The following is a 71478-nucleotide window of genomic DNA, read 5'->3' as shown; positions in this document are numbered from 1 at the left end:
GGTTTGAAAGGAGGAAGAAGAGAGGTTTCGGTCACCTTGAGCTTAAGGGGAGGTTAGTATGTTGTGTTAAATTCTTAAATTTTAAACTTGTTTCTAGTTAATTAGCTAATTTCTTACACAAACCATGGCAAAATTTCGAAATCTCGGTGATGGCTTGAGCATTCGGTTTTGGTTATTGAAAGGAATGAGTTGGAGGTTGGATCATGTTAAGATTCGGCCTTGTACATAAACATTAAGAGTTTGATGTTTTTGTGATTTTTGGAAGGTAAATAAGGTTATACACAAGATAAATACTAAGATTTTGGTTGACTTGTTTTTAGTGAGGTTCGGCCAAGGACCTTATGTGCAAGTTTATTCGGTTTAAGTAGAGAAAACGTGACGGGTAGATATGAAGTAATGTGTATATTGGTTCGGCTGCTAAGCAAGGAAATAATTGTTAGTAACATAGTATCTATGCACTTATGTATATATATGTATGTACAAATCACCTATTTAGCTATGGATATCTAAGGTGTTAAATAATGAAATTCTTGATGACTTGGGTTAAATAGCATTCGGCCAAGGACTATATGGGCTTGCTAATTCGGTTTAAGTGAAGAAACTATGATAGAGAAATATGACTAAATTGTGGACTTTGACAATTTAAATAATGCATTTGACTTGTGTACCGACCTAGGATGATATGTGTTTCTATATGAAGTTAGATGGTGTTGATGAAATTCGGTAATGCATGATGTTTGAATAGTATTGAGCAAGGTCATTGTACTTAAATTGTATGACATACATGTATTGAATGGAATTGCCCAAGTGAAAAATAATTAAATGAATTTATTTGTTTAAATTAAGCTCAAGAGCAAAGGGGATCTAAATCCGATAAAGGGAAGGAAAAAGTGGTCGAATAGCCATCGAAATCGTTCGACAACATCCGGGGTAAGTTTTCGAGTAACGAGACTTAGTTTACGATTTGATTAAGTCATGACGTATGAGTGTAACAAATATACGGTGATACGATGATTCTACTTGAATTTTATGTTGAGTTAATTTGTCTATACGTGTGACGGGTAGCCGCATGTGCATAGAGATCGTGTCATAAAGCAAACTAAACCATGCTGTTTGTATGTGGCTAGTGAGCCGAAAATGGGATTGCTTAATACGTGACGTGTGTTTGAACTCCAATTATGAAAATGAAATATAGATGTGTCATGATTTATTGATATGTGTATGAATATTTGGATGATAACCGGGCTAAGTCCCGAAGGCATCTGCGCTAGTGACTAATCCGGGCTAAGTCCCGAAGGCATTTGTGCGAGTTACTAAATCCGGGCTAAGTCCCAAAGGCAATTGTGCGAGTTACTCTAACCGGGCTATGTCCCGAAGGCATTTGAGCGAGTAGTTATATCCGGTTAAATTCCGAAGGTACGTGATTTGGGAATGAGCGATCTGCTGTAATAATTTCAATTAATACGCTCGTAAAATCCCAGCGATGAGGTATGTTTCGTATGTGCTTTGAATTAGTTGATCCCTTACAAATAAGTATTCGCTCAGTTGATAAATGAGCTACCGGCCTTTGGCTATGTTGATCTTTTGTGTATGAATATAAGGGTTGGTAATGTGAAGTAAGTATGATATTGAGAATTTGTGCATGTCAAATTATCCATTTAGCCATATGAATGCTACATTTTAGTTGTGTCAAATTTTATGGCTCAAAACTTACTAAGCATTAAATGCTTACTCCGCTCCTGTAAATCTCTGTTTTATAGATTTTGGTTCTTCAGCTATCGGACTCGGGATTTTTGAAGTCGAAGTCGCCCACACTATCAAAGCCCCTTTTGGTACACTTTTGGTTGAACTTTGAAATGGCATGTATAGGACACCCCTTTTTGTTATTAGTCAAGTACTTTGGTGTTGTATATATTTGGATAGCCATGCGAAAATGGCTTATATATATTTTGAGCATAATGTTATAATCATCTTGAATGTATATGTTCATTAAGAGGCATGGAAATGTTTGGCAACGATTAGCCATTAGAATGGTTCATCATGATTATATTTTGGGCTATATATGCTAAAGGGCTAGTTGAATCATGGAAACTATGAAATAGGTAAAGTCTACCTTAAAGGCAGATGCTGACAGCAGCAGTGATGTAGATTTTAAAAATCACTAAAAATAGTAGAATGGAATTAAATAGTGAATAAATTATTTAATCAAACCTTGATGAATCTACTTTCATATGGAAGAAACGAAACGATCATATGTGTAGTATGTTAAGAGATATTTAGGTTTTTGCGAAACAGGGCCAGAACGGTTTCTGGATTCTCTATTCCGACTTTGGAAATTCATTATAAATTAACCAGAGACATTTAGAAGTCATTCCATATATTTATAGATTCCTTTTTGAGTCTAGTTTCTATAGAAACAAACAGCATTAGTATTGAAGCTCTGTACAAGGAGATATCCAAGTCGTAATGCATGAAGGTCAGTGTAGTCAAACCCTGAAACCGGGGAGACTTTAACTAATAAAATGTACTAATTGGATCAACCAAAAATTCTAGGAAAAAATTTGTAGATGGATATATGAGTCTAGTTTCAGGAAAAATTTACGGAACTGGTTTTCGAGTTTTGGAACTCAAGATATGATTTTTAAGGTGACAGTGATGCAGTTAGCCAGCTCGTCTGGAAATTTAAAATGGACTGTACAAATAAGTGAGTTAAGTCTGCGAACCCCTCGTGTCTGACTCCGGCAACGGTCTCGGGTACGGGGTGTTACAGTAACACATGCAGGATCTCAATTTACATGTAAATCATGGCTTACCCATCGGACTTCCTTTTTAACCTCAACTGGGACATTTATCATAATGCCATTGTTAATAACACATTCCATGGACTTTCATGCCATCATCAAAGACAATATTCATACATTCATAAAACATGTAATTAGATATATTATGAGTTTACTTTAAGTTATTCGAACTTATCTGGTATCCATTTCGGCTTTGCGTCTCGGTTATCCTGAAACCTTTCGTTTTCCTCGATTGACCTCTAGAATTTGTTCCTCGGGGTCTATAACAATAAAAATGAGTCATCAATACCTCACATTATTCTTTTCGAGTCTAAAATTTCACCCAGACAAAATGACCATTTTGCTCCTAACCTTTCACATTATTTACGATTTAGTCCCTAGGCTCGTATAACGAGATGCATGCAATTTCCACCTTACACAAGCCTAGCAGAATTTTTTCCCTTTTATGGCAACCCACATCTTTCCTTTATTTCACATTTCTACCACATATTTTAGACCTTTTGCAAAAAGGTCCTTTAAGGGTTTTTCATGAAAATCACCTAAGAAAATATGTTTAACACACATCCAACTTTCATATTCCTCCATAAAACATCAAAGAATAAATATGTCACACATGGGTTATTTTTCAAACATGAAACCTAACTCAAAATATAGGTAGAAATGGAGAGAGTAAGCTACCGGGATTTCAAAAATACAAAGAACATGAAAAACGAGGCTTGGGAGTACTTACTATTGAGCTTGAAAATGTTGAAAACCCTAGCTATGGAGGGCTTGAGGAATTCAGCTGGATGAGGGAGAAGAATGGCTGATTTTTTCCTTCATTTTCCTATTTTATTTCATTAATTAGCCAAATGGCCAAAATGCCCTTAAACCCTTTCTTTAAAATTTTATCCATACATGCCAATTTTTGTCCAGAAACTTAGAAATTGGGCAAATTTCTCTTTAAGACCTTCTAATTACTAATCTAAAGCAATTTCATACAAATTGCTTCTAGAATCCAAGTTTTGCATTTTATTCAATTTGGTATTTATTTTCCAATTGGACACCTTACTCATAGAATTTCTTCATGACACTTTAACACATGCATATACTCATATTCTAGACTTCATAATAATCATAAAATAAATATTTCAACGTCGAATTTGTGGTCCCGAAACCACTGTTCCTACTAGGCCATATTTTGGGATGTTACATGTTTACTTTTATCAACTATGTAATACCAATGAAAATATATCATTTACCCATATCTTGGGCTATGAATTCCACTATTGTGAATAACGTTACATACTGAAAAATTCGTACACCCAATGCACTAACTTTTGGTTCCTTATCTATTTGAAATCAAGCTTTTACTTACATCAAAGTATACGAGTCATACATACATAATCCATCATCCACTCAGGATTAAGGTATGCCACACTTTGAACGTCACAAGTGAATAAATCCATAAATTGATTTAGGTTTTATTTTTCTTGGGTCCAGTCTAATGTGCTATCAGTCTAGTCAGTCACATTTATATCTCTATCTTCTTGGAGTCATCCACTCTGATACCCAAAACAAGGCATCTCCCCAATTGGACTTGATAGAAGACATAAAAGTCTTTCAATCGATTTGCTCATTTCCAATTAGACTAAGGACATGTTTACGTTTGCCTACTAATATAAGTTGTCTTTTCGTATCACGATCTAACTATGTAATGCCGCTTAATATTAGTTTAAACATCAAATAACCAGTGAGCCAATATTTGCTTCTATTTTGCTTTGCATACAAAAACCACATGAGGACAATTATACAAATTATATTAATATAATCCATGAATTATTTTATTAACTAGTCTGTTCGAAAAAATTACAAGTTTACAAACGAATATACTATACTTAGGGCAACAGATCCAACATGGTGCTAGTTATGTAAATTGAAAAAGTTTTCTTGCATTATATTGTAGGGGTATGATACCTTTTGAGAGAATGGTGCTAGACACAAACACCACAGATAGCTCACGAGCTCTTTAATATGAGACATTCAAGGTTTCAAAATGTGGTTGAGAAGATATTTATTATTTTAAAATAAATATTTCTCATATGAACAACATCACCGTAGTGTAGCATAAAAAAATAAAGTTTGATTGTACTAGCATGTTGCGTATTTCGCGGCTTCAATTGTAGGTGGAATTAAGACGACTTCGAAGAGTACATGGAAAAAGGAAATATTGATAGTCTTAAATATGCATATTCTAATTCAGATGATGATAATGAGCATATGTTAAATACTAAAGAAGGAATAATCCAAAAAATATTCACTAGAACAATTAGATAAACTTGTACATGATGTTTATTTTTTTTGCTATTCTTATTAGTAATAATATTATCAACTATTTTTTTACACTAACATAATGCAAATTACGATTACTTGTTTAGAAATTACTTTTATCATATTAATATTTTTAAAAATATAAATTATATAATTGTGTAATTACAATTTGTAATACCAAACATAACATAAGAAATTACGATGTGGTAAATAGAAAAACTTTAATATCAATAAAACTTATAATATTCAAAATTATTTAAATCCAAAATTATTGACTTGTATGAACATATTAAGAACTTAAAAGTTAATACTCTATCCAGTTTTTTTGAAATAATAGTTGGCATCCATTAGTAAAATAAGGGAGGAGGAAAAGCAAGGAGAACCAAAATGTTGCCCCAAACAAATATTTGCTAACAACAACCAATGAAGAAACCCAAAACAAAATTAAAACCAAAACAGTTCCTAAAGAAAACAAAAGAAAAAATTTAGCAGAAAAAGAAAAACCAAGCGACACAGCAACTTCCCCCCTTGAAACCTCAAAGCCATGGATCCAAATGAAAGTCCTCTCTAAAAATCTTGCAACTACATAGTTGCATGAATCGTCTGTAAGTTCTCTTAGAGAGAGAATTTGGAAGCATTATCAAAGTAAAAATTAACATATTTCGAAACCCAAATAGAGAAATCAAGTCTATATCTTTGATGGGTAAATTACATCAACAGTCACCCAACTTTGGGGTAACTGACAAAACAGTCACCTAGGTTTCATTTTAGTCACTCAACTTTCAAAAAGTGACAAAACAGTCACTAACTAACAGTTTCCGTTAGTATTTAACAGAGCGGCTGATGTGGCAAGTTAACTAGCCAAGTTAACTAGTTGATGTGGCTAGTTAACTTGCCACGTTGGATGAAGAAATTGAAAAAAACGCTAAAAAACCTCCCTTTAACAGAGAAGAAGAAGAAGAATAATAGGAAGAAGAAGAAGAAAAAGCTGAAAGCCTCCTAAACTCTTCCATCTTTGCAAAGGCCATCAATTAAACTACTTAACGTGAAAACATTGGGCATTAATCCTGATTCCAGCATCTCTTTCTGCAGCCGAAATGCCTTCTTGATATTACCATTTTTGCAATACCCATTAATCAAAGCTGTGAAAGCCACCACATCCAGAACAAGACTTTTGATAACCATTTCAGAGTAAAATCCCACAGTAGCTTCCATGTTTCCAGTATTGCAATAACCATCAATCAATGTAGAGAAAGTGATAACATTTGGTTCTACACCATTTTTGTTCATTTGAGAGCATATCTCCAAAGCCTTCTCCATGTTCCCCACTTTACAGTACCCATCAATCAGGGAATTGTAAGTCACAGAATTAGCCAAAACTCCATCTTTGTTCATTTTCTGCAAGAAAAAGCTCTCTTCCTCCACTTTACCAGCAGTACAAAGACCCTTAATCAGTATGCTATATGTGATAACATCAGGCAAAATTTCCAACTTCTCTATTTCTAAGCTCAACTCCACTACTTCAGAAACATTGCCTGCCCTACAGTAGCCATCAATCAAACAATTGTAGACAAAAATATTAGGGAAAACACCATACTTAACCCTACAAACAAAGTATCTCCTAGCTACCATCAGTTCACCCACCTTACAAAGTCCATCAATCAAGATACCAAAAGTAACAATATTTGGTCCCAATCTATCACTGATCATCATCCTGTTTATTTCCAAGGCTCGTTCGACTCTATCCATCTTGAAATATCCATTCATCAAAACATTATAAGTGTACAAATTTGGAAGGAAATAACCCTCTTTAATCAATCTAAACATATGTTTTGCCTCCATCATCTTACCTTCTTTATCAACACCCCATAAGTAACAACATTAGGCCAAAACCCCCGTGAAAGCAATTCCTTGTAAAGATCCCACATGGAGTCAAACCTGCGCAACTTAATTAACCCATCTAAAAGTTCATTGCAAGCCTGCATTTGAGGGAAAGTTTTGATATTTCTATAAACCCACAAGGCATGTTCTGCTGCTGCTGCTTCTTTTTCTTCTTCTCTTCTATTAAAGGGGTTTTTTTTATAGTTCTTTTTCAATTTCTTCATCCAACGTGGCAAGTTAATTGGCCACATCAGCTAGTTAACTTGCCACATCAACAGTTCTGTTTAGATTCTAATGAAAACTGTTAGTCAGTGACTGTTTTGTCACTTTTTTGTAACGTTAGTGACTGTTTTGTAACTTTTCGAAAGTAGAGTGACTGAAATGAAACCTAGGTGACTGTTTTGTCAACTACCCAAAGTTGGGTGACTGTTGGTGTAATTTACCCTATCTTTGACATCCAATTGGACCATTCCACAGCCGTCGTTCGTTCCACCACCTCCGGCGCCTCTTCAACCCAATATCGTTCTTCTGAGAATCTGTGTCCTTCCTTAGCCAATACGTGAGCTGCAACATTTGCTTCCTTTTTTACATGCAGAAAGATAATCTCGTTAAAAAACCCCAAATTTCCTTTTACGTCTTCGAGAATCGAGCTATTTAGGAATTCAATTTTTTGATAATCGTCAATGAATCCCCTTCAATCTGAACATGTTGAAACCCAAGGTCAATCGCAAAGAATACTGCTCATTCAAATGCTCTGGCCTCAGCAACAAAAGCATCTGGAATATCAACACGTGGGTAAGTACAAGCACCATAATCTGACCCATTTCATCTCTTACTAGGATTCTCGATATAGAAGTTTTTAACACTACATTATAAGAGGCGTCGAAATTTAGATTTATAAATCCCAAATCTAGTGGTTTCCAGAATGTTTGCTCAGGAGAAAAATTAATAGATTTCGCAAACTCTAGGGCATCAGTTTCTTGCAAATATCCTGACATGAACCCTAATAACTCATTCACTGTTTTTCGGATACCCTCATGGACCAACCTATTTCGTATGAACCAGATAGCCCAGAAAGCAATTGCCAATAATTTTCTAGTTCTATTGTCTGCATTATGAAATGTATTGACTAAACATGTTTTGTAATTTGAGTATTTCGAGACAGGGAGCACTACAACCTTTAGGACGTTCAAGATTTGGCATGTAACTGAACAGAACCGCAGCAAATGGTCCACTATTTCCCCTTCCTCCTAACACAGAGGGAAAATATTTATAATATGCATGTTGCATTTGTTTAAGTTACCAAACGTAGGAAGAAAATCATTGTACATTTTCCACAGAGCTATCTTTATTTTTCCTAGTATTTGTAATGCCCACATTTCTATATGGAACATTGCAATAGCTTTTGTCAAATGGGTAGAATAAGCTCCCAACATTTGTAACTTTTCACGAAGAAGCAGCTTGTTCCCACTTTTAATGGTGTAAACACATGTGCCTTCATGCCTCCAAACCATAGTGTCTAGTGGTTTCGGCTTAGAAATTGGGATAGCCAGAATTCGTTCAGCTTGATCATCATCAGCAATGTCTTGAATCATGTCTTCCCACAAGGTACATGAATCAAACTTGATTAAATAAGCCACCTTAAGAATACCTTATATCAATGGTTTGATAATTAATTCTTCCATCACTAGGTCTAGGAATCCAACAGTCGCTCCAGATTTTCACTGATTCACTAGTACCAATGCTTCTACCTAACCCCTTTTCAAGTAATCCTCTTGTGCTCAGAATACTTCTCAAAGTAAGAGAAGGGTAAGTACCTAATCTAGCTGATTGAAACTCTGTATGCGGGTAATATCTTGCTTCTAATACCTTAGTTAACAAGTAGTCTAGCTGAGTCAATATGTGCTAGAATTGTTTTGCTAACAAAGACATGTTAAACGTCGCTAAATCACAGAAACCTAAACTCCCATCAGATTTCGGGAAACATAAGCGCTGTCAAGTACTTCAATGAGTTCCTTTAAGCGATTTATTATTCCTCCACCAAAAATTATTAAGGATGTTTTTTAACTTATTGTACAATGTTTTTGGCAAAAGGAAACACTATATCGCATAATCTGGAATTGACTGTAAGACAGCTTTGATAAAAACCTCTTTCCTTCCCAGTGATAGGAACTACATGTTTCAACTCTCAAATTTATTCTGAAATCTATCCACATAATGCATAAAGGCCATTTTTTATTCTTGCCCACCACACGAACCCCAAGAATGTTTCCACCAGATATTTCTCACCATCACCTGCGTTTACGCTTCACCTGCGTTTACACCAAAGCATATAAGCGACTTATCAAAATTCACTTTTGTCCAGAAGCTTTCTTATACTCGGAAACTACTTGGCGGACACTTTCAGCTCCTTCTTTCGATGCAACGCCAAAGAGGATACAATCATCAGCAATCATCAGCAAAAAAATAAAAAATAAATGGTTAATTGCCAGTCTTCCTTTCCCAATCTGAACCCCCTTATTAAATACAACTCCCTAACCTCATCCAAAAATAGTGGAAAATCCTTCTGCACACAATGAGAAGATTTAAGGACTTAGTGGATCACCCTGACATAAGCCTCTTGTCGGAATGAAACTTGCACTACTCCCTCTATTGATTCCGATCGTGTAAGAAACCGATGCAACACACCTCATGATTAATGTCTCCCAATCAATATGGAGGCCCAAACATATCATCATCCCAGCAAAAAAATCGCATTCCACCTTGTCGTACGCTTCCCTTTCTTAATTTATCTTCTAACTTTTAGCTAATGCAAAATCTCGTAAGCAACTAATACATTGTCAAAAATCTGCCTTCCTGGTATGAAAGCCCCTTTAGCCTATCACCTTGACAATAATTTTATATAAAACAATGTATAAACTAATATGTCTAAATTGCATAATAGTCCTCGACTTACTAACCTTTGGAATCAAGATGATGTGCGTCATATTGATATCTTCCATTTCTATCTCACAGATTTTTTATAAAACTAACCTCAAAAAAGTAATTAATTACTTAATAACCAATTTTTTTATAAAATACGAAAATAATTCAAAATTTACAGTAAAAGTTGGTGGAGCCAAAATGTTTGGCGCCACCAACATGCCACATCAGTAATCTGCAAAAAAAATTAATTTTTCGGTAGAGCTATGTAAAATGGTGCCACTTGTATAAAAATTAGGGGAATACTATGATTTTTGAAAAAATGGGGGGCTTTAAGCAATTTTACTTTTTTCTAGTGTAGCCAAATAATTTGGCGCCACGAGATTCCAAGACCCTAGCCTCAAACAGTCTGAATTTTTTTTTCATTTGTTCCTTTTTCTGATTCTTTCTTTCATTTCTTTGTCATTTTTTTGTTTTTTTATTTTGTTTTTCTTTATTTACTTTTTTAGTTTTTTTATTTGTCCTTTATTTGTTTTATTTATTTGTTTATTATTCTATTTGTAATATTTTAAATGTATATTTTAAATGTTTTATAATATTATTTTTTAAAATTTTAAATATATTTTTTAAAAATTATTTTTTAAAATTTAAATATTATTTTTTTAATATTATAAAATATTTAAAATATATTTTTTTAAAGGTATGACCTTCAAATTTATTATTTGGTTTATAGTATTTTTAATGTATATTTTAAAATTTTTAAATATTATTTTTAAAAAATTTTAAAAATTATTTTTTTAAACTGTTATTTTTTAAATTATTTTTAAAGATATTGAAATGTTTTTTTAAAATTATATTTAAAATTTAAAAAATAATATTTTATTTATTTGTCCTTTTTTTGTTTTTTTATTTGTTTATCTTTTTTAATTTTTTTTAATTTTTTTATAATATTTTATGTATATTTGTGTACTTACTGTAGATTTTAGGTTATTTATCTATTTTATCAAAAAATAGGTAATTTATTTAATTAATTAATTTTTTGGTTAGTTTTATAAAAAAAAGCATGTAAATAATTTCTGTAATGTGAAATCAAGAAAATTAAAAAGACATTTTTAATAGAAATAAAAAAACGAAGGACCAAAAGATAAAAAAATGAGAAAAAAATGAAAATTGAATTGTTTGGTAAAAAATAGAAAAATATTTATTTGTTAAAAACTATAACTTTTTTAAAATATATATATTAAGAAATTAAAAATATATATTATGACTGGTCACATCGTGTCAGTGGCATTAGCGATGTGACTAGCCATTAGCTTAGTAATTGTTAGTTTGAAGAAGAAGAAAAAAAAAAGAAAAAGAACTTATTTAAGAAAGTGGAGTTTTGGTCCTCTTTCAAATATTTTGTAGAAGGAAGAAAAGAGGAAAAAAAACTAATAAGTTATTTATAGTTTGTATTTTGTATTTTATAGTTATTATAATATAATAATTAATTATATTTAATTTATATAATTTTTTAAAATTATGTAGATATCAAAATGTCTTCTGGAGCAAATATGAATCACACTTTATCGAGGATCAATGAAACAGTAAAATTAATTATAAATTAAAAAAATTGTTTTAGTTTCTCCTTTTTTGCTAAGCGCTACTTTACTCAACGTGTTTTGATGACATGAAACTGATCTCTATTTGGTTGTTGTTAACCTTTTTTAACTCTTTTTTTAATGAAATTGATCTCTACATGTTAGTTATAATTTTTTTTAAATTGTGACACATTCATAAATTTATATATTATTTTTTTTAATATGACGATCTTTTTGCTTATTGTTACTGTGTTTGGTTCCATTTGTGGGGTAAAAAAAAGTTACATTTGTCTTTAATGAGTGAATATATATATTTTTATAAAAGTTCTCATATGTAAGATAATTTTTTGAGTTTGAATATGTTTATTTTATATTATATGTAAAAACTCTATGTATTATTATAGATATCGATTCAATAAAAATAAGTCTTTTTTATTTTTATACTTACTCGTACGACTTACGTTTTTTTAGGACATTATTGCTCTATTTTTTTAATGTACTTTTTGTAGTTATATGTCTTTTGTTTTAATGCTTAACTATGATTAGGACATAATAATCATATTTGATCTCTATGTGTTATTATTAATATTTTATGACAATACTTAGAATGACTATGTTGGTATAGTATAATTGTGATGTTTTTGTTTTCTCAACCTTTTAGTTTTACTCTTCAATATATAATTTTATATTTAAATTATATGGATAATTGATTTATCATATTTTTATAAAAATTTTACCATACAGGATGGGTATCGAGTTTTAAGGTTGCGGTTTCATTTTTCCAAGTATGATCCAGACGAGCGGATCATATCATACTTAGGGTTGGCGGGATTTGGGGATGTCGTATTGATCCGAAGGTTTGACATGAGGGCGAACTTAATATCCGCCTTGGTTGAGCGGTGGTGTACGGAGACCCACACCTTCATTATGCCGTGCGGGGAGTGCACTATCATATTGGAAGACGTCGCTATGCAACTTGGGTTACTAGTTGACGGTGTTGTGGTCATGGGCCGAAGCAAAGTGTTGGAACCTTCAGTACTATGCCACATATTGCTTGGATGGTCCCCTAGTGATGGGGAACAGAATTTCACATGCTTGACATTGGTATGGTTGAAGCCAAATTTTAAGGAGTTATCGAGCACCGCCACTGAGCATGAGGTGATGTGTGCTGCTCGAGCCTATATTATGCAACTGATCGGGGAGTACTTATGCCAGACAACACGTCTAATAGGGTCCACTTAAAGTACTTGCCTCTATTAGAGGATTTCTCTCGTGCCGATACTTATAGCTGGGGATCAGCAATGTTGGCCATATTGTACCGCGAGCTTTGCCGAGCAACAAAACATGGGGTTAGTAACATGGCTGGTTGTGTGAGTCTGCTGTAGTCCTGGGCTCTATACAAGATGCCATTTATAGCGTCTGTTAGGCACCAACCATATTCGTGGCCATTGTAAATAGGTAAAAAAAAATTATACTTAACATTTAATGACTCATAAGTGTGGATAATATTTTCCCAAGTTTAACTGTTAACGTGTTTGTTTCGGTTTTAGATGGGCCACATATCTGGAAATTGGTGCAAGCCAAACATTAATCATTTACTGTAAAATGATGAAGGAGTTCGTCGAAGAGAAAGTAATATATATTAATATGATTTAAGTAACGTTGATTTAACTTATCCACTTGCAGTATGTGATGTGACTTGACTCATTATATTATATTGTAAAGTTCTTGTCGATGTCGTATTCTACATCGAACATTGCAACTCTTATTCCTCAGTGGGTTCACGCTGAAGCCTATGTGTGGTGCATTAACACGTCGGTGCTTAACTTCTCAACCATTGAGTGGTACAACACCGATCGAGTTATGCAATAGTTTGGGTATAGACAATTTATGCCGGTCGAGCCACAACAATTTGCTGATGTCCACGGTAAGACCGTAAGGGTGAAATATACAATAGATTGGAGCGTGAAACATCAATGTTATGTAGCACTATAGAATGCCTGGAACGAAAGGTAGCTTGAGATACACTCCTACATGTTTGACTTTAGTCCGTCGACTGAATACATGCAGTGGTACATGACTTGATGGCGCGTTTATTTATATGGTGGGCAATTATGATAGTACCGGATCACGGCTACAGACGTGGAAGTTAACCTATGGGGGAGATAGAGGATCAGCATATGGTAGAGCCCGACTCAGTGGACCAACCTTTGAACACATCGAACCAATGGGTTGACGCTTTTTGTGATGGGCCGCACAGTAATTCATATCACTCGGACATAGGTGGTTCGAGTTCATATCACCCAGAGCAACGATCGATATCATTTGATATGTTTGGTAATAACATGTACTCCACCCCAACTTAGGTCACGTTCGATCTAGTTTTTGGTCCTCCTGATGTGTACAGTACACCCCAACGTCTACCCCGTCAACGAAGGCCCGTAAACCGCTATACCCCGATCGACGATACCACTTTCGATTCTTTCCAGTTTTGAGTTATGTAAATTTCAAGTGTTATGCAATATTTGTTGTATTGGTTTATAATTCCACAACTTTTGTATTAGTCTTTTTTGTATAAATTTATAATATCTTTTAAAGTATTAAAAGGTGTAACTAGTAATTTTAAATAAAATCTTAGCACTAAACAATACAAACTTTATTTTCAAAAGACCATAAAATGAAAACATTGGGTACAACATTTAATTTCCTTCAGACTGTGAAGATTGACCAATCTAGATGTTTCTATGGGGAAACCTACTCCGATTTTGGTCAACTGTTTTACATATGGTGCAACGATTTGGATCGATTTGTTCTCTAATATCCATGTCGTTCTGAATCCTCGTTGTTATCAGTCGACCTTTGACTTTCCTACATAGTAACTGATCTGGCAACATCTCAAACGCAGGTGGTTGTACTTACTTGTTACGCCAAATATGCAACGTACGTTTAAGTGTATACACATCATCGATATATTGTCTGACATTCAAACTGTAGATAGCACACACTACAACCACATGCGCACACGGGTACTGTAGTGTTTGGAACATCCCGTACTCACACCACCTGTTTTGGAGATCACCTCCGTAGGATCATGGTAGAATCCCTAACTGATGACTAATATACTCTGTCACTCAAAAAGTTTCCAAGTTTTGAGAATATAGTTCTACACTTATTGACCTAGCCTTTTGAGTATTCTTTTTCATGGCGTCCTTGATATTTTTGACGTGTACGTGTCCTGTCTCCAACTATTTTGCTTGTTTCAACTCTATTTTTGGCATTAAGGTTGCTAGCCTGTAAAATGTGGCTAAAAAAATCGCTGAAATTGACAAGTGACGCGTATACCTCAAGATAGAGCTAACGGCTTCAACGAGGTTGATCATCATATGACCATATTGGTACCCCTCGTCAAAACATTGAGCCCATTCCACAGCCCCATGCTACCAACCATTGTCTGAGAGGATGTTTGGAACTCGCCATATCAGTCTTTAACCTCACTAACTTATGTCTTAATCGGTGTGCTTCCAGCTCGTATCCTACGTATGTATTCCAATAAAACACGTTACCATCCCAATTAGGAAATGGACTCAAAATTTTTAAAAATATGAATTTAAATATGATATTTTTACTCATGTTCACGATTCATTTCCGCAAGTTCTTTTTCTTGTATTCATTGTGGAAGTTGAAAATGATATGATGAATACAATAGACGGACCTTTGTGGAACCTTAGATTGTTGAATTGCAGCAACAAGGCCCTTCAATCTGTCAGACTTAATGCAAATTTTTTCTTGCCTGAAAACATTCCTCCATAAGTTCTGAATGAAATATGCCCACGATTCAGAGTTCTTCGACTCCACGATGGTGAAAGTGATCAGTAGTACATTTCCGTTACCGTCTTGTGCAACCACAATTAGAAGTATCTATGTGTACTTTCCATAAAGCTATGTTCCATCAACTTGCACAGTGGTTTGCAGTGGGAGAAGGCCCTAACACATGGACCGAAAGTCCAGAACAGTCGACAGAAAACTCTTCTCCCCAGTTTCAATTGTCCATTTGGGCTTCTATAAGGCAAGGTTTGCAAGTCCACAATAGTTCCTAGGACGTACTCCACTATCGATGAAATCCAACGCTAAAGTTCATTGTATGACTCATCCCAGTCGTCGTACAATTGTTGCATGACCATTTGTTTCACCCATTACACTTTTTTGTATGAAACTCTATACTAGAATCGAGCTTGCATGTCCGCAATGAATGCCAACACAGGAATGGTTGAGCTATCTTTCACTAGTGGCATGATGTAGTTGCAAATACTTTTGGCATTCAATTTTCGGTGGTCTTGAGACATACGTGTGACAGTGCATGTATGACACCCTTATAATTTTCGTATTTTCCATTTTTGAGTCCGTGTAAATGTAGCCTGAACTTGCCAGCCATACCCATCATGGGCTCTCTAACATTCCCCAACATATAATGTTGGTGTAGACTTGGCAACCTTGTAATGAATTGACAACTTCATGCTGTACTGTTTGATGGCAAACACACAATCTACCTTGTTTTCAAACTATTGCCCAACGAACAACTCCTTCAATTGTGAATTTGATGCCAATCTATGAGCAGGTACTATATTGGCGTACTCAGGGAACTCGGATGCATGCGCTACATCTGGATCTACGTTTAACATGTTGCCCCTAGGTTCATTTTGTAAAAAATGCCATGACTCGCGTTACTAAATGAAGGGCCGTGAACATTTTCAACCTCCTCTAGGCCTTTATCATCGATATCGTCTAAAACCTCATCAACATCGGGGTCACTAAAATCTTCAACGTACTGATCAGAATCTTCACCATTATTGGTCCTTTTTTCGATATCTGCCTCTGTGCTTATTTTCACCTCTGAATATATTTGTAAATGGGGACCGGGGTAGGGTTCTTATACGAACTCCTACAATAATTTAGATATTTAGGTATCTGCGATGTCCCTCCGCATTCTAATTGGTTTGTCCATCTGACATTAAGATCAAAGTCAAATTTGTGATGTTGACTTATTGGACTAACATTCTCAACAGGTTCTAAGTCCGCTAACTCAGTAAAGAACTCAACTGGTTGGGGGTTCTCACTCCCATTCGACCACCATATTTCCATCATAGTGCCCAAGTCATCATCATCTAATAGTTGCATCTCACAAAATTTCAACGGAGTTGTAGAGATTGGAAACTTGTAAAATAATATGGACATCACTCTTCCACAATGGATAGCTATTTTCGCACTGATCTTCCTTTTCATTTCTGTCAGCTTTACATTTTTTTTCAATTGCAACCCTACTCTTTGCCAACCTTGAAATACACAACCAACATCACCTTCTACAATTTCACCATGAAAAAAAACATACACCAACAACACCTCGTGATTCATCTTCAACAGAATTTTTGAACTCTCCTACTAAACACAATAATTTCACCATTCTATATTTGCTAGAGAACAAAGAGGTGGAGAAGAATGGCTCCAACAAAATAAAATATTAAATATTAACTTTTTATATTGAAAAAACATATTTTAAAAAAATATACTTATAATAAAGTGGTGTAGCCATTATAAATGGCTCCACCAAATAAAATATTATTTTTTAAAATTTTAAATATAATTTAAAAAAAAGTTTGAATATATTTAAAAATAATTTTAAAAATAATAATTTTTAAAAATTTAAAAAATAATATTTAAAATTTTTAAAATATACATTTAAAATATTATAAACCAAATAATAATTTTGAAAGGTTATATCTTTAAAATTAATATATTTTAAATTTTTTATAATATTAAAAAATTATATTTAAAATTTAAAAATAATATTTAAATTTAAAAATATATATTTTGTTATAAAATAAAGAGAGATAAGGAGAATAAAAAACAAAGAAAATATGAAAGCAACAGAGAATGTACTTTATTGATCAAAATGGATAATTATAATGCTTCATCAAGTCTTTATTTATAGGCATAAGAAGTATAATAGAAGTAGATATCTAATTCTAATAACTATTAGAATTTAAAGTACATTAAAACTTTATATTGATCATGATAGACATCCACTTAATAAGATATTCATAACACTCCCCATTGGATGTCCATTGATATACAATGTGCCTCGTTAAAACCTTATTAAGAAAAATCCTGTGGGATAAAAATCTAATAAAAGAAAAAGAGAACACAATCTATAATACGCATAATATGATGCATCATTAAAAACATTATCAGGAAAACCCAATGGGACAAAACCTTGATTAAGGGAAAAAGAGTGCAACGCGTATTTATTCCCCCTCATGAAAACATCACATATTTTCTCATATTTTACGTATTCAATCTTGAATACTAGTTTTTCAAATGACTATTTGAATGTATTTGATAAGCATTTATATTACCATATTTTAAAAGTCACGAGTGAGGACAATTTGGGGAAATATAGTTTGATCTCTTTAGGAGATTAAACAATAATCATAACAAACTTTAATCATGATTCTTTTATAAAAACACAAATAGGTATTTTGGATCATTTTATAATCCTCCTTCAACTACTATTCACTAAGTCAAATTTACCACCTATGTTCAAATTATTTCAATTCATATAAATGAACAATTTCTCGAGAATTTCAATATGCTTCTAGCATCCTAAATCCTTCAAGGATTTTAATATAAACTTTACTATATAGTGATTCATAAAAGGTTGTAACAATAACCATTAGACACAAGTTAAATCTTTTATAAATTGTCAATTTAATAATATATCTAAATGTTATTGCAGCCACCACAAAAGAATATTATATCTTTTCATAATCAACGCCAGGACTTAGCGAAAAACTCATATTTTATTCCTCTTTTGCAAAACTACTTCAATTGCACCCTTATTGGCTTTATACCTTTGGATATTTGGACTATTGGTCCAAAAACTCCACGAATTTAATTGTACTTGAGTTACGTCTTTCTATTTTGATCAATTTATTTCATATCTATATTTCTCAAGAGATTTATTCAAAATCTTCCTTTTATTTTATTATTACAATAATATTATTGCATGCAAAATCATTGTCGACGACTTTTATTATTCGATTTCACATTTTCTCAAATTGACATAACTTATCGAGATCTCTTATTTTTATTATTTTAAAATTTAGTTTTAGGTACCTGAATCTCTTCTGGAGTTTTACTTATTAGTTATGTCTTGGGTCTCTTCCGGAGCACCCGCCTCCACTATATGACCATCTAGAAGAATTTTCATCTTTGGAACTAATCAATCTATTATTTATTCTAACTGATTGTCCTACTGGAACTTTGGTTCAAATTAAAATATTAACTTGGTTATTCTCATTAATTTTGTAGACACATCTGATAGTTAACTTGCAATGAGTTATCATTGTTGAACTTCTGGTTCAAATTACTCTTCCCCTAACTCATTACAAGTTATTATTTCTCTCCCCCCTAATGTCATGAAAACTATCGAATCAAAATTGTAATCATAAATCATGCCATAATTGAATCTCGAATACATTCAAAACATCTAATAATATATATTCCCAACTTTCTTTAAGGATTCACTCATCTTTGTACGTTGTGGTGGAGCAATTGAAACTATACGCACATACAAAAATTCAAAAATGAGAAATATTGAGCTCTTGATTAAAAACCAATTGTAATGGGAAGTATTTATAACTTATTGGATTGATGTGTGCAACACGTAAATCAACATAATCTCATGTTGAAATAGGAAGTTTAGTTCTCATAAGTAATGGTTTATACTTTAATCAGAGGTGTTTAATCAATAATTTCTCTAAACCATTAAGCGCAAAATTTTACAAAAGTTTTTCAAACTCATCAATATTAGCAACATGAATTGTCTTAATTGTATGATATGAAATTAATTATTTAAAAAAGTAATCTTGCAAACGACAGGTTGCAAGTTGATAATACATACGTGATTATTTTGTAGATGCATCTATCAAAATCATATAAAACCATCCACATGGTGGATGAATGGGCCAATATTCATTTCAGAAATACAAGACATTAAATCTCAACTTTAGCTAGTGAGTTTCTTATTAGTAATTTCCATTAAGAACAAGTAACCAATGAGAATTCTTTAAATTAAAGAATCTTCTAGTTCTTTAATGAATGTCCATATGAATTCTCAATTAATTTTCATATCATATATGATCCAGAATGGTTTAACTAGTCACGTCAAGTAGTAAATGTATTTGTATCAGTAAACTTCTGGTTTACTTTAACATGTGTTTCAATTGTACTAAATTGTAACAAATTAATAATTTTACTATCATTCCTTTTACTTTGTATCCATATATAAGTGCTATTGTGACATTTACTACTGGAAATCTAAATCAATGTGAATATTATAATGTCACTAAGTCAACAAAATAAATATAATTTCCAAACAATTATATGTAATATTCGCTTGAGGGAATATGTCAAAATCTTCAATTATCTTGAAAAAGTTTTTTGCAACTTTAGGTGCATCCAACTATAACAAGCTTTAGATAGAATTATAATATTTTAGTGCTCATAAATGGATCTTTCACAGTCAAATATTTTACTTCCAACCTCTTAATGGGGATGATGACAAAAGAAGATCACAAAGATTATAATATAAATTAATAACCCAATCCATTCTTTTTCATCTTTTCAAAATAGATATTTATAGCAATAGTGATTCATATGAAATATAATATTTTCCTCGTTCACAATCTCAATATAAGATACATTATAAATATCTTTTATAACCAAAGGATTGACCATTACAAGATATTAACATATTAGCTCTTCTGGAGCTTTCGATTAGTTTTGTACTATCAAATATTGGAATAATATTTATTTGTTTTAGTACCAAATAAGATAAATACTTTCTATCTATAATGATAGAATTCATTACTACATTCTCATATCATTCCTCAAATAATATTAACAAAAATAAAATATTTAGGCATATGCCACATATGTGGCCAATAACTTTTCATATCACATTGATAACATAAGTTATCTTTATCCTTTAAAGAGTTATCTTTAGAACTCTCATTGTTCTCTTATTTATTACTATGTTCCCACTTTTAGTAGTCCATGATTATATCTTTTATTTTCTTTATGTTTGCATTCACTTCAGGGAATGTAATAAATCTAGTAGGATAGGCTTCTAAAAGCCTCCATTGATTTTTTATTTCATCTCAAATTTTACACTGATATGAAATTATCATAGACAGGGTGAATATTCCAAAGTTCATGACAAGTAAGTATTGAAGTGAATGCAATAAATCTAGTAGGATAGGCTTCTAAAAGCCTCCATTGATTTTTTATTTCATCTCAAATTTTACACTGATATGAAATTATCATAGACAGGGTGAATATTCCAAAGTTCATGACAAGTAAGTATTTTTACTCACATTTCGCAATAATCATATATCTTAATCAAAACTAAAATTAAACCAATAAATTCTATTAAAAATGAAAAAAATATTTATCTCTACATAAAAATCCCAATAACTAACTACGTGAAGGGTTTTATAAATTCATAGAGATAAAGATAGTGAATTATATAAATTGATTTTTTTAATATAAATCAAATCAAATTTCAAAATAAGTTGATTAGATTGACTTACGTTGCCATGGATGAAAAGTAGTGATTATAAACATCCTTTGTAATGAAGAGAAAATCTTTCACCACCCTTAAGAACAAAAAGTAAAATAAGTTAATCAAAACATTGACAACGTATAATGAAAGAAGAATGAAAAATAATAATCACATATGAAATATTAAATAAAAGAAACTTCCAGTAAAACTTTTGCATCTTGCCATCAAAGATATTGAAAATTATGAAGGATAAATTTGATCATAGATAAAAGAAATTATCACTTTGAGTAAGATCGTGCTGATAACGTATTATAAAATAAAGAGAGATGGGAGAATAAAAAACAAAGAAAATATGAAAGCAACAGAGAATATACTTTATTGATTAAAAGGGATAATTACAGTGCTTCATCGAGTCTCCATTTATAGGCATAAGAAGTATACTAGAAGTAGAGGTCTAATTCTAATAACTATTAGAATTTAAAGTATATTAAAACTTTATCTTGATCATAATGTACATCTAATTAATAAGATATTCATAACATATTTAAAATTTTAAAAAATAATATTATAAAACATTTAAAATATACATTTAAATATTATAAAACCAATAATAAACAAATAAATAAAACAAATAAAGGACAAATAAATAAAAAAACTAAAAAACAAAATAAAGAAAAACAAAATAAAAAAAACGAAAATGGACAAAGAAATGAAAGAAAGAATCATAAAAAGGAACAAATGAACAAAAAAAAATTAGGCTATTTGCATAGGCAGTAGAATAGGCTAGGTTCTTGGGATCTGGTGGCGCCAAATTATTTAGCTCTGCTAGAAAAAGATAAATTTACTTAAGGCCCCCCATTTTTTTCAAAAATTGCAATATTTCTGTAGTGTTTATATAAGTGGCGTCATTCTATATGACTCTATCGAAAAATTGATTTTTTATGCAGATTGTTGACGTTGCATGTTGGTGGCGCCAAACACCTTGGCTCTACCAACTTTTACTGTAGATTTTGGGCTATTTTCATATTTTATCAAAAAATAGGTTATTTATGTAATTAATTAATTTTTTGGGGTTAGTTTTATAAAAAAAAAAGGCCCTATCTCACCTTTAAGCACAATAGGGAAATATGACATGACATCCATTCCAACAATATGCCAATATTTTTTATAAAACAAAGTCGGGAAACCTTCAATTCTTGGAGCTTTAAGAGGAGCCATATCGTTGACAATAGCTCAGATTTCTCCTCTCTAAATGGGTGCATTATATTGTCACTCATATAATCTGAAATCCTCATTTTAATAGTACCGTATATTCTCGATTCATCCCCTGATTCTTTAGTCGTGAATAAGTTGCGAAAATAGCATATGGCCAATTTCTTAATCTCATCTTCTTCAGAAATCCAAGCCCTACATCATCCTCAAGGCCCTAATAGCATTATGCAGTTTCCACCATGTAGCCATCTTATGAAAAAAGGTAATGTTTTGATCACCATTAGCAAGCCAATTGATACATGATCTTTGTTTGCAAAAGATTTCCTCATTGTCTGCCTCTAGATTCAAACCAAGTTGAATTTTTTTCAATTCAACAAGTATATTTTCATCTAGAATTTTTGCATATAACTATTTCATTCTGCCCTCTAACCTTCTTTTACAGGCCTCTCGTTCTCCTTTAATTATACGACTCCAAATTTGTAGCTTCTTTCCCAACCCTTCTGTAACGCTCCAAATTTCTATAATTTCGGCTTATGTGATTTTAGAGCATAAAAATATTTGTATATGTTTCGGTAATTCCTTGACAAATGTGTATCTACTTTAGTGGTTAAGTGTTCTGGGTGTGTGTGTGAGGTCCCAAGTTCAAGTCTTAGCTTTGGAAAATTTTGGCTTTTTAATGAATAAAACCTCACTTTAGTTCAACAGCCTTATGTTATATTGCTTGTAATTTTACATCAAAATGGGCCTGCTGGTCTAAAGTTTAAGTGGTGTGTTGATGTGTTGGAGGCCTGGAGTTCAAAACCCTGCGCGAGCAAAAGAGTTTATTTTTCTTTGGTGGACTGTCAAAATCTCAATTGGACTGAAATTCTGAGTGGTGGAGATGATGTAGTTAGTGGGGGAGAGTTTCAAGGATCTGTAGCATCTTTCCATACTTTCTTTCTTTCTTTTTTTTCAAATTTGAATTGTTTTTTCTCTCTCAAGTTGAACGTCAAATCTGTTCTTCCATATTCTGTCAATTTTCTCTTTTTATTTCCCTATTCTTTGGTCTTCCTAACAATTTCGCAGCATTCGACTTTTGGATTACGTATTTCTGTGGTAAGATTTCAATTGCTTTAAGAGAGGGCTCTCGTATAGTGTTGTTCTAAGTTGATATGTTGATTCCATTGGGCTCATTTCTAGCTTTGGCAATAACAGATCGCGAGGAATGAGACCCCTTATCTTACAGAATTGTAATTGCAAAGTTTGGAGTGTAGGGGTAAGTGATGGTTTGTGAATTGAACTGTTGTCGGCTTCATGATTTAGATTAATCATGTATTAGGTCTGATTCTGAGTGATGATATATTGATGTTTAGGTTCTGGAGTACTCGGGGATCGTTTTAGCATCAATCGATACCAGGTGTGTACCCGAAACATTGAAAATGAGTCTCGACTTAATGCTGAAAAAGCCTACTGTTGGTACCACACGAGCGTATGGCAGCCCGTGTAACCAAACACGGGCGTGTAAATGATGAACCAGGCCGTGTGCGAATGACATAGCCGTGTGATGGATGTAAAAGCCGTGTGTGAGACACGGGCTTGATCAATTGGGTCGTGTGGGCCACACGGGATTGTGGGCCCACACGGGTGCATAGAATTTTGGGCCAAGCCATGTGATCCACACGGCAAAGGCCATTTTGGACCGTGTGGGCCACACGGGCAGGCCACATAGGCGTGTGAGCTCATTTTTCTAAAACAGTTTTGTAAGGTTGCACGGGTCGCCCAAGTCGACTGTGACCTACTGTAGGGTCGTAAGCATTATTTGGACCCCTAAACTTGTTATCTATTGTATGATATTTGTACTAAGTCTGATAATATTGAACTGATTGTGTGAATGATTATTGCATATTAGCATGCCATTCAATGTACGTTGCATTGCATCGGGGTGGGTTAATGATTTATTGAAGGATGTGTCTGAAAGGCTCTTAAGCCTGTTATCTAGCAGCTCAGCTACAAATATCTGTTTATGTGTCGCGTTTTGGTACAGCATAGTATGTAGGGATGGGTGGGTCCATTTTATCCCCACATTATGTGTAAGGTTGGATAAAGATGGTGTGCAGAGGCTGATGGGTAAGATTCTGATATTCCGTTCTGCATCTGTATCTAATTGGGCTAAAGCCCTAATTTATATCTGATTCTGCATCTGAATGGGCTAAGGCCCGAACTAATTTTGTAATGGGCTCTGGCCCCAGACTGTTTATTTCTGAATTCTAATGATTATTTTGTATGTTTTCTGTGGGGGTTACACACTGAGTTTGTGAAAACTCACCCTTTTCTGTTTAATCTATACAAGTAATCCCTAGTCATAACGGATCGATGTAGTAGAGGACTCGATGGTAGCTACATGTAAAATTTTATACTGACTTTCCCTTTACTTCTATTTTTTAATGCTTATTTGGGGTTTTTGATGTAATTCTGGACTTGGACTGTTTGGTTTTAATTCGGGACTTTATACGATTTTATGATTATTTAAACTGCAACACATCAAAACTCGGTTTTCCTAAAAACTAAAGTTTTCGTAAATGAAAATAGTTTTTCCTAAAATAGAATTTTCTAAAGCTTCCCTGAAAAAGAGTTACGTTTTAATCACAACAAAGGCCATGTATTTCTACTCCATGGTAAAACAAAGATTAAGTAACTAGAACATTTTAACTTGTCAAATTCGACTTCAAACTTCATAACATGTGACATCGCCAGATTCAACCATAACGTTTGGACCAAGTTTAGGGTGTGACAATTAATGGTATCAGAGCAAGGTTGCAAAACTCAGCTGTGAATTTTGCGTTCCAAAATTGGTTTTTAAAGAACTTATTTCTAAATGTTTTCAAATATTCTGGTTAAGCGTGTAGTTCACAGAGTCTCCGCCGTCAATTTTGTAAGTTTTCTAAAATTTGTACTATTTGTTTCGCAGTACTGTAGATAATATATACTGAAACTACTTTAGGTAGTGTATTACACTGAAAATACTCTAGGTTGTGTAAATTAAAAACTATAGTGAGACTACTACTCGCGATAACCGACTCTGAATATTCTGATACTGTACTGCATAAAATATTTGTTAATAAAAATATCAAAACTGTTAACTAATGCATAAAACTGCTAATACAGATAAATTCTAAAATTTACGACGAGCGCACATGGTACTCGTGGACGGACAGAGGTCTTAAAGGGATCAAGCGGGATCCTCGTCATCTGGGAATCTGCCTAACTTTGTCACCGGTATCACCTGTGACAGAGACTGAGTCTTAAAATCGTGCAGCTAGAGATGACGTACTATCCCAAGCCATGCTACGGATTTTGGAGAGGGTCGTTAGGCCCAACACTGGAACTGGGGGTCGAAGGTTAGTTACAGAACGACTCCAGTCTAATAGGGTTGAATTATTCAGGGGTGTCACTGGAGTTGCCCTTAACGTGGCCGAGTATTGGATGGAGGCCATAGAAAGAATTATGGACAACCTGGATTTTACTGCTAAACAAAAGCTCAATGGAGCTGTATCTCTACTTCGTGATGAGGCGTACCAGTGGTGGTTGACGGTTAAGGAGGGCATCCAGCCCGACCTACTGACATGGGATCTCTTTAAGACGACCTTTCAGAGCAAGTACGAGGGGGCCAGTTATATTGACGCTAGGAGACGGGAGTTTCTTAATCTCACTTAGGGAGATTGTTCGGTGGTCGAGTATGAGGCCGAGTTCCTGAGGTTAAGCCGTTATGCGCGAGGCACGGTGACGACCGAGTATAAGCATTGTGTCCAATTTGAGGATGGTCTTAGAGACAGGTTGTGAGTTTTGATAGCTCCGCAGAGGGAGCATGATTTCTCTGTTCTAGTTGAGAAGACGAAGATCGCCGAGGAGGTTAAGCGCTCGGGGTACCAAAACTGAGAGAAAGGAAATAATAAGAGGGAATTAGAGCCCTCGAGTTCTGGGATGAGGCCTAAAAAAAAGGCCAAAGCTGATGAGGCAGTTAGAGTTGGGCCTCCTATTGCACCTTCTGGGGTAGCGCTTTGTGGGCACTGTGGTAGACGCCATCCAGGCGAATGTTGGAGGACTACTAGGGCTTGTTTAAGATGTGGCTCTACTGAGCATCATGTCAAAGATTGTCTGCTGAGAACTGATTAGATGCAAGCTACGAGTACTGGTATTGCGCAGCTACTTAGAGTAGTTCAGCAGCCACCTAGGGGCCGAAGTCAGGCCAGGGGTGGTAACGGCATGGGTCGAGGGCAGAGAGTATTAGGCAGATACGTTGGGTCAACTGAGGCGAGACAATCTACTTTGGTCTGTGTTGCTCGTCGCCGTGAGAATAGAGATGCACCAGACGTCATTACGAGTACGTTTTTAATATTTAATGTACCTTATCTTGCACTAATAAACCTAGGCTCTACACACTCGTATGTAGCTAGTTCTGTATCTGAGACTTTGAGGATTTCGGTCGAGAGTACTGATAGTGAGGTAACTGTGTTAAGTCATTTGGGGAAATTTGTTCGGGTTAGTAGAGTGTATAGAGACGTTCTGCTGGAGGTGCAAGGGACAATATTTTTAGTTGATCTAATAGAGCTTCCGTTTGGGGAGTTTGATCTGATTCTGGGGATAGACTGACTAAATAAACACCGTGTGAATCTGGATTGTGCGACGAAAAGGGTTATTTTGAGGACCGACAAAGACAATGAGATAGTCGTGATTGGGGAATGACGTGACTATCTGAATAATGTGATTTCTACGTTAGCGGCAGAAAAGTTAGTAAAGAAAATGTGTGAGGCATTCTTAGCCTACGTCAGTGTTTCTAATTCTAAAGACTCATCGGTTAAAGACATCAAAAACGTGAGGAACTTTCCAGATGTATTTCCTGATAAACTACTGAGGTTGCCTTCGAGCCGTGAAATAGAGTTTGGGATTGAGTTGATTCCTGGTACAACTCTGGTTTTTAGCGCCCTTTACCGAATGACACCGAAGGAGCTTGCAGAGCTTAAGGATCAGATTCAAGAACTGTTAGACCTTGGGTTCATTCGTCCTAGTGTGTTTTCGTGGGGAGCACCTGTTCTATTTGTGAAGAAGAAAGATGGGACAACGAGGATGTACATCAATCATCGACGGCTGAACAAGTTAACAATCAAGAATAAGTACCCACTTCTAAGAATAGATGATTTATTCGACCAGTTCAGAGGAGCTTCTGTATTTTCTAAGATCGATCTGCGATTGGGCTACCATTAGTTGAGAGTTAAGAAGGCCGACGTGTATAAGACGACATTTAGGACTCGTTATAGACATTACGAGTTCTTAGTTATGCCATTTGGGTTGACTAATGCACCGGCAGCATTTATAGACTTGATGAATCGAGTGTTCTAGTCCTATTTAGAGCAATTCGTGGTGGTATTCATTGACGAAATCTTGGTATATTCTAAGATAGAGGATGAGCACGATGAGTATATCAGAGTAGTTCTACAGACTCTCTGTGAGAAACAGTTGTATACAAAGTTTAGTAAGTGTGAGTTCTGGCTCAAAAAAATGACCTTTTTAGGACATGTGATGTCAGCTGAGGGGATTCGTGTTGATCCTTGTAAGATTAAGGCTATGTTAGATTCGAAACAACCGAAGAATGTGCCTAAAATTCGTAGCTTTCTGGGGCTGGCAGGATATTATCGACGTTTTGTAGAAGGATTCTCTTTGATCGCGGCTCTGATGACTAAGCTACTGCGTAAGAGAGTTCCCTTCGTTTGGATTGATTCACAACAGGAGAGTTTTGATAAGCTTAAAACTGTTCTGACTCAAGCTCCTGTTCTGATACAGCCTGAGCTTGGTAAGGGCTTTGTGGTATGCAGCGATGTGTCACATGTGGGTCTGGGTTGTGTTCTGATGCAAGATAGAAGGTGATTACTTATGCATCTAGTCAGCTTAAGACTCATGAGGCTAATTATCTGACGCATGATCTAGAGTTGGCAGCAGTATTCTTCGCTATAAAAATTTGGAGATAATATTTGTACGGTGAGAAATGTACTATTTACACTGATTAAAAGAGCCTCAAATATCTCCTCACCGAAAAGGAGTTGAATCTTAGGCAGCGTAGATGGGTTGAGTTGCTTAAGGATTATGGCTGCACCATCGAGTACCATCCCGGTAAAGCCAATTTAGTGGCTGATGCGTTAAGCAGTAGGTCTTTAACTGATCTGAGAGTGATGTTTGCTCAACTCAGTTTATTATGATGGGAGTCTGTTGGTAGAATTTCAGGTAAAACCGATATGGATTGATCAGATCAGAAGTTAACAGATGAGAGATAAGTCTCTTAAATTGTGTTTTCGTCAGGTTGAGAATGGTGTTACTACTGATTTTGAGATTAACAGTGATGGGGTATTATGTTTTCGTGGTCGACTTTATGTGCCGAATGATGGGGATTTAAGGCAGTCGATTTTGAGGGAAGCGCATAGTAGTCCTTATGCTATGCATCCCCGTAGGAACAAGATGTACCAAGATCTGCGAGAATTATACTGGTGGTCAAGGTTAAAACATGAGGTTGTTGACTTCGTTGCTCACTGATTGACTTGTCAGCAAGTTAAGGCTGAACAGTAGTGACCTTCGGGTTTACTGTAGCTAGTTAAAATACCAACATGGAAATAAGAGCGAGTAACGATGGATTTCGCTAGTGGGTTGCCTCTAACACCCTTCTGGGGCATCGTTGATCGATTGACCAAGTCTATTCACTTCATTCCGGTCAGGACAGACTTTTCTCTGTAAAGGTTGGCTAAACTCTACATTTCAAAAATAGTGAGGCTACATGGGTTACCCGTCTCGATCATCTCCAATAGGGATCCTCGTTTCACGTCTCGGTTCTAGAAGAAGCTGCATGAGGCTCTAGATTCGAGGTTAGATTTCAGTTCTGCTTTCCATTCTCAGACAATGGTCAGTCAGAGAGGGTGATTCAGATACTGAAGGACATGTTGAGAGGTTGTATTATTGATTTCTGAGGCAGTTGGGAGAAGTACTTGCCATTAGCAGAGTTCGCTTACAATAACAGCTACCAGTCTAGTATACAGATAGCACCTTACAAGGCACTGTATGGTCGTAAGTGTTGCACTCCCTTATGTTGGACTGAGTTGGGTAAGCGACATATTTTGGGTCCAGAATTGGTTTCAGAAACTGATGATAAAGTTAGATTGATTTTGGGACCGACTGAAAGTGGCTTTTGATAGGCAGAAGTCCTATGCAGATCTGAAGCATCGAGAGATTGAGTATTTTGTGAGAGACTTCGTTTTTCTTAATGTCTCGTCATGGAAGAAGGTACTAAGGTTCAGTCGCAAGGGCAAGCTAAGCCTCGGTTTATTGGGCCGTACCAAATTCTAAGACGAGTGGGCCAGTTGCATACCAGTTGGAGCTACTTCAAGAGTTAGATCAAATTCATGATGTTTTTCAAGTCTCAATGTTAAGACGCTGTCGCTCTGATCCCATACACATTGTTCTTATGGAGGAGATTGAGGTTCAGCCAGATCTAACATTTGAGGAGGAGTTGGTTCAGACTTTAGATCGCGACATTAAGGTTTTACGAAGAAAATCTATTTCCTTAGTGAATGTGCTATGGCGGAATCATAGCACTGAGGAGGCCACTTGGGAACCGGAGGATTTGATACGTCAGCAGTATCCTCACATTTTTTGATCAGGTAAAATTTCGATGCCGAAATTTTCTTTTAAGGGGTAGAGTTGTAACACACCAAATTTCTGTAATTCCGACTTATGTGATTTTGGAGAGCAAAAAATCTGTATATGTTTTGTTAATTCCTTGACAAATGTGTATCTGATTCAGTGGTTAAGTGTTCTGGATATGTGTGAGAGGTCCTAAGTTCAAGTCTTAGCTTTGACAAATTTTGGCTTTTTAATGAATAAAGTCTCACTCTAGTTCAGTAAGCTTATGTTACATTGCCTGTAATTCTATATCAGAATGGGCCTGCTGGTCTAGAGGTTAAGTGGAGTGTTGATATGTTGGAGGTTTGGAGTTCGAAACCCTGTACGAGCAAGGGAATTTATTTTTGTTCGGTGGACTGTTAGAATTTCAATTGGACCAAAATTCTGAGTGGTGGAGATTATGTAGTTAGTGGGGAAGAATTTTAAGGGATCTGTAGCATCTTTCCATACTTTCTTTTCTTCCCTTTTTTTTCGAATTTGAATTTTTTTTCTCTCTCAAGTTGAACGTCAAATCTGTTCTTCTATATTCTGTCAATTTTCTCTTTTTGCTTCCCTATTCTTTCTTCTCCCTAACAATTTTGCTGTATTCAACTTTTGGATTACGTTTTCTGTGGTAAGATTTCGATTGCTTTAAGAGATGGCTCTCGTATAGTGTTGTTCTAAGTTGATATGTTGATTCTGTTGGGCTAATTTCTTGTTTTGGTAGCAACAGATCGCAAGGAATGAGACTCTTATCTTACGGAATCATAATCACAAAGTTCGGAGTGTAGGGGTAAGTGATGGTTTGTGAATTGAACTATTGTCGGCTTCATGATTTAGATTAATCATGTATTAGGTTTGATTCTGAGCATTGATATGCTGATGTTTAGGTTCTGGAGTGCTTGGGGATCATTTTAGCATCAATCGATATCAGGTGTGTACCCGAAACACTAAGAACGAGTCTCGATAAAAAGCTGAAAAGCCTACTGTCGATGTCACACGGACGTGTGGCAGCCCCTGTGACAGGTCGCGTGACTGAACACGGGCGTGTGAATGATGAGCCAGGTCGTGTGCAAATTACACGACCGTGTGATGGACGTAAAGGCCATGTGTGAGACACGGGCTAGATCAATTGGGCCATTTGGGCCATACGGGTGATCCACACGGACGTGTGAGATTTTAGGCCAAGCTGTGTAATCCACACAGCAAAGGCCATTTTCGGCCGTGTTGGCCACACAGGCAGGCCACATGGGCGTGTGAACTCATTTTTCTGAAATAGTTCTATAAGATTGCACGGGTCGCCCAAGTCGACTGTGACCTACTGTAGGGTCGGTATGCATTATCTTGACCCCTAAACGTGTGATCTAGTGTATGATATCTGTACTAAGTCTGATAATACTGAACTAATTGTGTGAATGATTATTGCATATTAGCATGCCATTCATTGTACGTTGCATTGCATCGGAGTGGGTCGATGATTTATTGAAGGAAGTGTCTGAAAGGCTCTTAAGCATGTTATCTGGTAGCTCAGCTGTAAATATGAATTTATGTACCGCGTTTCGGTACAACATGGTGTGTAAAGATGGGTGGGTAGATTTTTTTCCCACATGGTGTATAGGCTTGGATGGAGATGGTGTGTAGAGGCTGGTGGGTAGGATTCTGATATTCCGTTCTGCTTCTATATTTTATTGGGCTAAAGCCCTAATTTATATCTGATTCTGCATCTGAATGGGCTAAGACTCGAACTGATTCTGTAATAGGCTTCGGCCCCAAACTGTTTATTTCTGACTTCTGGTGATTATTCTGAATGTTTTCTGTGGAGGTTACACACTGAATTTGCGAAAACTCACCCTTTTTTATTTAATCTGTACAGGTAATCCTCAGTCATGACGAATCGGTATAGCGGAGGACTCGATGGTGGCCACACGTAAAATTTTAGGCTGACTTTCCATTTACTTCTAGTTTTTAATACTTATATGGAGTTTTTGATGTAATTCTGGACTTGGACTATTTGGTTTTAATTCGGGACTTTATAGAATTTTATGATTATTTAAATTACAACTCATCAAAACTCGATTTTCCTAAAAACTAAGCTTTTCGTAAATAAAAACGGTTTTTCCTAAAATAGAATGTTTCTAAAGCTTCCGCGAAAAAGAGTTACGTTTTAATCACAACAAAGACCATATATTTCTACTCCGTGATAAAATAAAGATTAAGTAACTGGAACGGTTTTAACTCATCAAATCTGACTTCAAACTCCATAACATGTGACGTCACCTGATTCAGCCATAACGTCTGGGCCAGGTTTGGGGTGTGACACCTTCAAACTTTACCGGTAAGTTTTCTGTTACTGATGCCTAATAATCCCGAATTTCATTCTTACACGATCCCTTTAGACACCAGCCTGCATCAAATCTAAATTCCATTTTTCCTTTCCCATGCCTTGTGTTACTTCGGCCTCTCGTATCCATCAAAACCAGGCAATAGGTAGAAAAAGAATGGCTCAAATGTGCAATAGAAAATTCTAGAAACTTACTCCACCACGACGAGTTTGCAACCTCCTATCAAGTTTTTCTCGAATATTGTTTGTAGCAAATTACCCTCTCTCCCAAGTGAATCATCTCCTTGTAAAACCCAAATCACTAAGATCGTAATCAAGTAAAGCAGTACGAAAAGCTTCCATATTTTTCTCTGCATAGATACAATCACCCTTCTTCTTTAAAAAGAAAGCAATCTCATTGAAATCCCCAACAACTAACCACATAAGAGTTTAATCTTAACCCAACTGACGAAAAAGCTCCTAAGTGTTACTGAATCTTTCATCTAGATGCCTATAAAAACCGGTAAAGTACCACATCAAACTATCTTGTTCTTCATAAACTACTACATCTATATGGTGCTGCGAATAACTCTGTAAAATGACCATATCATGTTGCCTCCAACCTAATGAGAAACCGCCTTTAGATCCCTCAGCTCCTACATCGATACCATTTGGAAAACCACAATTCATCCTAACACTTTTCATCCTTCTTGCATTGATTTTGTGTTCCATCAAAAACAAAAGTTGGGACAAATTTCTCTCAGTTTATTCCTGAAACAATGAATTGCCCGTGGCTTCCCCAACTCATGGACATTCCAATTAAAAGTTTTCATTGTGGCCAACTACCCTACCTAGCAGAGCCAGCTGATGCCTCTTCATTGTCGTTTGGCACTCGGTTTCTCTTAGAAGAAAAACTTTGGATGTGCTTCACAACGTCTGTTGTTTTTTCTTCCCATCTTCTACTTGGATAGGACTAGTTTTATCTGATCATATCTCCAAAGCCCAGCAACAGATGGCTCAAAACCACTAGGCCCAAATCCCTTTGTAGTAATGCCATAGATTCCCAACAACATCCCTTCATTAGTGGAGCCTGATTGATTATGATTGAGATTAGGATAAAGATTCCTTAGAAAATCTCCAAAATTGCACAAGATAAGTTCTATTTCCTTATCCAGACTTTGACTTCTCGTTCCATCTAATTTGCACAACCAACGGCTAACTCCCATCGAACCCCTTCTTGTTGGAGCTCGCAAAGTAATATCCCATCTGAAAAAAATCTATGATGAATCCACCCTTACCTTCACCAGATAGAAACTTTCATCATGACCAAGTTTTCCACAGATGAAACAAAATAAGCTATGTTTTTCATATTAAAACCTAGCATAAAACACTCAGTCACCCAACATAACCTTCTTTTTTTGTTTAAAGGCCAATTGCATATCTAAGCAAACCTTTAGCCTCATGTACCGTTTCATCCCTAGAGAAGGAACCATTGTATCATAGACAAAAAAAATCCCCCAAGAAAGATCCAACACGTCGTGCCATTATTTCTGACATAAGGCTCAGTGACAAGTCATGGATTTGGACCCAAAACTCAACATGGTTGAGAGGTAACGTTAGCGGATCCTCTCTTGTCTGTAACTTGTGCATCATCAATAAATGGTTATTGAAAAACCATGGCATTCCTTCTATAATCCTATTCAGATAAACTTCATAAAAGAACTTAAATAAGTAACGCTTCTCATCTAGATCAGTAATAGCAATGCCCCCAATAAGGTGCCATAAATCAGCCATGGTGTTTCTTAAAGACGAAAAATAGACTACACTATCTGTTAAGCAACTGCCAACCAAACAAAAGTGAAAGTCTTCTTTAGACTCAATCGTTTTCTCCTAAAAAACCTCTTCCTCCTCGTCATCAAGATTCAGATTCGCCATCTTATCCTTCATTGATGCACTATCTCAATTTGAAAAGCTGAGCAAAAACTAAAAAGAAAAAACTAAAAAACCATGTCAAAAAGACAGATGGAAAAACGTGCCAAAGAATCGCGGATGAATTTAACGGTGGTTTAGAAAATATCACTTTCATAAACTTTATTGTTGTTTAATCACTCTATCCATATTTTTAATCTTTTAAATAACAAAAAATATTTACTCTATAAAAATTTCCATTAATTTTATAATTATTTTGGGTATTATATATTTATATTTTTTTCAAATTTAAGATCAGCAGTGATTGAAAATGACTAGTAATTAAATCATCTTAATTGATTACTAATACTAGGAGAGTCTAAAAACAGATGTAACAGCCCAGCAGTGTAGAAGAAAGCCCAAATGATGAGAGACCGTCGGTTCCCTTCAGATCAACGGACGTCTGAGAACGATAATCCGTATTTCAAGAAACCTTCCCCCAAAGTTTCTGCCTTGATGTTGACCCAGTTCTGGTCCAATTAAACTAAACCAGAAAGTCCAAAACACCACTTGTATCCTTGATCTTGTTGGCTTCGGTCTATCTCAAAACATCCTTATAAAATGTGAAGCATAGCTTTTCTTATCTTTCTTTTTTAAGTTTTGAACTGTAGGTTTATTTTGGCGAATGGAGAGGGAGCTGGTGGATTTGTTCGAAGCTGCCAAGAAAGCGGCTGATTTAGCCGCTGCCTCCGACGCCGTTTCCGAGGTTTCCCGATGCGTCGATGCCTTGAAGCAGCTCAGGGCTTTCCCTGTCTCTTACGATATTCTTGTTTCTACTCAGGTATTTTTTTTCTTCTCTTTTCACCCGCATTCCATTAATATAGATTTCTTTATTTATTTGAGATCTCATGAATCAACATTCTTATAGCTGGGCTTTTCTTTGCTTTCATTTTGTGACAGTAGATTAGGAGAGAAATTTAATTCCTTTAACTGCATGGTTGAGAAATTAGCTTTTTCTTTTCTCTTGAAATGGTAGCAAACAAGCAGTGCAGTTTATAATATTTTGATTTCGGCTTTTAGATTGTGGGACAGATGAATGGCGCTGCTTCATTTGCTAAATGTAGGAGCATTTAAGATGTATATGGTTATTCCCAGAGGAAGGTTCCTCTTTTATGGTAGAGAAGTGTAGGGGATAGGGTTCTCTCAATTAGTCAAATATATTTATTTTAATCAAAGATTGGGGAGGTCATAGTGGGAGGATTGATAGTGGAGTATAAAATAACAAATCAAATCAATCCTGGCTTGGTGGGCAAATCACACGCCATCACATTTCGTTTCTTCTCAGTTTTCTCCCTAAGGGCGGAACCTCATGCCCCCAAATTTCCCAAAATTTTTATTATACACTTTAAAATTTTCAAATATTTTAATTAAACTTTCTCAAATTTTTTATAAATTCTAGTTCAATCTTTCAAAAGTTTTAAAAAACTTAATTAGAGGTTCCAAAATTTTTGAAAATTTTCATTCATCTTAAAAAAAAAAATTTAATTAAACCCCTAAAATTTATAAAAATTCTTATTAAGCCCCTAAATTTTTTTTTTGAAAAATTTAGGTAGGCCCTCAAACTTAATGGCACGTTCTGCCACAAGTAAGTTAGCAGAATGTTTCTTTCCTTTATTCTCCATCCACCTTTTTAGCATCCTATTTTGTTAACTATTGAGCCTGTTACAAGCTATTCTGTCTTGTAATTTTAGAATTTTAATGAATGAAAAACAGGTTGTTTGATAGCTTTACGATCATGGTTTCGATATAACCTTCTTCTCCATGTGGTTACGTATCTTGTTATGTGTATGTCGTTGAATCTGTAAACTTAAGAAAAATTGATCCCCTATATATATTACAGGTTGGGAAAAGGCTTCGATCTCTCTCTAAGCATCCCAGGGAGAAGATTCAAACTGTGGCTTCTGACTTGCTTGAACTATGGAAAAAGGTTGTTATCGAGGAGACTACCAAAGGTAAGAAAAATGGCACCAGTAGTGCCATTAAGTCGGAGAAACTTCCAAAGCCAAGTGCCGTGAAGTCTGAAAAGCTCTCCAATACAGAAAATGTAAAGGCTGAGAAAGTATCTAAAGATAATTCAGTAAAATCTGTCAAAGTTGAGAAGAGGGAAGCAAATGGAGATGTTGCAATGGCCAAGAAGTCAGATCGGGGAGAGATGGGTAAGGTTGAAAAGATTTGTAAGGATGACAGACAATCACCGAATGTAAAGAAATCATCGCAACCACCTGCTGGTCCACCAAAGCTGACATCAATGGTCAAATGTAACGATCTTGTGCGTGACAAATTTAGGGAGATTCTTGTAGAGGCGTTGTCTAAAGTCCCGAGTGAGGTTGATGGGGACATGCTTGATCAAGTGACTGCTTGCGATCCCATCAGAGTTGCTGTGTCTGTAGAATCTGTGATGTTTGAGAAGATGGGTAAATCAAATGGGGCCCAGAAATTTAAGTACAGATCTATAATGTTCAACATTAAGGATCCAAACAACCCAGATTTAAGGAGGAAGGTTCTTCTCGGAGAAGTGAAACCAGAAAGGCTTATTACAATGACCCCAGAGGAAATGGCAAGTGAACAAAGGCAACGTGAAATTAATGAAATTAAAGAAAAAGCTTTATTTGATTGCGAGCGAGGTGTTGCACCAAAGGCAACGACAGATCAATTTAAGTGCGGTCGTTGTGGTCAACGCAAGACCACTTACTATCAAATGCAGACAAGGAGTGCAGATGAACCTATGACAACCTATGTTACGTGTGTCAACTGCAACAACCATTGGAAATTCTGTTAGTGAAATCCAGAGATGTCGTGTTGACCATCTTGGTTGCTTCACTCTGTTTATGAGGAGTTTGTGGTCATTAACTTTAGAATTCATCTTTCATTCATATTTTTCTGCTATTGGGACTTTGATAGGGATAGCTTTGAGGGATGATTGTGCAAAAACCATAACTCAGCTGTTCCACAACTTGTGTGCTTCCATATCTCCCACTCATCTCGAAAAACGAGGCTCAGCTGGTGGAAAGATGAGCTTGGAAGGAATGAGGCATTCATTTCATGTTAAGTTGCTAATGCTTGTTCTTTTTCTTTTATCAAAACAACTCCTGTAGTTTTTATTTGTTTCTAAAGGGTAGGGAGAATGGTAGTTGTAGAATTAGGCCTACTTAATTTCTTATCGTACCAACAACGTTGTAAATGGAGGCTCTTATTTGTGGTTGTTTTTATACCCCAAAGGGATTTGGTATCATTTTCTTCCGCGTTGGCAAGTTGTTTGTTTATGTGGCTTTATTACCAGGAAAGGCTGTGGATTGTGGAGCCCTAACCAAAAGAAAAAAGGCTAAAAAGAACAATCTTTAAGTCAAACTCAAAGAGGAGCGCCTCTGAATTTGAATTCCCATCAATAATATTAGTTTGCATTAGTATTTCCTTTCAAAATGACAAATAAAAAGAAATGATGAAAAGCAAAAAGCAAAACCATACAGCTGAGATAGCTTTGATTTGGTTTGGAAAGACATGATTAATCATTATTATTCTCTCCAACAAACTCAGATGAATCTGATGGAGTTGGGCTCTGCAATGTGTTTTCATCCATGGATTCTTCCTCCCATTCTGCAGCAGCTTTTATATCCTGAAAAAGAAGATTGAAAGAATATCACATTCTGGGTTTCATGTTTATCGTTTACTCTGTTCAATTGCTAGTTTTAATCAAATTCAAAACAACTTACCACTGATTGCACTACATTGTTCTTCCTGCCACCCTGTTGTCTCTCCCTCAGTGACTTTATTGGAGATATCCTCTGTTTCAAAATCAAACCATGAATTTGCAAGGAAAAGAAAAAAAGAGAACTAGTTGTTTTTGTTAATTTCTTTAAGGCTGCCTTGGTTTAACTAGTTACCATGCAATAAGATTTGAGCTCCTTTAATCTGAACAATCTATCAACCTCGATTTCGAGCTGTTTCTGAAATAGACCTCTGTCCTCCATCTCCTTCAGTTGTGAATCCAAGACAGCTTCCCTCTCTTTCAACATCTTCTCCGTCTTCTCCTTATCCAACCTCAACCGCTCCAGCCTCTTCCTCATGGCGCTGAGCTCCTCCGCCAACGACGAATCTAAATCCAACGACGCCTCCACCTTCTTCTTCTTCTTCGTGGGTGTAGCGTAAACGGTCACGGGATGATGGTTCAGGTTCTCCTTGTTTGAATCATTGTCCAGGCGGTGATCTTGCTTGGGCTTTGACTTTACTTGCTTAGTCTTTGAGCCTTCCTTCATCACCACTACGAAATTGACATCGGCGGCAGCTGTGTTCTTTGGCTGGAGAGGCTTACGTACGCTGACATGAATCTCAGGCGTCGCCATTCTTAGAGATTAGGGATTTTGTTTTACCAAAAAATGAAAGCAGCAAATGGGAGTGGTGAGAAAAGGAAAGGGAGAGGAGACAGATATAAAAACAAGGCGGGTTTGAATTTGAATAGAAGCAGGCGCTAACGGCTATTACTTTATTTACATATATAATTAATTGGTATACTTTACAAATGGTATACAAATTATGTCTGGCTAACTTAACTTTAAAAAATTTCAATTTAAGTGATAATATTTGATTTCGTTGTTAAATTGATAATAGAAATTATTTTTTTATTTGGTATAATAACACATTTAACCCTTAATATTTACATATTTTATTTGATCCTAATTCTAAATAATTCAATAAATTTAACCTTTCAAATTTATAAATTCTATTAATTTAATCATCAAACTTCTTAACTAAAGTTTTCAGCTTTTAAAATAGAGATATTCTACGTCTATAAATTTATAAACCCCTTTGCCAAAAAAAAAACAAAATCTCCAATAAAACAAATGATAAGAGACTCTATATTGGTATCAAAGTAACCTAATAAACTGTTTTTTTCTTCTAATTTACAATACTCGAATTTAAAATTTTAAATATTAATTATTTTATCACTTAATTCAATAAGTAAATGGTTGATAAGCAATTTAAGGGACATTTCAAGAAAATAAAGACACCCTTTTATATCTTGTACAATAAAATATACTTTTTTTATTATTTTAGTATTTTTAAAGGGTAAAATAAGTTATTTGAAGGGTGAAATTAGACAGAACTCATGCCTTGATTTGAAATTATTTTCATATTCACCTCTAATTTGAATTTGTTTTTGAAATGATATCTGAATTTTAAATAAATTGCTGCGCAACAATAAAAAACAAAGAGCGCCTAATTAGATGTATTTGTCTGCCTCTGCCCAACAGAGGGAATGGAATAATAATAGGATCTGATAACGACAAGCATTTATTCTATTATATAAATGAATTTGAAAAGTTCAAGCAATTGGCCTATTAGCTCAGCTGGTTAGAGCGTCGTGCTAATAACGCGAAGGTCGCAGGTTCGATTCCTGCATGGGCCAATAATTTTGTTTTTCCCTTTTTTCAGATATCAGAACGTGGATGCACAAATGCATTGAATACCAAATAGCATTAGGCGTTTCCCACGATGCCTGCAACTTAGGAGTAGTTATTTCTAAAGGTCTCAAAAAGAAGAACAAGTAACAACCAACTCATGGATCAAAACACATAGTCATCATATGGATATGGGATTTTTATATTGTACATATATGGACAACCCGATGCAGTTAGTCAAAGACAACAGAAGCTACATTGTCCAGCAGTAGAAAAGTTGTAAGGCTATATTAAGCTTTTTAGCCTGATATTACTGTATCAGCCATAACTTCCAGCACATCCTCAACAAGCAATGCCTAAGTGCTCACCAGGAATCCTCACCAGGAATCGTATCTGATTATGACAGTGAAATTACAGAACTTGAATGAATGATCGAAAGAATCCAACTCAAGAGATTCAACAGCCTCTGATTTAATGTTGAAAGTATAGCCCCGCACCTAGAAACATATGAAATGATATAAAGCACAATGAAATAAGCAGAGAGCTTCTAGTGCATAAAATATGTAGTCCCCCCTTCCCAATGTTTTGATGTCCTGGATATACAACTTTGTATCCTACCTAGCAAACATCAGAAATTAAGCTCTCAGATATATATAATCTAAGATATAAAATAAAGAAAAGAAAAAGCAATTCCCAATAACCATAACAAAGGGGAAATTTTGATATCTGATGAGAATTTAGCATATCAACCTCATTCATCCATAAATCAATAAAACCATGGAAAGGGTTTCTAGTGCACAGACAACAGTTGCAAGCTGGGCTCAGATTGCAACTCACGTCTCTATATCAAGGGACCATGTTCTAAAGCAACTGAAACTTGCAAGCTGAAACAATACAACTCTATTTCAAATGAGCAACTAGTCATGAGAATTTCATAGGATCAAACAGCAGAAATTTTGCAAAAAAGCACAATACCAGGCAAGAAAATTGCAACTTCAACATGGGGCAGAATAATCAACAACTTATACAGATAAAAATGATGAGATGTACATCGAAACAGTGAAATAAGATATTTGTAGAGCAAAACCTACCAGAGTCTCAAGTCCAATCATTCTCTATCACTGTCTCATCTTCAACAAGCCCAACATCACCAACCTTTAAAAGCAAAGAAACATAGTTACATACAATCTGAAAAAGAAAACTGCTAGTGAAGAATTACAGGGCAGGGAAAGTAAGTTGAAATAATAGTAAAAGCAAGCATAACCCTTAACCTACAGACTCAGGCTCTATTTTGGTTAAAGACAGACTTATAGAGACATCAAACATGAGCCAGAGACTTGATTGTGTATAGTAGTAGTTAAATGCAAAATACAAAAAACATAATCTATTACCTTGTCAACATCTTGTCAAAGAAACCTTTCTGATTCCCCAGAAAGCAAGCTTGGCCTCACCTCCACAACCAATACCGACCACGGAAACAACAGCATATGTATTAACAACTTGCACAAATAACCTTGGTTCACTTCTGATTGTAATTTTTGATACATACTTTTGTTTCCTGAAAAATTGTTAAAACTCAACAAGGAAAATAATAAAAAGCCCCTAAAATTAAACGAATTGGATAAAATGCAAATCATGTTCAAGCACAAATTTTCCATATGAAAAAGAAAATACATACTTTTTGGCATCCAAAACGTTAAAATTTCAACTTCTAATTCCACAGAAAGTAGTACTTGCTTTTCTTATAGAAGTTTGTTTTTTTGGCATTATGCTTTATGGGACAAAAATGTGAATGGTAAAAGCAATATTAACAAAGGAACTCAGCAGTAAACTGAGATACTCCTAGAAATGAAATATTGAAGGATATATAATCAACCCCAAGATTCCAAATTGAGCTGAAAATTGGCATTAAAACAATAATAATAACAAGAATGTGAAGAGCAAAGTACTGATAGAGGTGGTATCCACCCATAATTGAGACACAAAGCCTAAGCTTTAAGCAGATTGGATGCTTATTACTTTCTTTGCCACCATATTTGACCTCTTCATCACTTGCCTCCTCCTCCTCCTCTTGCTTTCCTTTTTAACCAATTGTTCCCCACTTTTGTCACTCCCCTTGTCGTCGCTAATTTTGTCCAAGCTAGTATGCTAATTTTATGAAGATTTGATTTGCTCTCTTAGAGTCAGATTCACATGTACTCTTGAGTATTGCTGTCCATGACTGGTGTTGGATCTAAGTGCTACAGCAGCAAGCTTCAACAGAATGCTTGTTGAGCAAGTCTCGTGACTTGCAGCAGAAACAAAGCAGAAAACTCAAATAGATTTTGAAGCAAAACTAAAAATGGAGAGCATATGGATGAAAACTTGTTGAATTCATTCAAAAAACTGAATATGGCTCAAAGCCAATACATAAACAAGCTTACAACTTGACAAAACAGTAGGTTAACCTAAACTTCACCTACTACCACTAACAAACTTAGTAACTTGAGCTAATTAACTTGTACAAATCAACAAAGCTGATTAATCAGCTCAATCACCATCAGTTTTACATCAAATATAAACCTAACATAGTTGAAATACAACTAAGTTACATTGCATTAACTTAAAAATACAAAATAAGTGAAAACACAGCTTGCTGGCTTGATGAACTTGCAGCTTCTGCATGTAGTGCCCTCGACAGTCTTGGTTGCTGCATGCTGACCATTGCTTCAACACTCCTCCTTGGTTAGCATGTTGCAAACTCCCATCTTAGTTCTTAGGTGTTGAAACTTGGAAACACTGAGTGCCTTTGTCAAAATGTCAGCAGTTTGCTCTTCAGAACTACAATGAACTAATTTGATAACATGAGCTTGCTCCATTTCTTGAACTGCATGAAGTTTGATGTTGAAATGCTTGGTCCTTCCATGAAAGACAGGGTTTTTTGCAATTGCAACAGCAGATAGGTTGTCACACATTATCTCTGTTGCTTCCTTTTGCTCATGGTTAAGATCAGCTAAGATTTTTCTAAGCCATATGGCTTGATTAACTGCTGCAGCAGCAGCTATATATTCAGCCTCTGCAGTAGATTGTGCTACTACTGCCTGTTTCTTTGAACTCCAGCAAATCATACCAGAGCCTAGGTTGAATGCATAACCTGTTGTGCTCTTCATATCATCCAAAGAACCTGCCCAATCACTATCACAATAGCCAACTAACTTTAAGTTCTCAGCCTTGGTAAATTGCATTCCATAGGACAAAGTTCCGTTGATGTATCTTAGAACTCTTTTTGCAGCTCTAAAGTGACTTTCATTTGAGCAATGCATGAACCTTGAGAGTAGACTCACAGCATACATTATATCAGGTCTGGTAGCAGTCAAATACAACAAACATCCAACTAGACTTCGATAGGTTGTTTCACAGACCTTTTCATGCTTATCTTGGCTCAAGAGTTTTTCTCCAACAGCAATTGGTGTGCTGGTTGCTTTGCAATTCTCCATTGAGAATTTGTTGAGAACCTTCATAGCAAAGGTCTTTTGACTAAGCCAAATTCCATTTTCAGCTTGAGTTACTTCCATGCCTAAGAAGTAAGACATCAATCCCAAGTCTGACATCTCAAAGTGCTGTTGCATTTTAGCTTTAAAGCTGCTTAGCATCTCTCGATCTCCTCCTGTCACCAGTAAGTCATCGACATATATTGACACAATGAGCTGAATTTCAGTACTAGTCAATTTAACATAGAGAGTTGGCTCACTTAGACTTCTCTCGAATCCCAAACTGGTCAGATATCCATCAATTCTGCTATACCAGGCCCTTGGAGCCTGTTTCAAGCCATACAAGGCTTTGTTGAGTTTGTACACCATTTCTTCCTTGCCAGACACCTTGAAACCTTGAGGTTGCTCCACATAAATCTCCTCTTCAAGGAATCTATTCAGAAATGCTGATTTTACATCAAGTTGGTGTATCAGCCACTATTTTTGTGCTGCTAAGGCAACTAGCAGTCTGATGGTGTCTAGCCTGGCCACTGGTGCAAAGGTTTCCAGGTAGTCTGATCCATACCTTTGACTGAAGCCTTTCACAACCAATCTAGCCTTTAACTTGTTTAGGCTACCATCAGTATTGTTCTTGACTCGATAAACCCATTTGACACCAATAATCTTCCTGTTTGTTGGTCTATCAACCAGACTCCAGGTCTGATTCTTTTCAATCATCCTGATTTCTTCAATCATTGCTTGCTTCCAGTCCTCCTGGCTTTCTGCTTCTTCAAAGCAACTTGGTTCAACAGTAGCCACTTGTGCTCTTTCATAAACATCAGCCAGTGATCGAGTGCCTCTGATTGGAACATCATCTACATCTATTTCAGGTGTGTTTTCATCATTTTCAACTTGGTCCAATGCCAGATCTTCAGCCACTGCCTCTGGTTCAGCCTTCTCCCAATTCCAGTTTCCTTTTTCATTGAAAACAACATCCCTTCTAACCAATATCTTGTTTGTAGCAGGTTCTAGGATTCTGTAGCCCTTTTTAACCAAGCTATAGCCGATCAGGATCCCTGCTTGAGCTCTTTTATCTAGCTTGCTTCTCTTCTCAGCTGGAACTTGAGTGTAGCATAGACAACCAAAGGTTTTGAGATGAGCCAGTGATGGCTTAAACCCAAACCAGGCTTCAAATGGAGTCTTCTCAGCCAGAGCCTTGGTTGGGAGCCTGTTTTGGAGATAAACTGCTGTGTTAACAGCTTCAGCCCACAGAGTTTTGGGCAAATTCTTCTCAAACAGAAGACATCTTGCCATGTTCATCAAGCTTCTGTTTTTCCTTTCACTGACCCCATTCTGTTGGGGTGTATACACATTAGTCAACTGGTGTTTGATACCTGCTTCTTCACAGTAGGCTTGGAACTGAGCTGAGGTGTACTCAGTTCCATTATCTGACCTCATTGCTCTAAGTTTGCAACCAGACTCAGTTTCAACAGCAGCTTTATACTTCAGGAACACAGATGGAACTTCTGATTTCTGTTTTAGAAAATAAATCCAGCAGTATCTTGTAAAGTCATCAATAAATAGAATAAAGTACCTGCTTTCTTTGAGAGACTCAGTCTTCATTGGTCCACACACATCTGTATGCACAAGCTGGAGCTTCTTTGATGCTTTCCATGTTGTGCTTGTTGGAAATGGCAATCTTGCCAATTTTCCTTGCTGACATATCTCACAAAGCTCATCATTCTTCACTGAATCGATGAAATTTTCTGCCAGACCTTCATTGACCATGCGGGCTATGGATTTGTAGTTTGTATGTCCAAGCCTCTGATGCCAGAGTCTAGAGTCATCAGTGGAGGCTATGCAGGCTGAATGTAAGTCATTTGGCCAGTCTACTTCAAAACATTTATCAGTCATGGTGACTGTTATGAGGTTTGATCCACTTGGATAAAAAATTTGACATTCTTTTTCCTTGAACACAACTGAGTAACCTTTCTCAAGTAGTTGAGTTATACTGAGAAGGTTCCTATCGATTTCAGGTACCAAAAGTACATTTGAAATGATTTTGCCACCTGTAGAGGTATGAATCAGCACATCTCCTCTTCCTTCAGCATTAATCAACTGACCATTTCCAATTTTTACCTTGGTTTTGCAGGTTCTGTCCAGGGTTTTGAAGATAGTTGCATCTGGTGACATGTGGTTTGTGCACCCACTGTCTAGAAGCTAGCCCTTTGAACCCTTCTTCTGATTTGCTGCACATGACACAGCAAAAACATGTTCTTCTTGATCACTGCTTTCTTCAGCTACTCGAGCTTCTACCTTTTGTTGCTGAAATTGATTCTGTCTTGGTTTGCTTCTATTCTTGCAAACTTTTTCAACATGGCCTTTTTTCTTGCAGTGTTGGCATACTGCATCTGGTCTAAACCAGCATCTATCTTCTGGATGATCAGCTCTTTTACAATGTCTGCAGAGTTGGTCACTGCTCCTAGCAGCATCAGGCTTAGGCCTATTTTTCCAGAACTTTTTGCCTTTGTGAGTTTTGATGCTCGAGGCTTCTTTGGCTTGAAAAGCCCCTTCCTGGTGCTCCTCTTGTCTGCTGGCTCTTCTTTGCTCTTGTGCATACAAGGCATTGATTAGCTCAGTTAAGGAGATAGTTGTCAAGTCCCTTGAGTCTTCGAGGGATGAAATTTTAGCTTCATACCTCTCTGGTAGAGTGGACATGACTTTCTCAACTATTCTAGCTTCACTGAATTGCTCTCCTAAGAGCCTTATGCTGTTTACAACAGCCATAATCCGATCTGAGTACTGCTTAACTGTTTCTTCCTCTTTCATTTTGAGATTTTCGAAATCTCTTCTCAAGTTGAGCAGCTGTTGTTGCCTTGTTCTCTCAGTCCCCTGAAATTCTTCTTTCAGCTTGTCCCAAGCCTCCTTTGGTGTTTCACAGGCCATGATCCTCATAAAGATCACATCTGTCACACAATTCTGTATGCATGACATGGCCTTGTGCCTTTTTGTTCTTTCATCAGTGTGTTGCCTTATTTGAGCAACTGTTGGATTAGCTCGAAGAGGTGCTGGCTCAGCATCTGAGTTAACAACTTCCCATAGGTCGAATGCCTGCAGGTAAGTCCTCATCTTAACTGCCCAAATGTTGAAGCCCTCTCCATTGAAGACAGGTGGTGAAGCTGGTGAAAAACCTGATGATGCCATGGTTTTAATACTGAACTACAACAGGTCCTCTAAGAATATGGCTCTAGATACCAATTGTTGGATCTAAGTGCTACAGCAGCAAGCTTCAACAGAATGCTTGTCGAGCAAGTCTCGTGACTTGCAGCAGAAAAAAAACAGAAAACTCAAATAGATTTTGAAGCAAAACTAAAAATGGAGAGCATATGGATGAAAACTTGTTGAATTCATTCAAAAAACTGAATATGGCTCAAAGCCAATACATAAACAAGCTTACAACTTGACAAAACAGTAGGTTAACCTAAACTTCACCTACTACCACTAACAAACTTAGTAACTTGAGCTAATTAACTTGTACAAATCAACAAAGCTGATTAATCAGCTCAATCACCATCAGTTTTACATCAAATATAAACCTAACATAGTTGAAATACAACTAAGTTACATTGCATTAACTTAAAAATACAAAATAAGTGAAAACACAGCTTGCTGGCTTGATGAACTTGCAGCTTCTGCATGTAGTGCCCTCGACAGTCTTGGTTGCTGCATGCTGACCATTGCTTCAACAACTGGGTTGCAGTTCGGGTTTAAAAAATAGTTCTATTAATTATTTCGGACTGGACTTATTTTGCTGTTGATAAAGATAATATAAAAATAGAAATGCATTTTTATATTAATATTCATATATTTTTAAAATTAAATATATATTTTGAATTATTTTAATCAAATTTGACTGAGTTGATTTAAGGCAAGAAACTTTTTATCCTTTACAGGTACTTTTACTTGTTGGGATGAAGAGGTCACATTGACCTTGGAGATTTGAAAAGACATTGTCTTGCTTGTCTTAAAAAATTTCATATCTTACAAGTTAATATATAAAATAATTATTGTGATAATGTGTCTTTTAAGTAGTTATGCACGAATAAATTATTTTATGAATAATTAAATAAGTGCATTTCTTTTTCATCATAGATTTTAAATATGGTTGAAATTATAAGTATCTAATTAACTCACTCAACAATTAGTGGTATTAAATAAATTTCGTGGATTAAGAGTGTTTTTAGATGGATGGTGGTTGTAGTGCAGTAAAATCTTTAACTTCATAGTCAATATTGCCTTTAATTTTATAGAAAGTAAACGCATTATCCATCTAAAATTAGCCGTCTAATATAAAAAATTCAGAATTTGTGTGCTGTGTTGTTCTCAATGTATAGTGATTATTATTTTCATCATTTATAGTGCCACCGCTAGTGGACTTTGATTCTCTTCTGCTGTTCAATGTTCTTAGGTAGTAGACACTCCTCATTTTACGTGAGGTCATTGGTGAATGCTTTCTCACATTTCTTGTGTTGTGTTGGATGGATATTATAATGGATTGGGTGAATGAATTTGTGCATTATTTTTTCACTTGATTATCTCACCATGAGTTTGCAAGCTGGAAGAAAGTTTTTAATTACACACAACTTTCTTTTTCTTTTTAGGAAAAATAAATAAAAATAAAATACCAATATTAAAAAGCAATCCCCAATGCTTGAGAATCTCAATTTGGGATTTTGAAGTAACACTCTCTTGTCCCACAAAATAGATGTGATCTATTATAATTGGGTGGTGTGAAATAAAAATGTTGAATACGACTTTCCCAAGATTAACTTTTTTAGTGTTTGTTTTTCTTTTAAATTAACACTCATAAAATATTTTAGATCAAAACTCTCAATTATCAATATATCTTTATTTATGTGCTGACATCAATTTATGATTTTTTTTATTCTTACTTTCCTAAAAATTATGGAATTCTTCGTATTTCAAATCGTGGGAGTTGCGTGTAAATTAAAAATATATACATTTATATAAAATTTTGTATTTAAAAATATATCTATTTCTTAGAGTTGAAATTAATATAATTTGATCCGTGAAAGCATTAATCATTTAGTGGTACATATAACAGATTAAACAGAAGGGGTTTGCGGTGGAATTGGGGTAACACTGACGGCTGCCACCCAAGAAGGAACGCAAAAATTTCGTTATGCCAATCATAAAGTATATAAATAAAGCATATTCCTATTCGTATGAACCACTCAGAAGATGCGGACAGTTATATTTTATGCAACGCAAGTCTATTTACAGCACATTATTAATATTATAATAAAAACGGCGGCGTCTCCTTGTTTCAACTTTCAACTTAAATTCTTCTATCTATCTATGCTTCCGCTTTGCCTTTGCCCTTCGCCATCCTCTTCCCTCTCCTTCTCTCTCTCAGGTAATTTCTTTTCACGTAAACCTTTTCTCTCTCTTTCCAAATCTTTTTATAATCAATGGCGCTTTTATTTGTTAAGATACATCGTCTTGAATTATTGGATTTTTTTTTGAATTTATCAATATTTCGATCGTCAACTACTTGATTTCTCTGCATGTTTTTCTGTTTCTTTAATCTTTATTATCAAGTTTCACTTCATTGATTCATCTTAGATATCTATAACAGAAGTTTTGAGGCGGACGATTTGTTCATTTTTCAAAATTTTAGTTTTCTGGAGAATGGGACAACTCTAAACGTTTTCTCTTTTCATTATTCCTTTTTTTTTTATTCATCATATTTACGTAAAACGTTAAAAGCAGGGATTTCAAATCGTAAACATTTTCCTGACTTCAACAGCTATTGAAGTTTTGATTGTTATCAACGTTTTAAGCCCCCCCCCCCCCAAAAAAAAGGACTTTTTTAAATGATTTGGCATGATTCGAAATTCCAACTCTGTTTACATGCCGAGCGTTTTGTTTTGATTTTTTGATCTGGTAATTTTCTTTTCGTAAGTCTTGATTTTCGTTTGTCTTTATCATCTAAAGTTTTGAATTTTTTGTTCCCAACATTTATGATTGAATCAATTGTTTGATAATAAATATTTTTTTATTATTTTGTTGTTGTTGTTGTTGCTGCTAATTTTACGATCTTCATGTGAATTTGAGTAGCAGATATTGTTGTATGATCTTCATGAGTTCAAGAACCACTGGAGTCTTCACTGTTTCCTGTAAACCAGGAAACAAGAGCAGCTTCTTCTTCTGGCTATTGTTTTGCTTGCTTCCCAAGTTTCTTGGAACTCCTATCGCCTTTATCTTGTTCAAGGCCATTGATAGGAGTCCTGCTGTAGTCATCACTTAGGTGACATTTCAGGGGGGGGTCATCAATCGTGTTTTTGTCGGCCAATTTGCTTCTTTGGTAACATGGTCTCCTCACAGTTATCTGGTTTGACCAAGGGTCGTACATGTAAACCTTTTGATGCTCGGCTACTATTTAATGCAAGCCCACCGGATGCTGTTTTAACTGAACAGGTTGAAGTAGATTTTTCTGATGTGTTTGGCCCCCTGCCGGTTCAGGTTTCAATAGAAGACAGTGGTGGTGAACCAGAGAATACTGTTTCAGCTGCGGGTGTGACTGGGATTGTTTATGATGATCCAGCTATTGTTTACAGCCGATCACATTCTTTGCTCGGCCCTTCTTCTCGTGTCAGTCAATCCTTGATAAGCAAACTCAGCTTTTGCGAGATAGGCGATTCAGTGGATCTAGTAGAAAGTATTAAGGAAGAAAGTATCAGTGAAGTTGAGGAGCTCTCTGTTGGAGATGATGATGATAATAAGAAGTCCCTTAAATATGTTAATGGAGATCACATGAAGGTCATCAGCATAGGCATTGAGGATTTTGAGGTTTTGAAGGTGGTTGGGCAAGGTGCATTCGGAAAAGTATATCAGGTGAGGAAAAAGGGCACACCAGAAATTTATGCAATGAAGGTTATGCGGAAAGACAAGATAATGGAGAAGAATCACGCAGAGTACATGAATGCTGAGAGGGATATTTTAACAAAAGTTGATCACCCTTTCATTGTCCAGCTCAGATATTCATTTCAAGTAATTCTAGCTCTTCAATGAATCTAATCTTTGGAATTTATTTTTAAATGCTTGTAGCAGACATCTAAGCAACTAAAATTTTATAATGCCTTAGAGCTTAGGCTAATGATTCTTATCTGTTCTTTTACAGACCAAGTATAGGTTGTACCTTATTCTGGATTTCATTAATGGCGGGCACCTCTTCTTTCAGCTTCACCATCATGGTCTTTTCAGGTATCATTGTTATCTTTGTCTTTTGTTATTATAATATGGCCAAGAAATGGTTGATTAGTAGTTTTCATTGTTTTTCAGAGAGGATCTGGCTCGTGTCTACGCTGCTGAGATTGTTTCTGCGGTTTCACACCTTCATGCAAATGGCGTAATGCATAGGGATCTTAAACCTGAAAATATTCTTTTGGATGGTGATGGCCATGTATACATTTTCTCCCTCTCTGTCATATATATTTATTTGTGCTTGCTGTAACAGGAACATTAACTAAATCTTTATCGTGTATTTTCATTTTTTTTGTTTAGGTAATATTGACAGATTTTGGCCTGGCCAAGCAATTTGACGAAAATACAAGATCAAATTCATTATGTGGAACAGTGGAATACATGGCACCAGAAATAATTACGGGGAAGGGCCATGATAAGGCTGCAGACTGGTGGAGTGTTGGTATATTATTATTTGAAATGCTTACTGGAAAGGTTAGTGCTTTTTAAATAAATAAATATATTTATATATATATATTTCTGCTTCCTTCACTTTGTATCAAATGTCACTTTGTTGAATGTTATAATGCTTACTTTCATTGGTTACTTACCATTTATTATTCGCTCTTTATGTTCCTTTAGTTTCTTCTACAAATTTTTGGTACACTGGGTTTCTTTTGGGTCGTTAATGTTGACATTAATTAACTTAATCGTGATGAATTTTATAAAGAACTGATGGTATAGAGTACACATATATTGCATGTTTCTGATGTTGGTGTTAGATGATGCATGGATCTGTACAGCCTAGTGCCTACATTAGAAACTAGATGAACATTTAGATATTTTAGATAAGCGTGTCAAGGTATAAGGATAGTGATTTCTTTGGTTGACTGCTGAAGCTAAACTTATTGTGAAAGTTGTTAGCCAATGACTTTGTAACATCTATGTATGACCTCTTAGGCCTTTATATGGGATTGCAAGTCTCTAAAGAACATATCTCAACAACATAAAAAATATATGTTTAAACATTTTTAGGTGCATCTTGTGAGCTTTCTTGTGATGGCAGTTGTGGGAATTAAACATTAACTTCTGGTGCTTTCTGTTCTTCCAGCCTCCTTTTACTGGTGGAAACAGAGACAAAATTGAGCAAAAGATTGTCAAGGAGAGGATGAAGCTGCCCAAATTCCTTTCTAGCGAAGCACATTCTCTGTTGAAAGGGGTAAATATTCAAAGCCTTAATTTATGTTTTGGTTCTTGAGTCTCAAAAGTTATTTGCATCTTTCTAGTTTAATTCATGATTGTAAACCAGGTCGTTGTGATCTCCTTCCATAAAAAATTCACATAGCATGGAATGAATGTTCATATCCGGTCTAGAACTTTCCCTTTTATTTTCTGATTCAAGATGAAACTTGAATGGCTGATCCTTGCTAACCCTTATTTTGGTAACAGGTGATTTTTTTTTTAGGAACTGATTATTATTGATAATTGGTTTTCTGCTGTTTTAGCTGCTGCATAAAGATGCTTGTAAGCGCCTTGGAAATGGACCTAGTGGAAGCGAGGAAATAAAGCGATGCAAATGGTTCAAGTCAATCAACTGGAGAAAACTAGAGGCAAGGGAAATTCAACCCAGTTTCCGTCCTGAAATTGCTGGGAAGCATTGCATTGCCAACTTTGACAAACGATGGACTGACATGCCGTTGACTTTTTCTCCAGCGTCTAGCCCAAAGACCAATGCAAACCCTTTCACAGATTTCAATTACATAAGGCCAGCTGCAACCCTTCTATCAGAGTAGTTCCTTACGTTAGCTTGAAGGCTCAACACTCGGCATTGTACTCGAATCATGATGTTAATTTCACTTCAAGTCTTTCCTTAATGATCATTTTAGGTGTACTCCTATGGTTATTTTAATTAATAGTTATTATACATGTGCATTTTCAAAGTTGATTTGAAATAGCTGGCAATAGAGTTTGCAGGTGAAGGAACTAAGTAGTGTGATTAGCTGATATAATCTGATAATCATGTTGTGCCACCACACTTAACAAATATATTACAACTCCACAAAGATCTTATTTCTTGTTTTCTATTTCATTTCTCATTTAGCATGTATAATAGCAGCTTCTGAGGTCCCTTTGCCGATAAATAGTTTTACAGATCATCACGGTAAAGGAATTTCTCCAAAGAATTTTTCTTCCTGCAACCCCAACGGCATTTCCAAGAACACCTGGAGTTAAAGATTGCGACTCTTGTAGAATGAAGGGATATTAGGTTTGATGTTGAAGGGGACTTTGCGAGGACAATTGCATAGCCGTCATCCATGTAGTCTGTCCCATCAGGGAATAGCTGCCATAAGAGGCTCCCAGCTCCGCTCCCTCCTTTCTTTGTTGAGTTCAAGAGTGTCTTGTACACTGTGTTGATAAGAGTGTCTCGGTATGATGAGTTGTAGCCAGGGTCCTTTCTCGACACTCCAAACTCGGAAAAGATAACAGGCATTCCTAGGTATTTCTCAGCATCTTCTATGTGAGCCTCCATCCATGATTTTGTGAATTCGAGATGAGCATCAGATATAGTTGGCGAAATCCTACACAAATCATTTAAATAACCTATTAAGAAGTCGCTATACGTATAATATGGAGAAGAGTGGAAAAATGAGCAAAATCACAAAAGGATATTATGATTAACAGAAGAAAAGTGAGACAGACATGCGTATTCTGGAGTTTTTTAATATGTCATCAATGTTAACATGCCTGTTGAATTTGCATGTCTGTATTAATTTATAGCAAGTATAAAATGTTCACTGTACTTCCAGAACAGGTGATAAATTTTACCAGGAATCAGCATAAATGTGAACAGATGCGAAATCAACGCCAAGTGCCTGATGGTTTCTTATAAAGTCTGTTCCAACTTGAGTTGCATATGAATTCGGGTTGAACTGAGTCCTTGCAGGTGCTGAGGGTCCGTAAAATCCTTCTAGTCCGATTTCAACCATGTGCTTTGCATCAAGGCTCTTCACGTATGCTGCCATTTCCGCTATCCATGACTAGAACACAATAGTATAGAGGCTTAATATATGATCATATACAAAACTAATTTCATTTGTCACTACTTTTTACCCAAAAAAAGCCAAACCTGCAATGTATCCCCAGAGGGATCTGAGGTGCATCGAGGTTCGTTCATCAGTTCCCAAGCAAATATTGTAGGGTCATTCTTGTAAGTTATGTTTGTGAACGTATTGACTCTATTTAGCACTGCCTACATTGCCAAAAAATTAACAGAGAAACAGAAATGTAATTGCTTAAGTAGGAGTTCGTAACATGCCGATACAATATGCATGCAATGAGATGCACTGTGTTAAACCATTAAGAATGTATATCAGAAAATTGAACAAACAAAACTGTTAAAATATAGTTGAAAAGAACTTACCTTAACATGGGACTTGTAGTAACTTCTAAGAGCTGGATGAGAGAAGAACTCGTCATCCGAAGTCAAGTTGAGGCCAGACGCATTCCCCCACTTAACATATTGTGCCTTACCACCATATGCATTCCAGTTATTAACCAATGACAGTATGAGCCTGATCTTGTATTTCTTTGCCTCACTCACCACAAAATCCAATGCCTGCATTAATTTCCAAAGGAAAGTGTTAATTATCTGATTATGATGAATGCCATTGCCATATGCCACTAGTTCAAAGCTGACATTTTGTGGTGAAAAACTTGGTAACAATTTGGACAGCAATACCAACATTCAAAGTGAAATTAGTACCTTAAATACTTCCTCATCATAAACAGAAGGAGACTTTTGAAGAGCTCGCCATTGGCCATCGTTGAAAGCCCAAGTCCTGCATACGGTTAGTCCTACTGAAGATGCTTGTTGAAACAATTCAGAGACCTTTCCTCTTGTAGATTGATCGGCTGCGAATACCATCAGCCAGTAGGTATTGAATCCGTTGACATAGAAAGGTTGACCATTAACAACAAACTGGTTCCCTTTGGCCTGCACCATTTGCCAGTCATCATCATCATCTGCCACCTCTTCCACATCATACATCCTGAACACAATGAACCACGAATACAGTATATGAGAGTGTTCAAACTTGAACAATATTAGGAGATTCCTAAGAAAAAAAAAATTGTATGCTATCGAGATTGTTTACCCTTGTGTTGTGGTAAAATGTGGTGAATGATCGAGGAAATCCTCCACCGTGGTTTCAATCTGCTCTTCCCCTTGAAAACCATGGACATTGGTCCCCAAATCTTCAAAGAAAACCATGAAAAAGACCAAGGAAAGAATGAAGCATCTCTTGCAAGTATCCATGGCAGTGAAAACTAACCCAAAAGCCGCATTTTGAATCTTCCGAAGATGACATATTTATACACGTGGCTTGTGCTACAATGTCCATGACCACCCAAACATACTAATTAATGCATTAATACTCATTTACAAATCTGAAATTGTGAAACAAGAAGAGTATGGAAGAGGGAATGATATCTCTAGCTTTGAAGCCAAGAAAAATATTGTTGCTTTGGAAATGCATTCAGCCATTGCCTTCCCTATATGATATGCAGATAGGGTAAGATCATAGGCTGATATGGAAGCCACTAGAAACTGATTTTGAGGATAAGTTTGAGCTAGGATATCTACAATTCGCAAGGACATGGGATAGAGCTTAAAATTTGTGACTCCCAAGTTAAGTTATTGAATTGGGTCCAACCAGACTTTGAGGGATGAGAGACCGACAAGGATTAGTTGAGATGTGAATGTCATGGGATTGCATTTCTTGGGGTACAATCGAATGAACTATTGTGTCCATCAATGAAACTAATACTTCACAATATAAAGCAAGCAATAGAGAAAGAAATTGGCACTCACTGTGTCTGCAAATATGAAAAAGTAAAAGAGTCCTCAGCATCTGATAAATTATAAGAAGAGAAGAGAAGAATCCAATCGGTTTTCTGGTTCAAGTGACTGCAGGTACGGAATTGAGTCTACCGTTGCCTTTCAAATTCGCTTTCGGAGCAAAAGCATTTTTGGCACTACAAATAAACAACGTAGAAAAAAAAGAGAGCTGATTTTGACGCTATCTCAGTGGGGTAGTTGTTATTTTGGTTTGGTTACAAAATAAATTATCTGTTTTGGTATCCGTAATTTGATCAAATTACTCAATGCTTTTATTTTTTATTTTTATTTTTTCATTTTCTAACTCAAGAACCCAAGGGACGCTTATTCTTTTTTGTTTTCCATTTCCAAAGCTGTTTTTCATTGTCACTGTTGTCATCGTTTGTCTTTTCCGGCCTTAAATTGTCCATTCAAAACCTTGATTAGATTTTTCTTTTTTTAAATTGGGAGCTCACTCCAAAAGTTTTAAAATTTTTACGCTCTCACCTTCTAATCCTGTTATTTATATGGTTTGATTTTGAGATGTAATCCAACTAGAGTTTTTAAATTAAAAGGGAGAAGATGGAGAAAAGGATATGAGAGAAAAAAAAAAAGAAGAAAGAATTTTTTTTAATTATGTAGCTAATTGAGTATTAGCTCGATTGACTTCAGTATTATTGCTGTTGCAGAAAAATGTGAGTTCGAGTGTATTGAAGTATATTATCTCCCTATTTAAGGGTTTGAAGAGGGGCTATGCCTAATTCCAAGCATTGTATCAAAAAGAGTAGAGATTATAAAAACCTATAATGAGATTAATGTTAAAAAAAAGAAGTTAAAATGACTAATTTGATCAATTTCTTTAATAGTAATGATCAAATTAACAAAAAAAATTGATTACTAAAATAGGAAAAACCTAATTTTAGAGTGACTAATAGAATAATTTACCCTTAAATTTAAACTCAAAAGCTGAAAAATATGCTTTTTGGCTTTTGAATATAAAGTTATCAACCAATTAAAAGTTTAATGGATTATTCCATAGTATTTATTTTTACATAGCAATCAAATATTTTTTTTAGCAAGCAAATATATATTTCTTAAGTTTTTACTTACCACATAGTAATTAGCCTACAGATTAATAAAAGAAATCTTAATTTACTCTAGTTTATTTTATCTATTAAATTAAATTTTACAAATAATTTATATTAATTACTTAAAAAGTATTTAAATTTTATATTTCAAATTAATTAATTTTTGACATTTAACAATATTTTTTATATCAATGCAAAACAATTAAATTAACAAACTACGCTTTTTCACATAATTGAAAAGAATTTTTCAACCGCAACAATAATAAATAATATACTTTAAAATTTATTACGAATTTCATCAAGTAAGAACTTTTTAAAATAGGATAAAAAATACCTTTTACTAAAATTTGATATATATATATAATAAAATAATACTTTAATTGAAATAATAAAGTTTAGATATTAAAAGTAATGGTAATTTGGGTTCAAATTCTATCATTTTTATTTTTCTAAATTGTACATAAAATATAAAATGATAAAATTAATTTTGTAATAATATTTTTTATTTTATAAAAAGAATAGATTTTTGATAACTTTTTCACCTTAATATAATATCCGAATAATTTATGATACCAGCTTAGTCAACCCTTTAAATAATAGTATAGATTGAACAAATAATTTTTAAAATTAAATGCATTTTCAAATTGAGAAAAATACTTTTAAATTTTTTTAAAATGTAGCTTTTCTTTTTTAAAGCTAAATTATTTATTTTTCTTCATTTATTGTCACTAAAGTTAATTTTTTCAAAAAAAATTATATATTATTACATATTTAAGCTAGTTTTGTTTCTCGTGTGATCTATAGATTTAATGTGTATAATAAATTATTTAGGATATAATATATTTGTAATATTTTGAATATGTTACATGCATGAAGATTGTGGAATACAAATATTCATATTAATCAAATTAAATATGCAGAGATGACATTATAACCATACTTTTTTATGTGTAAACCTTACTTTAGCATATATATGATATGTATGATGTATACGATATGAGTATTTAAATAAAATTTGGTACATTTTTAGACTTAATTGAAAATATTTAATAATGAATAAATATAATTACTTATTGTTGTCTATTCCTATAGGCATATTTATGCTTTTTGGAGAAGATGATTCAACTGAACCAAATTGTTTGAAAACATTAATTTTCAGATTTTTTTTGAATTATACTAAATAATGCTAACGTTATAAATAGGGTAAATTTGATAAAAAATATAAATTTTAAAAAATAATTTAGGGTTTTAGATTTTTTTTTGATATTTAAGGAAATAGGCCAATTTTGGAGAGAGAATTAGAAAACACGTTCTGCAGGATACATTTTAGTTGGGGTGCCAGGAAAGTGTGCCTGACGCATTTTCTGTTTCTCTTGAAAATTGTTGTTGTTTTTTTTGTTAAAAATTTGGGGAGAAAGATTTATTTGTGTTTGTGTTTGATGTAGACATTATGATAGTTTTAAGGTATATTAGAGTTCATGGTGATGCAATAGCACTCAGAGACCTACACATTTCATCTTTTGTGTCAGGATGGAACTATCACTTTAGAAGCCTATAGCATTGCAACTTAGGCTCCCAATTCACAGTGGTTCTACAATCACAGGTTGAAGTATAACTAGGGTTCCTTTGTTGATGGTGGTTATGCGGTCACATGTTGGAGTATAATTTGGGAGCCCAGTTGATAATGATTATGTGGTCACAAGTTCAAGTTTTATGATACTGGAAAAGGAAGCTTTATAAACCCCATACATAAGTTTGAGAATATAATCATAGGGAAAAACAAAGGGGCTTTTCAATATAATCAACTTATTATTTTTTTCCATTTTCATCAAAGCAGTATCCTAACCTAATTATCTGAAATCTATGACAACGTTAGGGGCAAAAGGACTTTTAGGAGGAGTGACTGTGGCGGTGGAAAGAAAGCTAAAACTCGAGTTAGGGGCAATTAAGGTTGTAGTTATTAATGAGTTCTTTAATCACAACAACCGTTGCTGCCCTGAAAGGACTTTTAGCTTTTCTACAGCACCACAATCACTCCTCTCTCTGAAAGTCCTCTTGCCCCTAATTCTGTCATAGGTTTCGAACAATGAGGTTAAGGATACTGCTTTAGTAGATATGGACAAAAAGAATTAAGTTGATTATACTAGAAAGCCTCTTAGTTTTTCCTTATGATTATGGTCCCAAACTTATGAATAAGGTTTATAAAGTATCCTCTTCTGGTATCATGAAACTTGAACCTGTGACCGTTTAACCACCGCTAACTGGGGCTCGAGTTACACTTCAACTCGTGACTGCATAACCATTGTCAATTGGGAGCCCTAGTTATATTTCAACCTGTGACCGTATAACCACTGTCAATCAGGAGCCCTAGTTATACTTCAACTCGTGACCATATAACCACCATGAATTGGGAGCCTGAGTTACAATGTGATGAGCTTCTAAGGTGATGGTTCCGTCCTGACATGACAAATGAAATGTTGGGGTCTCCAAACACTAGCACATCACCGTGAACTCAAACACACCTTAAAATTATCACACTTTCTCCTTCAAACACAAACAAAAATAAATATTTCCGTCCAAAAGTTTCAACATTCATAAAAAGAAAAACAATTTAGAAGAGAAATTTTTATTTTGTAAGAGACGGTGGTCAAGAGAGTTAATGGAGTAGGGGGAGCAAAACCCACTATATATAGACATTCGGAAGAAAAAATATATTGGGATTCACTGGATGTCTAAAAGTTATCCCAAGATTTTTAGGTTTTGATTTTTTTTCATGGGTTAGGGTTGAAAATGGGAGGGAAGAAAACGCCTATTACATGAGGTGTTTTCAGTTGAGGTGGCAAAAGGGACTCTGAAAGCACGCCTTGTAGGACGTGTTTTCAGCTGGAGTGGTTGCCATGCAGGTTGAAAGCACGATCTATAGGGTGCATTTTCAGTGTTCATTTTGCTACCTCAACTAGAAATGCTTTCTACAAGGCGCGTTTTCTTCCTTTCCATTTTTAACCCAAACTCTAACACATGAAAAATAATTAAGAATCGTAACCTTAACCCTAAACCAGAGATTCTCGAGTCAAATAATCTTGAATAAAATTTAGACATGACATTCAAAAATTTTTAAAAACGCTTCTAACAAGACACGTTTTTTAAAAAACTATTCAGACTTTTCAGGAAAACGCTTCATGTTAGAAGCATTTTTAAACTTGTCATGTTCAATCTTTTCCAACATTTTGAATTTATGTTTGATATCTGGGGTAGTATTTGCTATAAAATGAGCCACCATTCTATTGGAGAACTTCCATACTAAAATTTCAAGCAAATCATTTCATAAGGAGATTTGCATAAGGAGAAGATTGTTTATGTTAAAGACCTGAATTTAAAAAATCGAATCAACAAAGTAAATTCGTTTAAGTAAGTTTCGTTGTTAATTTTTTTGGATAATTCATACTCTTTTTTTCTACATAATGTTTTGTTTTAAACATGTGAAACATGTTATTTAGTTGAAGATGAGTAGACGGATTAAAGCCGTTATTTATTATGACAGTCAAATTTGTGACATCGAAATTGGGGTCATTTTTATATTAGCCCAATCTACAAAATTTGCTTTCATCGGAGCATAAAATTGCATGAGCTTTGGTCAAAAAGTAAGAGGAAAGTGTCGACTTTAGGCCAAAGAAGAATTTTGAGCTTGAAATATAGATATGATATATTTGAGCTCAGAATCGACATAGAGGTCAAGGCAATGCTTGATTCATATTGCTTTAGTGGATCAATTATATAGAGTTATATACCCATTTTGTCGACATCAATAAAGGTACTCTGAGTTCGACAATAGTTCTAATTAATGCTGGAATGGCATAAAGTCGAACCATAGGTTGTGAGGTAGGTTAACAACATTGTTACAAAGCTCCTATCATGAAATGCCAAAATCATCAATAGGAAGGCATTCATCAGTTTCAGCCTTCGATTTTAACTTTGGCACACAATCTGTCTAGCAGTCAGGATTTATTGACAATTGTAGCGCTCTATATGGTGTTAGGGATAGAGGTGGTGCAAAAAATACACCTGCAGAAAGTGTTGATACTTGGTACGATCGTGCATAAAGTGGTGCTTGTGTAAAAAAAAAGGATTAGTGAAAGCACCAGAACAATATGAGCTATACTGACTGGGAGGTGGTGCACCCCTCAATGCCTCGTGTGGGGTTGGAGTTGATGATGACTCCATCGAGACATGTACTCTCGACCTAGGATTCATGCGGGGTCGTTTTGGCATCCTATAATGACATTACCTAATCCTTTCCTCCTCCTACAATAGATATGGCTTACCATAATGTCTAAACCATGTTCTGTAATCAGGAGAGGTTGCCAAATTCAGTGCGAGAATTGGTTCGCGCATAGGTATGAAATAGTATTTATGCTCCAAGATGTAGATATATTTGGCATGGAATTTTGCCCAATCTTCGTCAGTTCTCCCCTGCAAGGCGACCTTATGCAGTTCATTGATGTCTTGGGGTGATGACAGAATACTTAGCCTAAACTTGAATTAGCGCATCACTTGACCGAATTCATGCATCTCGATCATCGCGAAAACTATGCCAGATATTGCGATTGGCCAAAAATTCAGCCGAGATGCATTCTTGAATTCTCGAATCAACATATGACATCTATTCAAACAATTAGTACGAAATTATAAATTAAGTACCTAATATAAATTTCAAATCCTTACGTAAATATTCTATAATTTAAAATTTCAAAATCTAACATTATCTTTCGATCGTTTATCTAACAGTAGTTGGATATCTTTGAGCTTGTTACTATACCCACATGACTAGCCTTATTGTTCCATCTATTCAAAAAATATGTTATTTCAAAAATATAATAATGAAAAAATATTATGATAACTATATTGTTAAATGAAATTTACCTTATTACGAGTGAGAATGAATGAGGGGCATTTACTTGGGGACGTAAAAATGGTAGTCGGTACCATGCCCATGACTAAGAATGAGTATGCAACCACCGATTTTAATTTTTTATGGTTGCGTCACCCAACACATCTCTCAGTACAATGTTACCAACACAGTTAATCCTTGACTAAGTTGCCGGCTTCTTTTACGTCGACAAGTTCTAGTAACCACCTGAAATGTACCATATTTCAAGATTTATCAGGCATTAGAAGACCCTCGATTAACCTCAGGATGAATGCTAGGACATATTTTCTCTTTCATTGGCAGTCGCAAAGTTGTCGATATAATTGAAATTTTCTTCTAACCATTTCATCTCCATCCGACTAGCAAAAATCTTGTCTAACACTTTAGCTAATAGTTGCTCACCAATTACGCTCCAATGGTCAACGCCCACTACCCCCATAACGGCTAACTCATCCATCGGTGAATTGAGTTGTAAAGTTACATCCTCGAGTGTAATTGTACACCCATCACACGAAAGATGGAATGTATGAGTCTCGGGTTTCCATCTTTCCACTAAAGTGCTAATAATTGTGGGATCCAATCTAGTCCCCCCGAGCATACGAGACACCTTCAAGAATCACACCTCTTGCAAGTGTTGTTCAATAACATGTGGTGCCCTCGCAATTAAATTGTGTATGCACGTCTCTAAAATTCGATCTTGGGCCTGATTATATAAAAATTATAAAATTAACAATGTTAACTTAATCATGAACTTAATTAAAATTAAAATTTGAATAATATTTTCTTATCATTTGTAATTGGATGTCGGAAATGTTTTTGTCATTCAAACGAATAAGTGGGTTGTCATTATAAAAACCTATTAAAAAAAGAAATTATAAAATATAAAATTAAAATAAAATAAAATTGAGTGAAAATGAATGAAAAATTGAGAATAAAAAAGTTGAGAGAATTGAGAGAATAAGATTGGAATGCAAAAGGAAGAAAATGGCTTGGGTTTATATAGCAAATAAACTAGCCGTTGGAAAAACTTTTGTTGTTGGATTTTTTTATCGTGGGGAAAAGTTATTGTTGGCTGAAAATGTGTCTTGTAAGACGCGTTTTTTATTTCTTTCTACAAATTTGGCCTATTTTCTTAAATATCGAAAAAATTAACCTAAAACCCTAATTATTTCTTAAAAATGACATATATGTCTAATTTATCCTTTATAAATAAGATAAAATTATTTTTACAAACAATAATAAAAATGTTATGAATATTTTAGTTTTAAGTTGATGTCCATCAAGATCAAGTTAAGTTTTGATGTACTTTAAATTCTAATAGTCATTAGAAGTGTATAAATATAGACTTTGTAGAAGCATTGTAGATAATTCCCATTTATCAATAAAATACGCTCTTTTTTTTGCTCTCCCATTTTCTTTATTCTTTACTCTCTGTCTTTTTATTTTATCATACATTATTAGCACAATAATCTTTTAATTATTTTTCTCCATAAGTTTTTTCTAACAAGATCACACACCATAAAAATATCCCCAAATCATGCAAAGAATTATCCTCAGCCACTGCCACTTGAGCAAGGGTCCTTAGCCATTAATTTTCCCATTTTTTCCCTTTCACCATACTTTACCTCTTTCAAGTAGCAATCAATGCAATAGTCGATCACTCTAAATTTGCTGCTCAAGTTGTTTTCAATTGCCTTCTGGAGCTATTGCTATTTCAGTCTTCAATTAAGCCATGCACACTATGGGTAATCATAATGTAAAGAAATTTATATAATCCTTACGTGGTATGTTTTTCTCCTTTGTTGATTGATTTTTGGTAAAATTATTTCATGAAAAAAATATAATTACTTTAAGGTTTCTTTTAAACTAATATTATTTTATCAAATTATATTATGCATGATATTTGAATGATTAAAATTTTTAATGATTTAATTATTGTTATTAAATATGCTTGAAATTTGATGAAAATTGTGAGAGAGTATTACTAATCAATTTCCTTTGATTAAAGAAAAAAGAGTAAAATTCACTAGTATCTAATTGATTCATTAATTTGTTATTGTTGAATGATTGTATTATACCTTTTAGATTGAATTATAAAGTACAAATAATTTATTAGAGCATCATAAAATTCTATAACATATATGTAGTATGTTTTTATTCTATAACATATGTGTAGTATGTTCTTACGAAAGTTTAGTTAATTTAGTACTTGTAATAATGCTCCTGATAATAACCAAGGTGATGACGATGATGTTGATGATCTACATATATATTTTACTAATTTATTTTATTACAACATGTTTATTATAACTGGAGGCTAACCATTACAACATTAATAGAAAGATTCTGGTTTGAAATCCACGCATGTTTGCGATAGTAATTATGAAATAAAAAATCTATTAGAACGTTTATAAATTGTCAGACTAAATCTGTTGCATTCCTCGAACTGAATGCAAACATAAAAGAAAATTTAAACCAATATTATTCAAATATTTAGTAGTACAAAATTAGTTGAAAAGTTCCAAAAGAACTAATATATCAATATCTAAAAAGAAAAAAATTGTGATGGTTATGCATTGGTTTTAAAAGATATTCATTGTAATGGATTTCATATTGAGATTGTGAATAAGGAAAAGATTATATGTCATATGAATCACTATTGCTATAAATATCTATTTTGAAAAGAAGAAAAAAAAAGAATTGAGTTATTGATTTTATATTTATTACTCTTGTTATTAAATTGAATTTATTTTTGTGATCTTCTTTTGTCATAATCCCTATCAAAGACTTGAAAACGAAATATTTGACATGAAATGTAATGCCTTAAATTTCCTAGTTTTGAATTGCTAAATTATGTGAAATAATTTGATTTGGTTCAGTGGTTAAGTGTCTGGTTGTGTGTTAGAGGTTTTGTGTTCGATTCCCTTTTCTAAGAAATTTCTCTATTAATTTTGATTATATATCTGATTTGGATCGAAAGGGTTATCTTTATTATTTTTAAGTCTACAAGAATGAGTCTGGTTGTAACGCCTTGAATAATTTATTTCTGTTTTTGTAAATCTTGACACAAATATGTATCTGCTTTAGTGGTTAAGTGTTATGTGTGTGTGTGTGAGGTCTTGGGTTCAAGTATCACTTTTAGCAAATCTTATTATTTTTTATCCTAGCCTTATCTCTACTGGGTTGGCGTTTGTAAACTCATATTAGAATGAGCCTACTAGTTTGAGTGGAAAGGAGTTAGTGTGATGGAGGTCCTGTGTTTAAATCCTCGTGCGAGCGAAGAATGTAATTTTTGCTTCTGTGTGTATTGGTCGTATGGTGGAATTTGGATGGAGTTGAAATTCTGAGAGTGGATGAGGTTAGTGGTAGGTTTTTGGGGGATTTGGTGGTTAGTGGTTTGTGGGAGTTGTGATGTAGTGGGAGTGTATTCAAATTAGATTAATTTTATTCTTTCTCTCTCTTTCAAAACTTTTTGACGTCAGCCTCCCTCTTCTCCTCTTTTTTCTCTGTATCTTGTTTTTTCTTCTTCTTTTCTCTCTATTTTTGATCAATCAATCCATTGTCCTTTTCGTTGGGAATTTGTTAAATCTTTTGTTTTTCGTTCATGTGGGTAAGTGTAAGTGTAATCGGTTAGTTTCCTCTTCTTTCTGCTTCAATTACCGTAATAGTGCGAAATGGATAAGTTGATTTTTTTGTATGTATTGCATAGGAGAAGACAGTGAACCTGTGGTTTTCGCTCCAACGGTTTAAATCGTAATAGTATCTGTTATTATCAACGGTAAGTTGTGTGCATTGTTTCGGGTTATGTTGTCGATTCGTAATTTGATTGCTAAAAAGGTGTTGGGTATTTTGTTTTTAGGTGTTGGTGGTCTCGAGAGTGGTTTCGCATTAAAATCATACTAGGTGTGTACCCTTAACGCGAGAAATGAGTTCGGTGAAAGCTAAATATTGGGTCTGTCAATGCAACACGGGCATGTGGTCGGCCATGTGGCTGGCCGTGTGCGAGACACGGCCATGTGACTAACGTAGGTGTGGCAGTGCACTTGACACGACCATGTAAGAGTGTGAGTGTGGCCGTGTGACCCACACGAGCTAGGTCAAGTTGGGCGTGTGGGCCCACACGGGCATGTGGGCATAGAATTTTAAAATTTTCCCTAGAGTCGTACAAGTTATTCCGATCGATTGTGAACCTACCGTAGGGTCGGTAAGGGCTAACCAAACCCTATTTCATGTAACCTAATACTCTGATAGTCTAATCTGAGTAGAAAACTGATATGTATGCCTGACTGTACTGTTAAATATGTATTTATATGTAGGCGAGCATGTTAAGCATGTTTATTCTGTTATTTTTGCATCTGTATTCTGTATCTGTGTTTGGGGTGGGATTTGTATATGTGGAGGAAGTGATCTGTAATGCGACCTTTCATCTAAATTCTGGTAGCTTGACTGCATATTATTTGTTATGTGTTGCATCGACATTTTATGGTGTGTAGGGATGTGTGGGTATTTTTAACACCACATGGTGTGATGGGATGGACAGAGATGGTGTGTAGAGGATGGGGGTAGGACTCTGTACGTCGATCTGTTATCTAATTCTGATATCTGTTATTGTTATGGACTTAAGTCCGAATTTATATCTGACTGTATATGAAATTCTATGTATGTTGTATGACTATTTCTGTCAGGTTACACACTGAGTTTACAAAAAATCACATCTGTTTGTCTATCCTGTTCAGATAATCCACAGACTTAGGGTGGGTTGGTACGACGGAGGCTCAGCAGTGACCACTCGACGGATAATTTTTTTTATTTTATTTTATTTAATAATATCGGTTTTAATTTAAAATCTAGTTTTTCTTGAGAGTTAGTAATTTTTGGGACTCTCTGGATTGTATGGTTTTAACTTTTGGATTTGGATTTTGTTTTGCATTCTTTTCCGCAACATTGATAAAAACCCTTTACGCAAACAAATGGTTTTTAACAAATGGTTTTTGGAAACACTATCTTGGTTTCGAATAAAACGATATGTTTTAACTTAAAGATATAATTTAAAATCCTTCCTCGTAACGCACCCCGATTTGGCCATAACGTCTAGTTTAGGTTAGGGGTGTTACACTACTAGTTCCCACATTCAAATCTTATTAGGTACAAGAGGGGGTTGTTTTTGCTACTCCCTGTTTGTGCCGCCCATATGTTAGAGTGTGGGTCAAATTCAAATTCTAAGCCACCAGATTGTGATAACAATAGTCTGATAGGTTAAGATTTGGTAAGATTTTATTTTATTTTATTTAAAATTTTCAAAATTTTTCTCCTAAAATATTTCCTTAGTTTTTGTCCCTTCTTCCCTCAATTTCCACATTCATTTTTTTTTCTCATTTTTGTTCATTTTTTGTGACGGTAGTTTTCTTTTTTTTTTGCAATATTTTACTTGTTTCCCTTTTTGGCTTTCGATTCTTTCCATTCCTTCCGTTGATTCTCCCATATCACAATTGGCATCGTTCTATTTCTTCCATTTGTCGTTCTTTTCTTTTCTTGGTTGCCGTCCATTTGATTTTGTGCTGTTATTTTTGTGCTTTGGGTGCTGGCCTTGCACGATCAGAAGAAGTTTAGTACTATGTTTTCATCTGTTTGTAAGTACTTTCTATTATTTCTTAAGGGTGGCTGATTCGTTTCGATTTCATGCTATAAGGAGGTAGTTGTTGCATTGGCTGAATATTGTAAGTTTGTGATGTTTGATCACCTAGTGTTTCTGTTTAATGTAACACCCTTAACCCATATCCGTTGTCGAAATAAGGTTACGGACATTACCGAAATATACAGAACAAATACAATAATTTCATATTATTTAATATTCATGTCAGAAATTATTCATAAAGTCCCTTATATGAGCCCTCGAGATCCAATACACACATTAGAAACAAGTCGGGACTAAACCGGGTACTAAGAGAATTTTTCATAAAATCTTAAAATTTTTCCAAGGTGCAAGGGACACACGCCAGTGCGGTCAGGCTGTATGGCTCACACGACTATGTGACATGCCCGTGTCCTAGGCTGTGTGGTCATTTGAAGTAGGGCACACGGTCGTGTCCCAACCTGTGTCTGTACCCGTGTAACTTTCTGACTTGGGTCAGACGGCCAAGTCACACGCCCGTGTGCTAGGCCATGTGTAGGTGCAGGGGTCACATGGCCAAGCCACATGCCAGTTTGCCAAGTTGTGTGATCAATTCTGAGCATTTTGTTTTGAAATTTGAAAGATGTATGGGACACATAGCCAAAACACACACCTGTGTGACACACAGCTGAGACACACACCCGTGTCTCTGCCCGTGTGGACGAAATAAGGCCATTTCCAAGCCATATTCCTCACGTATTTGGTCTTCCACCTACACTAACATTTTAACACATTCAAAAGCCAATCCAAGACATTTAAGTTAACCAAAATCAAGTCATAAACGTGTCATATATCCTCATTTCTCATCATTCAAGTTTACCATATTAATGAAAACATCTATTTGTTTACTTATACCAACTATACTATCTCATCTCATACATCAATATGCCTATACCTTATCCATCACTCAACCACATCAAACACAACAAACATAAAGAAGCCACACAAATATATACTTAAAAAAAGTATGTCTAACTCAAGCCATTCTAATTGCTATTTATAACCAAACACATATTTGCCATCAATGGCCTAATTGAACCTATACTTGCCATTATACCAAAATTTAGTTCGTTACATATACCAAAATGAGCCGAAGGATAGTGTGATGATGCTTCGACCAGCTTCTAACCATTTTGAGCTTCTAAATTACTATAAAACATAAAAAATAATATAGGGTAAGCATATTATGCTTAGTAAGTTCGTATAACAGGAATTTAACTTATCATTCATTTATATTTAAAGTAAGCATGCAAAATTCATCCAAAGAAAAATTAATAATATGCCTAAACGCATATAATCTCAAGAAACATGTTAATAATGTAATTCATGTGAATATCAAAAAACCAGGATGAACTCATCATGTAACAAATATTCATGCACATATGTTTTCCACATCATATATTAATATAACATATACATTTTCATAATATTTTATCTTAAATTTAGATTATTCCATGTCAGAAACTTTGCCTGTTGAATTTATTAGAAATATCGATGGATACACAGGTAGTACAATTGAAGTGTACAAACTGTAATCCGTCAATTCATATTCGAGAGTACTCCTTAAGGTATATAATCGGAAAGCCCTCTCTCGAGCCATATAACAGGAAGCTCATGTGAGCTGTATAACGGGAAGCTTATCCGGGCTATATAACGGGAATCTCATAAAAGCCATAATCAAGAAGCTCATGCGAGACAATAACGTGTAGCTTCGAATAGCTATTAAAGGAAGCTTCAGATAGCCCATATATTGGGAAGTTCAAGCGATCCATATCGAGAAGCTCCGGAGAGCAATTAATAAGGAAGCTCACAAAGAGCCTTTAATCAGAAAACTCACGAAGAGTCATATAACAGGACGCTCATATGAGCTGTGTTGTGCCTACAACACATGCAGGATCACGACCGATCAGGATACTTCGAAGAGCTATTAACGGGAAGCTCACAAGAACCATATAACGGGAAGCTTGAGAGGGCTAATAACGGGACCCTTTTTCGAGCTATGGTGTGTCTGCAACATATACAATACCACAACCAATTCGGGAACTTTGTATCCATCGAATTTCATTTATCCAAACAGGACTGAATATTTATTGGACATTTTAGGATATGTGATTGAATTTCATACATGTCAATTACACAACACACATACATAATATTCAATTCAAACATATAATTATACGATTTAGTTACACAAACTTACCTCGACAATTTTCGTGAACTTGAATGCTACTAATCAGTTACTTTTTCTTTAACTCGATCTAGCTTCGTATTTGGTCTATCCGAATCTATACGAATAAATTTAACTCAATTTAATACAATTCATATTCAATTCAATCCAATTCAAGTCTTAGGAAAAATTACCATTTTACCCCTATACTTTTATTTAATTACGATTTCGTCCTTAAGTTCGAAAAATAAAATACATGCAATTTAATCCTTGTTCCAAGCCTAATCAATTTTTACATGTCACAATAGCAGCCCATGTATTTCATAAAATTCAGAACTTTTCCATGAATTTTATAACTTTTTAATTTAGTCCCTAAATCATAATTTCATCAAAATTCCCTTTACAAAAGTTGTTTATCTATCAACAACCTTTCATTTTCTACCATGAAACTTCATAATTCAACTATATTCATCCATGGAAAACCCTTAGTACTTTGATAACTTTGCAAATTCATCCTCAAGATAGCCAAATTAAGCTATTACGATCTCGAAAACATAAAAATTACTAAAAACGGGACTTGAATACTTACTTAATTGAGCCAAATAAGCTTGCTACCTTCAAGCTCTTCTAACTAGGGCTTCCATGTAAATATATTTGGGAAAGATGATGAAAAAGATGATATTTTCTTTATTTAATCATTTATAATTTTTACTTTCCAATTTAGTCCTTTTCTTTATTTAATTTTTCATGGATGACTAAGCATACTTATCTACTAACTCCTGTTTTCCATATAAAGACCTCCTATTTTGAATTCCATAGCTATTTGATACTTATAGCTACTAGAACTCAACTTTTGCATTTCATGCAATTTGGTTCTTTTATCAATTAAACATGTAATTGGTAAAATTTTTCTAACAAAAATTTCATACAATATTTCTATCATAATTCAGACCATAAAATAATATTGAAGTAATTTTTCTTTTCGAACTTGGATTTGTGGTCCCAAAACCACTATTCCGATTTCTCTGAAAACGAGCTGTTACAATTTAGTTGTGGTGCATGCGAAAAATAACTCTTCAGCAAATTAAGATTCTATAAACTGTTCTCCTTGGGTAAGTGGTCGATTACTCGGTTGAAGTTGGTTGAATTCCCTGATTATTTAGGGGTCTAATACATAGTTCGATTTTGAGTATATTTTGTATTAATTGATTAGGTTCCGAATGTTGACTATAGATTTGGGAGCTATAGTAGTGTCAACATCCCGGTATTAATCAGGTGTGTGGCGTTAACTCGAAATTTCATAAAACATTGAAAAATCAAAACTGTTGATGCCACACAGTTGTGCAGGCCCATTTTGAGTAAGTTTAGTTAGGGATTTGTTTTGATTGCGCATTCAAGGTCAACAATTTCGTAGGCTCTAATGAATGATATGTATGTAGTTTGATTAATGAAATATGATATTTTTGTTTTGTGTGCATATTTTTCTAAAAGCATGTTAGCCGTATAAATTGTATATCTGATTTGTGAATCTGAAAGTACCATTAGCATGTTTCTGATCTAAAATGCTTAAAATGAGCATGTTTATTCTGAATGTAAATGTAAATGTATTATGTCATTGTATGTGCATTGGGGTGGGTTATGATAATGTGACGGAGGAAGTTCTAGCAAACTACGATTTGCATTTCTGGCGGTAAAATCATAATATTTGTATCTGCCAGTTAAAATTGCAATATCTAATTTTGGTAAATTTTCGCATAATATCCGGTAACTTGGATGCATATTATCATACAGTGACATATTATCACTTTTTGGTGTGTTGGGTTAGATGAGTATCAAATATCCTAATTGATGTGTTGGGTTGGATGAAGTTAGTGTGTAGCAGATGGGGGTAGGATATGTTCTGTTTCATATTTTGCATCGTTAACATGCCATATCATTTGTATATGCTCTATATATTGTAACCTGTGCATTAATCGATTTGCCATATGTTATGTCGGTGGGCAAAGTCACACATTGGGCTTCTAGCTCATCCACTTAATCATTTCAAGCAATCCACAGACTTAGGATTGGGCTGCGTTTGGGTATCGGATTGGACATTCTAGCATTGAGCGATTTAATTTGATTTCACAATTATTCTTGGACCTTTTAGACTTTTGGATAATTTTTGGACATTACTATTGGTTTTGGACTAGTTGTTCAACTTTAATAATTTATTTTTGTTAAATTGTAAATTTTTGCATTTTCACATACTAGAGTCATTGTTTTGAAAAATTGACAACTCTAGAGTTTTTCACTAGAAATCCAAATAAGGAAAATGAGTTTTCTAGATAATAAAGAAGCCAACG

At 34.9% G+C, this 71478-nt stretch overlaps 5 protein-coding genes, 1 non-coding gene and 1 pseudogene across 8 annotated transcripts; 3 read left to right on the top strand and 4 right to left on the bottom strand.

Moving 5' to 3' along the window:
• Nucleotides 1-6110: 6110 nt before the first annotated feature.
• LOC107895576 (pentatricopeptide repeat-containing protein At5g61400-like) lies at nucleotides 6111-8587 on the bottom strand. Its single transcript, XM_041078566.1, has 5 exons — nucleotides 8370-8587; nucleotides 7796-8039; nucleotides 7436-7572; nucleotides 6962-7049; nucleotides 6111-6860 (listed from the first exon to the last, which is right to left on the bottom strand). The coding sequence occupies exons 1-5, from the start codon at nucleotides 8585-8587 to the stop codon at nucleotides 6111-6113; spliced, it is 1437 nt and encodes a 478-aa protein (XP_040934500.1).
• A 26009-nt stretch (nucleotides 8588-34596) lies between these two features.
• LOC107896850 (transcription elongation factor TFIIS) lies at nucleotides 34597-37525 on the top strand. Its single transcript, XM_016822146.2, has 2 exons — nucleotides 34597-35074; nucleotides 36134-37525. The coding sequence occupies exons 1-2, from the start codon at nucleotides 34919-34921 to the stop codon at nucleotides 37070-37072; spliced, it is 1095 nt and encodes a 364-aa protein (XP_016677635.1). The 5' UTR covers nucleotides 34597-34918; the 3' UTR covers nucleotides 37073-37525.
• A 111-nt stretch (nucleotides 37526-37636) lies between these two features.
• On the bottom strand, nucleotides 37637-38760 carry LOC107896852 (high mobility group B protein 13). The gene is made up of 3 exons (XM_016822147.2): nucleotides 38175-38760; nucleotides 38004-38075; nucleotides 37637-37906 (listed from the first exon to the last, which is right to left on the bottom strand). The coding sequence occupies exons 1-3, from the start codon at nucleotides 38631-38633 to the stop codon at nucleotides 37796-37798; spliced, it is 642 nt and encodes a 213-aa protein (XP_016677636.1). The 5' UTR covers nucleotides 38634-38760; the 3' UTR covers nucleotides 37637-37795.
• An 863-nt stretch (nucleotides 38761-39623) lies between these two features.
• TRNAI-AAU (transfer RNA isoleucine (anticodon AAU)) lies at nucleotides 39624-39697 on the top strand. Its single transcript has one exon. It is a non-coding gene; the product is annotated as a tRNA-Ile (tRNA).
• A 153-nt stretch (nucleotides 39698-39850) lies between these two features.
• Nucleotides 39851-42393, bottom strand: LOC107895575 (uncharacterized; annotated as a pseudogene).
• A 5890-nt stretch (nucleotides 42394-48283) lies between these two features.
• LOC107896848 (serine/threonine-protein kinase AtPK2/AtPK19) lies at nucleotides 48284-52330 on the top strand. 2 transcript variants are annotated; one of them, XM_016822144.2, is made up of 7 exons: nucleotides 48284-48575; nucleotides 49280-50212; nucleotides 50343-50425; nucleotides 50504-50624; nucleotides 50726-50899; nucleotides 51516-51623; nucleotides 51910-52330. In XM_016822144.2, the coding sequence occupies exons 2-7, from the start codon at nucleotides 49532-49534 to the stop codon at nucleotides 52195-52197; spliced, it is 1455 nt and encodes a 484-aa protein (XP_016677633.1). In that variant the 5' UTR covers nucleotides 48284-48575; nucleotides 49280-49531; the 3' UTR covers nucleotides 52198-52330. The 2 variants fall into 2 exon arrangements, with proteins under 2 accessions (XP_016677633.1, XP_016677632.1); XM_016822143.2 differs by having other exon boundaries at nucleotides 48413-48575; nucleotides 49283-50212.
• Nucleotides 52331-52379: 49 nt separating this feature from the next.
• On the bottom strand, nucleotides 52380-55593 carry LOC107896849 (mannan endo-1,4-beta-mannosidase 6). 2 transcript variants are annotated; one of them, XM_041078923.1, is made up of 7 exons: nucleotides 55275-55593; nucleotides 54559-54658; nucleotides 54168-54453; nucleotides 53826-54020; nucleotides 53532-53654; nucleotides 53231-53442; nucleotides 52380-52983 (listed from the first exon to the last, which is right to left on the bottom strand). In XM_041078923.1, the coding sequence occupies exons 1-7, from the start codon at nucleotides 55312-55314 to the stop codon at nucleotides 52551-52553; spliced, it is 1389 nt and encodes a 462-aa protein (XP_040934857.1). In that variant the 5' UTR covers nucleotides 55315-55593; the 3' UTR covers nucleotides 52380-52550. The 2 variants fall into 2 exon arrangements, with proteins under 2 accessions (XP_040934857.1, XP_016677634.1); XM_016822145.2 differs by lacking the exon at nucleotides 55275-55593 and having other exon boundaries at nucleotides 54559-54913.
• Between the last annotated feature and the right edge of the window lie 15885 nt (nucleotides 55594-71478).

Source organism: Gossypium hirsutum, chromosome A10 (assembly GCF_007990345.1).
Source record: "Gossypium hirsutum isolate 1008001.06 chromosome A10, Gossypium_hirsutum_v2.1, whole genome shotgun sequence".
Taxonomy (NCBI): domain Eukaryota; kingdom Viridiplantae; phylum Streptophyta; class Magnoliopsida; order Malvales; family Malvaceae; genus Gossypium; species Gossypium hirsutum.
Note: the sequence above shows the minus strand (reverse complement) of the source record. Positions and strands in the feature narration are given on the sequence as shown.

Excerpts from the sequence above, each read along its gene's own strand:
- LOC107896852 (XM_016822147.2), bottom strand. The coding sequence starts at position 38,633 with ATGGCGACGCCTGAGATTCATGTCAGCGTACGTAAGCCTCTCCAGCCA. Across the intron at positions 38,076-38,174 it reads AGCTCAAATCTTATTGCATG|AGGATATCTCCAATAAAGTC; the intron begins GTAACTAGTTAA and ends ATTTTGAAACAG. Across the intron at positions 37,907-38,003 it reads ACAATGTAGTGCAATCAGTG|GATATAAAAGCTGCTGCAGA; the intron begins GTAAGTTGTTTT and ends CTTCTTTTTCAG.
- LOC107896848 (XM_016822144.2), top strand. The coding sequence starts at position 49,532 with ATGGTCTCCTCACAGTTATCTGGTTTGACCAAGGGTCGTACATGTAAA. Across the intron at positions 50,625-50,725 it reads TTTTGGATGGTGATGGCCAT|GTAATATTGACAGATTTTGG; the intron begins GTATACATTTTC and ends TTTTTTGTTTAG. Across the intron at positions 51,624-51,909 it reads CACATTCTCTGTTGAAAGGG|CTGCTGCATAAAGATGCTTG; the intron begins GTAAATATTCAA and ends CTGCTGTTTTAG.
- LOC107895576 (XM_041078566.1), bottom strand. The coding sequence starts at position 8,587 with ATGATTCAAGACATTGCTGATGATGATCAAGCTGAACGAATTCTGGCT. Across the intron at positions 8,040-8,369 it reads GCAATGTTCCATATAGAAAT|GTTGGTCCATGAGGGTATCC; the intron begins GTGGGCATTACA and ends CATACGAAATAG. Across the intron at positions 7,050-7,435 it reads AATTGGATGTCAAAGATAGG|GTTTGACTCCATGTGGGATC; the intron begins GTAAATTACACC and ends TAAGTTGCGCAG.
- LOC107896850 (XM_016822146.2), top strand. The coding sequence starts at position 34,919 with ATGGAGAGGGAGCTGGTGGATTTGTTCGAAGCTGCCAAGAAAGCGGCT. Across the intron at positions 35,075-36,133 it reads ATATTCTTGTTTCTACTCAG|GTTGGGAAAAGGCTTCGATC; the intron begins GTATTTTTTTTC and ends TATATATTACAG.
- LOC107896849 (XM_016822145.2), bottom strand. The coding sequence starts at position 54,719 with ATGGATACTTGCAAGAGATGCTTCATTCTTTCCTTGGTCTTTTTCATG. Across the intron at positions 53,655-53,825 it reads ACTACAAGTCCCATGTTAAG|GCAGTGCTAAATAGAGTCAA; the intron begins GTAAGTTCTTTT and ends TTGGCAATGTAG. Across the intron at positions 53,443-53,531 it reads CCTCTGGGGATACATTGCAG|TCATGGATAGCGGAAATGGC; the intron begins GTTTGGCTTTTT and ends ATTGTGTTCTAG.